Source organism: Rattus norvegicus, chromosome 2 (genome assembly GCF_036323735.1).
Source record: "Rattus norvegicus strain BN/NHsdMcwi chromosome 2, GRCr8, whole genome shotgun sequence".
Taxonomy (NCBI): domain Eukaryota; kingdom Metazoa; phylum Chordata; class Mammalia; order Rodentia; family Muridae; genus Rattus; species Rattus norvegicus.
The window spans coordinates 187,521,160-187,593,248 of NC_086020.1; the positions used below are offsets into that span (position 1 = coordinate 187,521,160).

Consider the following 72,089-nt stretch of genomic DNA (forward strand, 5'->3'; position numbering starts at 1 on the left):
GAAAAACTAAAATAAAACCAAACCAAACCAAACAAATGAAAAAACCAGGGTCCCCATCGGAAGTCCTGAAATCTAAAGACAAAGCTTTGGCCCACGGCAGAACCTCAAGGGAAGTTTTAGGGTAAAATAAAAACGTAAGGAATGCGTTCACTGTTTAGTACGATGGTGGTTCTAAGTCACTTGTTTAACTAAAACCACTGACTATTAATTGAATTGGGTTTGAATTATTTGAATTCACTATTGTTGAATTGGGTTTAGGGGCTTCTGCACTAAGTAACATAATACGTTAAGAACTTCAATGCGGGGGTGCCTAGGCCTTTTAAGGAAGGATAAGGCTCAGGTTTGAGGGAAGGGTGAGTCCCGCACTGGGTGCTGAGGAATGACACAGGAGCCTCCAGGAGTCTAAGGAAGGAGCAGTTACTGTTCACCGGGCGAATCGGAGACACATAACCAACAACTTTCTAAACTCTGTAGACGAACTGAGAGGCCAGCAGCATCGGTGTCATCTCTAGTCTGTAGGCTCCCCAGGAGCCTGGGTCGGGGAGGATGCTTCTGAGGATAACGGGCATCTTCTCACTAACCTTCTGAAATCGCCATCTAAGAGCACAAGGAGCAAGATGCTGAGTGAAGGGACTACAGAGTGTGTAAGACCTGGAAGCTAGGAGCCATGCCAGAGCCTGAGACTGGCGAGAAAGCCGCCGCAGCCGCCCCCAACCCCGAGCGGTGGAGCTCATAACCGTTTCCAACCAGATCCTTTAGTTTTTCCAGCAACGCTAGGCACCAGGACGGAAGTTAAGTACAATACTGCAGGCCCTGCAGACGATGGACAGAGAGCAGGAACTGGAATTTAGGCTTCCTGGTGGCGTAAGGCACAGTAGCCTACCATCCCAGGCTGCCTTTCCCAGGGCTGTCCACTTCACAAACCCTGGGCTGTTGGGCTTCCCATTTTTACTCATTGTTAAGACTGTGCTAGGGCAGGATGCTACCGCTAATGGCTAAAATGAAGGTTGGAGATAATCGGGGATTTCAATTATCCTGCCTATCTCCGACCTCCATTACCAAGGATAATCAGGCGCTAGCTCTAGCAATTTTCTGAAACTTTCATTAATTTTAAATAAATTTATACAATGTCATCATCCACCACCCCACCCCACTCCCCTTTACGCAAATTAAAATGTCCTTGTCTTTTTGGTTCCTCATTACAGGCGAGTCCCTTGCGTGTCTCTGAGAGTGTCTGTTGTTTTTCTCTGCATCCTTTACAATTCTGCTCTGTTTTCTTTTGAAGTGAAAGGACCCAGTGCTGAATTCTGATTTTAAGGTGAAGTCATAACATCAATGTATATCATTAAAATGTTTTATTGTAATTACAGAAATAGTCAATGCCAAATTATGTGCACTATATTATTTTCTGCATTCTTCTTTATCCCATTCTCAAAGTTAATACAGCCTATTATCTCTCATTCATTCTTCTGACTGCTGCTGCGCGGCGAGCAGATGTCTCCATTGAGCAATCCACAATGAATCTGAGATCTTTTTCCTGAGCACTTACAAGTGGAGTAATTCAGAGCCCATCAGTGAGTGGAAGCTGCTTCGGTTGTTCCTTCCAGTGAACATTAGCTTGCACTTGTCTACATGAAATTTCAAAGAATCCTAGATATTAAAGATGGAAGGGGTCAGTTAGCTTACCAAGCCTCCCAACTCTGCCTGCAGAAGCAAGCAGAGGAAGCAATTTTATCCCTTCATACTGCTTTGTTGATGCTTATTAATAATAATTACAATAAATGGTCACAGCATGCGATCGCTCTCATCCTAAAATCATTGACGTTTTTGTTTGCTGTTACATTTGCCTATCACTAGGGGGCCTCACTCTCTAGCCCAGGATGGCTTGGTACTTGCTATGTAGCCCAGGTTGGCTTCAAAATCACAGCAATTCCCCTGCCTCAGCGACCGAGTGCGCCTCAGCGTCCGAGTGCGCCTCAGTGTCTGAGTGCGCCTCAGCGTCCGAGTGCTAAGATAGGTAATACAGGAGCTACCATGACCGACTTAAAACGCTTCCTCCTTACAGAGAGGTGACGCACAGATATCCAGGCCATCATGCCCAAAGCCAAGACAACCAAGGCAAAAATTCAATTTGGTTGAGTGCAGTAAGCAATTATGAATAGCCCTTGGTAGTCAAGGCTACCTTTTTGTGGTTCCGTAGTCTCTGGATACATGGAATTAAAATCCTGCTGCGTTTTCTATTGCTGCAATAAACACCCTAACCAAAAGCAACTTGGAGAAGAAAGGGTTCGTACGGCTTCTGCGTCCCAGGTCACACACCATCACTGAGGGAAGTCATGGAAGGAACCTGGAGGCAGAAACTGAAGCAGAAGCCGGGAGGGAACACTGCTTAATGGCTTGCTCCTCATGACTTGAGCATTGTGCTTTCTTATACAACCCAGGATGACCTGAACAGAAGTGGCTCTGCCTGGAATCCTCCCAACATCAATCATTAATCAAGAAAATACCAAACAGATTTGGCCACAGGCAATTCAATGGGGGTATATTCTCAGTTGAGGGTCTTTCTTCCTGAAGCTGTGTCAAGCTGATGGTAAATTAACCAGCACATCAACTCCCTTCTGTACTGGCTATAAGTGATCTGTGGTAATAAATACATGAAGCTGTTATGGCCACTGGAGAGAAACTGGAAGATAACATGAGTATGCTGGCGCTGTAGCCCCTTTACCTCTAAGAACGGAGGAAAATAGCATTTGAGTTGGGTCTTTGGAAGAAGGAAAGAGCTCGTCGACAAAAGTTTGGGGGGAGAAGACTTGAACAGAAGGCACCCAGTCAAGAGCTCTTTCTTGGGTTTCTGTTTTGCAGTGCAGAATTGAATATGCCAGTGAACTGAAACCAAATGCAGCAGATGTCTGTGTGGTGCCTTCCTTGAGCTAGAGTGGGAATGAGCAACTCAATCTGATCAACAACCAGAAGACACAAACCAACAGCCACAAGTATACTTATGGAGACAACATAGGACGTCTCAAATAGGTGTGGCCTTTAAAAAAAGAATCCACCTAGGAAGCGCAAGGCCCTGGGTTCGGTCCCCAGCTCCGAAAAAAAGAACCAAAAAAAAAAAAAAAAAAAAAAAAAGAATCCAGAAAATCTGGTGCTAAATGTAGTGAAAATTGGGAAATTCGAATTACAAATTAAAATCTCTAATCAAAGAACTAAAGATAAATGGGGGTTTGGAGAGATAGCTCAGTGGTTAGGAGCACTTGTTCGTGAAGAAGAACCCAGGCTCACATGGCGGCTTAGTTCCAGCCATATCTCCAGTTTCAGAGAATCCAAAGCTCTCTTCTGATCTCCGAGGGCACTAGGCAGACGCATGGCACTCAGACATACGTGTAAGCAAAACACTCATAATAAATAAACCTTAGAGAGAAGAGGAGGAGCAGGAGGAGCAGAAGGAGGAAGAGGAGAGGAGGAGGAAGTCAGGAAGAGGAGGAGGAAGAAGAGGAGAGAGAAAGAGGAAGAAGGGAGGAGGAAGAGGAGGAAGAAGAGGAAGGGGAGGAAGTTAGGAAGAGGAGGAAGAGGGGAGGATGAAGAGTAGGAAGTAAGGAGGAAGAGGAGGAGGAAAAGGAGGAGGAGGAGGGAGAGGAGGAGGAGGAGGAGGAAGCCTGGATCTTCCTAGGCTTTCCTTAGTGTTACCGAGAACATGTAAACACACCATTTGGAGCCCAGGCAGCTGGCCCACAGCTTTGGAGCCCCAACCTTGAAAACACAGACTGGACAATTCCATTTCCTGACTCCAGTAATAGGCATCTACATCAGTGCAGACTGGGAAAATACCAATACTGTCATATGAGTATTAAGAGTGGATATTTTTCCATTTTCCCTCAAAGAACCTCATCTTTGAAAACACTGCATACATGTTATGTGAGTGCTATATTGCGATATAAAGTTATCTTTTTAATACTATTTTAGAAAATCACAAGTGTGAAGAAAAAGGAAATTATAGAAGGCTTCTGGGACTTCTGAAGTTGTCCCTAAAGGACAATTGTAAATGTCACCTCCTGCATGGTGCCTTCCCCGGTCCCTCTACCATGCTCATCACCACCAGGTTAACCTTCCTCTCCCTTGACTGCTGCAGTTCTTGGTCCATTGCTACCTGGTTTAAAATTAGTTGTGGGGTTACCTGTCTCCCTCCACCAGAATGAACGCAGCTTAACGGTAGGGGTTCAGGTGTCATCTTTGATTCCTCACCAAATCATGCTCACTTTTGATTGCCTGAGACAACAGACATCCTTCACACGCTTGTTAAATCGTTTCTTTGGATCTCAGAGAAACATATCTAAATAAGTTTTGATATGTTTAAGTTATTTTTAAAAAATGTCTGTACCTGTTCCAGAAGTCGCCCTCACCTATCCCATCACAGGACTTGGATTCCGTGTGCATTCCAGCTGCGTGTGTACCACAGACCCGCGTTCAGTCCGTACGCACCTCTAGGAGTGAACTGAACTAGCACCATTAGTAAGACCCGAACCCTGACTCCGTGCTATCTAGAACTCTGGAGACTTCTGGAGCCAGACTGCCTGGATTTAAAAGACATAGACCGCAGCTGTGACTATCATTTACTAGTTATGGGACCTTGGACAAGTTACATTTCCAGGATCTCAGCATTCCCAACTATGAGATGGAAATATTAATAACAGCAGCGTATGAAAAAGTTTAGCTTACCTCATTTGGCTCATGACAGATAATTATATACGCTTTCCCTCTTGGGGCTTTTGTTTTTATGGGAGTGGGTGGGGTCCTGGGGGGGTCAAACTCTGGGCTTTGTATATGCTAGACAAAAGTACTATTCCTAGGCTACATCCCTGGCAACCTTGTTATTGTTTTCTCATTCATAAAGTAGAAACACAAGTCTCTCAGGGCTGCTCCAAGGAGTCAATGATGTAACAAGTGAAATTTTCCTCAGCATATTATCTCATCAGCATTTCCTTCCTTTCTGTGTATTAAAGTAATTGCTACAATCAAACGAGGACCTTTAATGCCAGGTAATATCTTACTTACCTTAAAGATACGGTCCCGTCTAATTTAATTCATATTATAAGGTATTGAAATAATTAGTATTGTCTGTATTTGACAGGGGAGTAGAGTGAGTTGGAGAGAGATTAAACAGTCCATGGCTGTATCACCGGTCCAGTTCAGGTTGTTCAGATAAAAAGGATCAAGAATAGACGTGCGCGGGAAGCCTAGGGGAAAACACACAGGGAGAACGTCCAGGCCCAAACTCCCTATGGAGTTTAATATTTCTCTTTGTCTCCCTGGTCTTCAATTCCAGGGTTATGCTTGCTTTGTAAGCTAGCCTCTGGGATCTGTGTCAACATATGTTCATGCTCAGCAATTGCTTACTCTGGTTGTTTAACAAGTGTACAACATGATACATAAGAGCTAACTCTAACTCTCTTTCGTCTCCCCTGTTTCTTTCTCGGTTATGGGTTTGCTATCTGCCCCATGGCTTTCTTATCACAGTTATACTAATTATCACCGATGAAACATTTTAATTTTTAATAACCTGGTTGTTCTTAACTTAGACGCTCATAATGGGCTTATATTAGATATGTCAAACATGTTGCCCTTCCACAGTTCCTACCAAAAAAGCCTCCCTGCTCACATCAAACAGAAACAGCTCTGTTCCTCCCTCCTCTATATACCATGGTAGAACGTTGAACTCTTAAACAACTACATCCACAGTCAGCCAAGAATCATAGGTGTGACAAAGAAAAGATAAAAGGGACTAACCGGATTCTCAGGAATGTGAGCTAAGAAGAAAGGTCTCTGAGAAAATAAAGCAGTCATCAGGAAAAGTATAACTGAAAGATTATGAACCAGAAGTCACGGAAAGGGCCTGGCAGAAGCTGGACATGGGAGTGTGGGCAAGTCTAAGAAACAACAGTTAGGCATCAGCAAAAAAAGAAAAAAGCTATAAAATTAAAAGGTGCTCCCATAATAAAGCAAAAAGCCTTAGGTCACAGGGAACCGAAGGAGACAGGAGCAGCAGGGAGATGCCGAGATTGTCATGTTGCTGTCCTTAGAGCTGGCACAGTCCTGGACAGGCATCCAGTTCTGATGCCCTTGGCTGTGGGCACCCTCACTATAAATGCCCCTTTGCTTGAGGAAACTTGAGTGTGTTGGTTCTTTGCCCTGGGTGGGGGCGGGAAGTTCTGCACTAACACCTATGTTTAGAAAATTAAGGCATAAATTGCTTTTTTATTTCTGATTGTTCAGATGTCCGGAGTCCAGGCCTTGCTGTTGTCTGACTGTGTAGAATTTCTCAGGAAACATCTCTTTAGCTACTGCCTAAAAATCAGTAAATGACCCCAAAACGGGTTAGGAAAGGGTAACCATCAACTGAGTGTCTTTTTTTGACATAAAATATAAACTCTTGGGGCTGGAGAGATGGCTCAGCAGTTAAGAGCACTGACTGCTCTTCCAGAGGACCTGAGTTCAATTCCCAGCAACCACATGGTGGCTCACAACCATCTGTAATGAGTTCTGATGCTCTCCTCTGACCTGCAGGTGTACATGCAGGTAGAGTACTCATATAACTAAGGAGAGAAATCTTTCTTAAGAAGTTATTTGGAAGCTGTGGGTTTTCCCCTTTTCGTGTGTCCGTGATGCATGTGTGCGTGCGCCTATGTGTGAGGGTGCGCTTGCGCTTGCCCATGTGGATGCGTGTGGAGGCTGGAGGTGGCTGTCAAGTGTCTTCCTTTACTACTCTCCACCTTTTCTTTTTCTTGAGGCAGGGTCTCTCGGAGAACCCGGATTTTGGGTTTTGTTGAGTCAGCGAACCAAGGAGCGCTGCCTGTCTCCACAAGCTCCACCCCTCCCCTCCACACCCCAGTCCAGTGCTGCAGTTACAAACACGCCACAAGGTCTGGCTTTCTACACGGGTGCCCGGGATCTGACCTCGGGTCCTCAGCTCTTCCTGCTTTCAAGGCAAGCACTTTACCCACTGCTCTGTCTCCCCAGTGCCGTAAGAAGCTATTTCTAATGAAAATTGTTTGTTCAACTACATTGATTTACTCCCTTTTCTGTTTCACCCTGCCCTAGGCGTTAAGGTACAAAGACTAAATAAACACTCATCACGACCCTCGAGGATACAACAGACTAACGGAGGAGGCAGATGAAGCCAGTGCAGGATGCCTAGGTACATGCTCACCCGAGATGGTCCAGAAGGGGTGTGGTAGTTTGGGTCTAGGGATCTAGTTTCAAAAAGACAAAGCAGAGACAGTGTAGACTGAGGGATCCTGGGCCCTGACATGCGAGTTCAAGTCCTGATTTTTTAGACTATGCTGCCTTGGATTCTTGGGCGCTTGTGTACTTCCCTCCAGTAAACCACCAAACCTCCACGGCGAGAGCAAACATGCCCCTGACCATTCACTCAGCCAGTCCCTTGTCCGCCCTTCCCTCGTCCACAGATCCCCAGTACCAGTTCTCCGCTAGCTGTACCCGCCAATGCCTAAAACAAAATCAAGTGTGCCTAGATGACAGGATAGCGGCATCAGACCGCAGGATTTCCTTCTTAGCTGGTGGGGGCGTGGCTCCTTCCAAAGGCCACTCATGGCAGTTTGGGTTCTGTATTTGTTATTTTCCGGGGGGGGGGGGGGGGAGGAGTCATTTTGGGTTTTTTTGTGGACTTATAAAAGCTTTCCAAAACTTTAGACTTCAAGGTATTTTTAATCATCGAGTGACGTAAAAACACTCGGTAACTACTTGGATTATGGTGGATGAACTGAGCGGCAGTGCTGCATTGAGATATTACCCTGCTGGCATCCATCGACAACTAAATATTCCACACATGTCTGCCGAGTACAATCACACCGCTACAACGCTTGCTGATAAATCCATCCCAGCTTCTCTACCTCTGAAGTCACTAGTATATTTCTATTACTATGTACATTTTAGGGTGATTAGGAAATAAACAAGAGACCCACTGTTAGGAATTTTTAATAACCCGGAATAAAAGAATAAGTAAAAGATAATTATGCACGCTCCTCAAATCCCCTTTTGGAGTTAGAAAGTAATTATATCTTAGACACTATATATTTCTTCAGATAAAAAAAATTTTTGAGACCAATTAAAAGAGTTGCTGGTTTACTAACTGTCAACACAGGCTTGAGATGGTCTCCCCTGCTACAGCAAGATGATATTCTTAAAACATGATAGGAGAATTTATTCTGGGGTTCTAAAAATTGCATTAAGAGCTATCATGGGGGCTGGAGGGATAGCTCAATGGTTAAGGGCACTGACTATTCTTCCAGAGATCCTGATTTCAATTCCCAGCAACCACATGTTGGCTTACAACCAGCTACAGCATGCTCATATAAATAAATAAATCTTTTTCCTTTTTAAAAAGAGCTATCATGCAAAAAATTAAATTATATCTTTCAAAGGTTTGTCCAACTCTAAATGGTTCTTGAGATGACTGATGGAGGGGACATAATGAATGGAAAGAAGGTTCATTCTCTAGCCTCTCTGTCTGGATATGTCACCATTCAGTCTGTTACTCACACCCTAAGCTGGGCATATAGACTATACAGGCACACACACAATCTGCAACTTACTTAGCAAAAGGTTCTTCTTCCACAAGAACTTTCGTGAGTTGCATATGATAAAGACTGTCACTAGGCCTGCTGTCCCCCAGCACGCAATGAATAGGACACGTAGGACATGAACGGTCAGTACTCCAGTTGCTTAAACGAGTCCTTTGCACCCTCAAAACAGTATGTGGCCGCAATGCAAAAAGGAACCGCGTGGTTGCCATGAGAGAGCATGTGAGCACAGTGAAGCTACGAGATGCACCCAGTGCCCATCCATTTTAAATTCATACTTATTATACAGGAAGACGTGCATTCAAAACAGCTTATTCTTTTGAAAATGGTTCTTTAGTCTCTTGCACATGTGCCTGCATGCTGACTGGCAAATTCTCTTGCAATCCATAAATTAAAATTCCACTCTTTCCTAACATGCTTTCACTTCGAAATGTCAATATAGTTTGTATGGATGCATATGTGTATACATTTATTCTATATATCCACAAAGCCCACTGTATTTATTTGGCAGCCGCAGCTCTTAAATTGGTCGTCATGTAGATGGCTAGACTGTCACGTTAGTCTATTCACAGAATCACAAAAACAACTGACTAGAAAAGCTGAAGGGATCCATAAAGATGACTTAGACCAAATCCTTCAGTCCAATGAGAATCCAGAGTGGAGAACAAGGATTCTGTCAAACTCAAGCCAAAAGCTGGTATAAAGTCCTTTATAGAGAACCTGTCACCATTAAGTCAGAACTAGGAACCCCTTTCTCTGATTAACTAACTAAAACTATTGTTAAAAATCCCTAGAATTTTGTTTTCGGTTTAAATATAAAATATAAAATAAAAAGGCAGGGGGTGGGATGCCCAAACCAAGGCTCTTTCTGTCACCACAAGAGCCTTCGATCTGAATTGTGTGACCCTCACTTCTCTTTCCCATCTACTGAGGAGATGCTCTAACACAGTGGTTCTCAGTCTTCCTACTCTGGGTCCCTTTAATACCGTTCCCCATGTTGTGGTGACCCCCAACCATAAACTTACCTTGTTGCTACTTTGTAACTGTAATTTTGCTACTGTTATGAATTGCAACATACACATCTGCTTTCATACACATCTGTTTTCAGATGGTCTTTGAAGACCCCTGTGAGGCCGTCATTTGACCGGCCCCCTCAAAGGGTCACAACTCAAACTGCTGTCCTAACAGACCATTTAATTGGTTAGCCATCTCACCCCGGGCTTGCCTTGCCCCTCCTTGGATGACTCACAGAACCTTACTCAAATGTAACCTGAGGAGAGCAATCAAGAGTTGCTACAGTAGAGGACTAAGCACTGGTCTTAGTTTGCATTAAGGTGCCAAAGCTTAAAAGAAATGAAGTCTCCACTTTATATCTTTTCTTTATGTCTCTTGTGGGGAGAACTCCACCAATTTCGTTCTGTACAATTACATGCAAACACATCATTTGTAACTAATGAGTTAAGGGAGTGCCTTGCACTGGTGTTGGTTTTGCCTGTAGTGGGACTAGAAGCACTTATACAAGTGTCTGTACACGGAACATTTAAAAACATCCTAACAGCCTTCATTTTTACATCTCTTAGACATAAGATTGACCTCTATTACCTGCTCTCTGGTTGTCGGTTAAATCTTCCTTCTACCCAGATCCTCATTTTAATCATCCGACTCCCTTACCCTCTTTGGGCGACTCTCTCTAATGCCAACTCGAGCTGCCTCCCTAACAGGTTCCGTTTCACTCAGTGACACGTCTAGGGGAGTGTGTCCGAAGTGATCAAAGACATTGAATCGAGTGCGCCCTGCTGAGAGAGAAGGCCTAAGCCACGGGTTCCAAAGGCAGACGTGACAAGCTTCTGGTTTAGGTTGTTGCCACAACGTGGGCTTGAGCACGTCACTGGGTAACAACGCCGGGTACATTGAAATGACTCTCATTTTGCCTGTGACGTGACTTAACTACACAATGTGTGTGGGCTCCTGGAATGTAGGCACCGAACCTGTGACTTATGTGAATGTGGGGGGCATGTCCGTCTTCTCTCTAAACCGTTAAGTTAATCTTCAAAAGGAAGATGAAGCAGGTTGACGACGCTGAAGACAGCATTACCTGGGTACTACAGAAAGGCACATGAAGAAGACACTGGGATGAGCGCTAAGTGACTCTTTAGAAGTGACTGGCGGCATGGGTGTGTGTTCTCTCCAGGGCAGACTAAAGAGGAAGTACGGTGTACTTCTGACATCACCAAACCAGTAAGAGTTTAATAACCTGACCCCAAATGGGATTGGCTGAACTGGTTTTTGGTAAGATTTTGCCTTATAGTTAGAGAGTAGGCTATGCTGGGAGGGGTGGGGAAGACCATTTTATTGCAATATTGTCTTTGGAATTCCAAAACGACAACGATAATGGTGGAATTTCCTGCACCTAAGTCTTTAGCATTAGCCCAGGAACCATGGGAGAAGTAAAGGGAAACTCCCTGACCAGACCTCCAACACCCATTAGGCCTTAGGGAGAGACTACAGCGAATGCTAATCACTTAGGTAATGACTATTATATCGGCCACCTCACAACAAGTGTGAGGGAAGGGTTAACAGATGTTATTGTGTCTCTGGGTGTATACAGGGTGCAGAGGTTAGGGTGGGCATTTTCTTCAGCCACTGGGGTTGTTGGGCTCAGTGAGATTGGAACAGGGGACCTCAATCACGTAGACAGAAATGACAGTTTAGAAGGCTGATAACTTCTACAGCTTTATGCTGCATTGTGATGCCTACGTTCCGTTTAGTATGCACTCCCGGTGTTGGAACCACTGGTTCGTGTGATTCTGTGGCTCCTGTGGATCATACCATCAAGAAGACATCGCCTGGGAATGGGCATCTTACATTTTTCCTACATCCTCAAAAAGCCGTACCCTGATGCAAATCAACGGGGCAACCGTCGCCTCCTGTGCTTGTGTCCTGTTGTGACATGAACCTGGCTCAGGGTGCTGGCTGAACCCAGAGCATTGAGTGGATCAGGGAAAGGTGCCTACGCACAGGGGAGCAGGAGCGAGCAGTGATGACACTGGAGTGGCCGCGTGACAACCTTCATAGGGCTTGGGACCCTTGTGCTTCAGTCAGCTTCACCAAGCACCCCCATCTAAAAACATGACACGTAACCTTTCGCCTCCCTTCTAGTTCTGAAATGCTAACGTTTGAAAAAAGATATCTGGACCCAGAAGCTTGCCAAAGACGAATTACAGGGAGCACTTCAGCCTTCGCGGCAGATGACGATTAACTCTGAAGATGTAAGACATTAAAATAGAATAAAGAAGTTCTGGGACCTTCATACCAGATGGAGGCCCCTAATGCCTTTCTCTCCTCCTCTCCCACACCCAGCATCTAGGTTTCCAGGCCTCTATGGGAAGAGCACAAATACTCTGAGCCAGGGATGGCTCTTTGCTCGCATCTTGGGCTATCACAGACCATCTGAAACATTTGAGTTAGGTTAGAAGGGGTCACAGCCCCACGCAGATCTCCACAGGTTTTTTTTTTGAACAAACAGTAAGACAGAGTCACAGAGAACCTAAAACCAGGCAATCAGAACCCATAGGGAATTTCAAGAGGGCTAGAACCATGTAAAGGCAGAAGAAATTCACAATTCAAAACCATAAGCAGACATTTTTTCCTCTCCCAAACAACCATGTGTAAGATTGATATTAGATACTGACTTCAGCCTCCCTTCCTCCCGGTTCTTGAGACGCCACTTTAAAAAAGCAAAAGGTTTTATCCACAAAACCGCCAGAGAATAAACAGCCGTCACATTCTTACCCCTCCACACTGATATTTACTCTCTGATAAATGGCAATTGTAAATAAATCTCATTTAATCTCCAAAAGCCACAATAAAAATCTTTAACCTCCAAGGTAGTTTACAAATGTGCACGCACACCCTGCCAGCGCCAGAAAACACAAGGTCTTGAATAAAAGGCCTTTAACAGGAGGCGCGTTTTCCCGGTGAGAATCTTATATTGACCTTTAAATACATATATATGTATGATGAAGGAGGAGGAAAGGGAAACCCAACCCCTCCCACTCCATTCTCTCTACAAATCGGCCAATAAATCTAAGGAAAAGACACAAGAGAAAAGGACAGAAGCCAACAGGTGGAAAGGGGGTTTTTGTTTCATTAGAAATGGTCAGACACTTGATCTGTGCTCGCCGGTCTGTTTGTCTCCCGGTGTCTTTAATGACGGTTTTATCGTCATGACGGCGATAATCAGGAATAATGGTCACACTTCTACTTTGTGATTCCACAGCATTGCCAGCCAGAAGATTTCGCCACACAGTTACATGGAGTGGGCTGCTCTGTTTGGCTTCACCCCTGGGAGACGTGCGGCATCCCCAGTCGGCTCTCCCGCTTTCACAGATTGGGTAAACTGAGGCCCGGAGCACCCAACAACTCCTTTATAGTATCTCGGAGCAGAGAATTCCCCGAAACTGGAAAAGTTTGTGGATGTCTCGGGGCAGTCCTCTCGCTCACCCTTCTGGCCGGCCATGCCGCTCTCTTCCTGCGAGTCTGGTCTGGGTGATCAGGACTGGGGGTACCTCCCCTTCACTACGAGACAAGCCAGGGCAGTGTGTGGGAGGTCTACACACACACCCAGACCCACAGGCATACTCGCACACACAAAGCGCCATGCGATCTCTGCAGTCACTGAGTACAGCTCTAGGCAGCCTCGCTCAGCCTGCGAAAGCACAGCGCGGAGCTCCCAAGGCCTCTTTGGGCTCCGGGCTGGGGCTTCTCTGAAATAGGGCTCTGCCCTTCTCTTCCTCTCCTCCAGGCTTCTCTCCCTCTCTCTTTTTTTCCCTCCCACCCTCCACCCTCCCATCCTCCTCCCACCCCTCTCCTTCCACCCCTTCTCCCCCCACCAACCCAGAGGCACAGATCGTGTTACTGGGGTTCCCTGGAAAGAGGGGCCATCCCCAGCCCTAAGCGTCTGGCAAAGACTTCAGGGGCACAGCAGCAGCTCCAATCGCAGGACCCAAGCGCTCCTCCTGAGCAGCGCAGGAATGAGACCCCCACTTCCAAGCACTGGCGAGCAAGCTTGCCACAGAAGAAGGAATTGTTAGAGTGCTTACCTTTTTCATGAGCAGAGATTCTGGAGAATCATTGCAGAAACTGGAGGGAAGTGAACGAAGACAAAAAAGACCCTTTTCCAGCAATCCCTGGCCTCCTGGTATCAAGACACCAGGACAACATCAAAGCAACTTAGGGGGAACACTTTAGGGGCCTATTGTCTGCTCTGGTCTGATCTGTTTTTCTTCTGTCTCCCCCTCTTGCTGCGGTGACACTTGGTACGGCCCAGGCATTCATGCCAAGTAGCTTTCACACATGGAAGCTTGTCTCAAGCAATTGCTGACAAGCCACAAACAAGACATTCTCCCTCCCTTCTCCGCACCCCCCTCACTTCCCCCCTCCACCTTTCCTCCTTCCCTCTTGTCTCCCCTCCTCCTTTCTTCTGAATGCAAACTAAAACTCTCCAGTGACAGGCAGGCTTGCAGGCTTGGCCTAGCTGCGCACGCAGACACACACACACACACACACACACACACACACACACACACACACACACTCACGCGCACTCACACTCACACTCGCTTACTCGCACGCCAGCAGCTCGGCTAGTTGCTACTGCACTGGTGGAGTTAAGAGACAGGAAAAGGCTCAGGCTGAGTTGGGGGCAGGGAGAGAAAGAGGGAGAGTAAGATCCGAAGGAGCAGTGTCCTAGCAAAATGGCAGTAGAGAGGTGAGCCCTTTGGAAAGCCAGCAGTGGCCACACACACGTGTGCACACATACAGACTCAGAGGCAATCTGAGCTCAGAATGAGTGGAATAAATGACCCAGAAGGGAAAAAAGCCAAGGTCCGTGAGCTTGGAGTTGGGGGAGCAGGGGATGCGGTGGGTGGACCCAGGGCTAATGTTTGTGTGGATCGAGTTAGGTTATATATATAAATTTTTTTTTCTATTTCTTCCCTGTTGTTCCCTGAAGGATCTAGTCGTCGTTCACCATGTTACAGAGCATAAATCCAAGCCACTGATTTAAAAAAAGAAAAAGAAAGAAAGAAACGTGGACATTTGGGAGTCAACCTAACTGTAGGTTCAACTTATGCCTAGATTTTTTTTTAAGTGAAGCACCCCACCCCCGGTCCTAGAGAGCAATAGCGAGGAGGAGCGTAGTAAGTAGTATAAACTCGGAGAGCTGTGAAGTGAGGCTGAAGTTACTGTTTGCCAGGCTGCTGGAATTTATGGAAGGTGGGCATGAGCTGGAGGGGGAGGGGGAGTCTGGGTGAGCTGTTTTCTAGGAATGAAGGGGAGTGAGGTAGGATAATGAACGGGCTAGAAGCAAGCAGGAATGTGATTGGTGTGGAGGGAGGCGGTGGGGGGGGGAGAGAGAGAGAGAGAGAGAGAGAGAGAGAGAGAGAGAGAGAGGGAGAGAGGGAGAGAGAGAGAGAGAGAGAGAGAGAGAGAGAGAGAGAGAGAGAGAGAGGCAGGCTGAGACTGCTTTTTTTTTAAAAGGGAAAAAAATGGAAGTCCAGACACTGAACCATGAAGACGAGGAGTGCATGAGATGGCAGAGGAAGGCACAAACTGTGAGCAGGGGACCCACAGAGGACGCAAGAATCTTGAAGCTTTGTAGACAGCACGGACCCAGGACAGCTGGTGGAGAGTGGGAAGGGGATTACAACAACTCGGAGCTCTTGCAAGCCTTGCTGTCTCACAGAGCTAGGCCTCCATGGCTGTCCTGGTGAACCACGGCTCAGCCTGAGCTCTGTTTTTGCGTGAAGGTCACTTGGACCCCTTCTCCAGAATCTTCTTCTCCAAGGTGGAAGTTGTGTGGACACAAATGACTACTCTCCTGACAGGCACACAGTAAGAAATAAAGAATGACTTTTCTTTCACAGGCTTCAACCTCACTGCATGGCTTGTCACTGGCTGAAACAATGACAAAGACATTGTGCCCTGCTCCTTCTCCCCTTAGCTTGGTCCCTACTACTAGTTCTGGGAGCTGTGTACTTGGATTCCAATTTACAACCACGATAGTGAGAGGAATAATGATTACCTTCATGTTTCTCAACATTTGCCCAAGCATTTATATCATGAAGTAATTTTCATTAAGACGAACCATTTTCACTTACGGATAGATTTCTTTGTTTTGTTTGAGACGCTATCTTACTATGTAGCTCTAGTTAGGCTGTAACTCACTCTGTATGGAGACAAGGCTCGGCTCAAACTCAAAGAGATCCACCTGCCTTGCCTTCTGTGTATTGGTACTACCATGCCAGAAAATACACACTACATGTGCATTTACACACACACACACACACACACACACACACACACACACACACACACCGCATGGCACAGATGGAACTGGGAAGATGGCTCAGTGGTTAAGAACCCTGGCTGCCCCTCCAGAGGATCCAGATTCTTATTCCCAGCACCCACATGGTGGCTCATAACTGTCTGTAACTCCAGTTCTAGGGGACCTGGTGCCCTCTTGTGGACTCTTTGGGTACATGCATCCATATTCATAACTCACCACACATTATTTTTTACATATTTATGTATATATCCACATATGCGTAATATTCGTATACTCCATACAAATTACTGTTACACATTATTTTAAAATGATAAAAATAAGTACATTTTAAAATGAGGCTCAAAGAGAGTGCGTGGAGCCTGAGACTACAGAGTACAGCAGAAGTAGAACTAAAACCGAGCCCTACGTGACTCCAAGTCCCAGCACTCCCTGCTTCACTGTGCTCTCCCACTGGAGGAGCCCACAGTGTCCAGGGCACCTCATATCAGGCACACCAGTGTCCCTGGCTGCCAAGCAAGTGTGCTGGTTTCTTCCTGGACTATGGCTTTAGGTGTTTTAATCCAGGGGAGCTTCTAACTTCTCCCTAACAGGCTCCTGAGTCACCCTGTGCCTCTGAGTGGCGGTGACTCACTCACAGCACACAATAAGGCCTCCTGGACAGTAATTGCATAAAGGGTCACCATAACCTTCAGTGACCAGTCACAGACTGCCTAGCAATGGAGAAAGGCACTGGGGACCACGAAAGCTGTCTATTTTTAAACAACAACAAAAAATGTTGCTTCGACATTCATTTAAAAAGTAAAAGAACCTGCAAAAGTGATAATAACAATAATAACACACACGCACACACACGTGTGCACACATATGCACACACATGCATACAATCTAGATGCATGCACACACATGCATACTATATAAACACATGCACAAACACATACATGTGTAATACATACACATAAAGCACATACGCATGTAAACACATATGTACACATGTACAGACATATATGCACATGATACATACACACATGTGCATACATAATACATAGGATCACATACATATACACAAGTTCACATATATACACACATAGGTATATATACACAGACATATATGCACGCAAAAGGGATGGACTCTCAGTGCTTGTTTTCTGGATGAAGATGTTGAATGTTCCTAGTTGGATTTCACAGCATCTCTGAATGCTAAGTACTGTACAAAAGCAAAGGCTTTGGGTAGGAGAAAAGGACATTAGTGCTCTTGTGCCTGGTCAGTTGTTCTACTTAGCTTACAGCTCACTTCTTCCAAAAGTGCCTCTGCCTAATGGGTGTTTGCTACTTTATTGTGCAGTCACCGGAGAGGATTCCCACCAATCACACATTCATTTGCATAGAAAAACAGTCTTTTTAACATGCAAATACCTGTGAAGAAAGTAAAGTAAGTCAGCCATTCATACTCTAGTGTGAATTATTTCGTTACTCTACTTTGCTACAAATAGCTAGTTTGTATCATCTGGCCATTCAGATTAGAGGAACAAGGACAGAAGCAGGCAAAAAACGTGGGAGCTTAGAAGCCTCTGTTGTAAGCTAGGTCTGATGTGGAGGCTGCTCAAAATAACAGAAAGATGATGAATATTCTTAAGATGGAGCAAATTTTGAGGGGCTATGGGAAGCAAAGACAAGCTTTTGTTTGACACAAAGGAAGACTGAAAAGGAAAGAGGGAGAGGAAGAGAGAGAGAGAGAGAGAGAGAGAGAGAGAGAGAGAGAGAGAGAGAGACCTTGGAACTTGTTCTGTAAAGCTGGTACCCTGACCTTGAACTTGTGATCACCCTAGTTCCACCTCCCAAGTCCCTGTAGTTGAACCCTGTGCCTGGTGCAGACTCAGTAAGCTTCACTCAGCCCTAACAGCCTTGGCTAACAGGAAGAGGAACCCCTGCTTTATCTTTCTCCATTTGGTTTCCTGTTTTTACATCTGGTACAAAGGATGGGTTCCTCTGGGATCCCTGTGGGACTCAAGTCCCACTCAAAACATGGGGAAATCCTCAGATTTCCAAACATGCAAAATTATAAATTAATCAAAAAAGTCCATTTATAACTTGACATCTACCTACCTGCACATATATTTAACTGTGGAAAGAATGTGGGTGTCAGGGGCTGGGGATTTAGCTCAGTGGTAGAGCGATTACCTAGGAAGCGCAAGGCCCTGGGTTCGGTCCCCAGCTCCGAAAAAAAGAACCAAAAAAAAAAAAAAAGAATGTGGGTATCAGACAAATGGGGCGTCTCATTCTTCAACATCACTGGAATTAGAATTGTCTGACAAAAAGGAGAGAGACTCAAGCAGAAAATCAAGAAAAAGAAAAGTTTCCAGATTTGCCAAGCTAAGGAAACAATTCAGAGGCAGATAGGACTAGAATTCACCTAAGGATATAGCCACGTCTCATAATAATATATAGGATGTATTATACAGACACACACACACACACACACAGCACACACACACACAGCACACACACACACACAGCACACAGCACACACACACACAGCACACAGCACACACACACACAGAGCACACAGCACACACACACACACAGCACACAGCACACAGCACACACACACAGCTCACAGCACACACACACAGCACACAGCACACAGCACACACACACACATACACACAGCACACAGCACACAGCACACACACAGCACACAGCACACAGCACACACACACACACAGAGCACACAGCACACAGCACACACACAGCACACAGCACACAGCACACAGCACACACACACACACACACAGCTCGCCGATTGAAAGTTGAAGATGGTTGGTACATTCTAGGACTAAAAGAGAATTTACAAACCAAACGACCCAGGCTACATTTTTAATTTTTTATTTAGTACGATTGTGTGCCTGTTGGTATACATGTGTGCATGTGATGTGCATACAGGGCTATGCATGTCCTAGCACATGTGTGGAAGCTAGACAACTTTGTGGAATTGGTCCTCTCCTTCAACCTTTAAGTGGGTTTGGGGGACAGAACTCAGGTTTCCAGGCTTGGGTGGCATGCGCCTTTACCCATTGAACCATCTCCCCGGCCTGGTTTCAGTTTGTGTATCTGTGTTTTTCACTTCCCTAAGCCAGTTTCTAGTGGTCGACTGTGCAAATGAGCTTGATGAATGGTAAAGTGCTGGATAAACGCTAGTGGGCAATGGAAATAAGACTACTTCGTGAGGCCCAGCATGGCGGCACAGCTCATCCCAGCACTGAGAGGGAGAGGCAGGTGGATGCCTGTGAGTGTGAGGCCAACCTGGTCTACACGGTGAGACCCTGTCTCAAAAGAGAACACTATGTAGTGGGGATAATTGTGTGCAGACACACTCTTGGGGTGTACCTTCCCTTTCCATCCCTACGACTCTTCTTGCTTGTAAGTAAAGTACAACCAACAGGGCTGCAGTCCAGTGCTTTGTCTCTGAAACCTGGGGTCTGTGATTTTGGACTAACTGCCCAACCAATTGAGCTTTGAGTTTTTCATTTGTGAAATGAAGATATTAATAGCGCCTTCCTTATGGGATTATTTTAAGGATGAAATGAGATCTGAATACATCTGGCAGATTTAGCTCAGTGCCCAGTGCACACAGAGCAATCTGCAAATGTTGGATGTTATCTGTGCTTAGCCCAAGGTCACACACTTCATAAATACAAGGGACTCATACTTGGCTCTGTTTGACCCCAAACCCCTGATCTTTACTGCTATTTTATCTTGTCTATGTTGCCATAGACGTCTGTGACCTCAGGCAATCGAAGAGATCTTAGCTCCTCCCTTGAATTTTAGTCCGCAAGTGTAAACATTCAAGGAGGATATTTTCTAGGCCAAGTGTCTTAGAAGAAAGAAGCCAGACTTCTCTGTGCAGCCTTGGCTGTTTGGCTGTTCTCAAATTTGCTAGGTAGATCGGGCTGGTCTCTAACTCAGAGATCCATCTGCCTCTGCCTCCCAAGTGCTGGGATTGAAAGTGTGTGTGACCACCGCCTAGCTCAAACTCATGTTTCTTAGGCCTTGCAAGTGACTGCTTTTGTCTTCTCTTAGTTAAGTTATACATCACTAAAGAGCACCACAAGTGGATGGACATGCTGGTGTGTATGGGAGAAAACGGAAGAAGAACCAGGTGTTTGGGAAGCCAAGCTACATTGTGCCTCATCCAGACAGTTAAGAGGTAGAGAGCCATCATTTATACAGGCAAATAAAAAAGTAAATGTTCACTGGGAGGTGGTGCTTGAGCGAGAGGAGGCAGGTAAAAATATCTCCTTCTGCATAAAGGAACACAGCTTCTCCATTCTTTATCAATTGCAAAGATTCCGAACAGCCTCACGGAGGGTAGACTGAGTAAGGAATTGTGCCGGCCAACAGATTCAATGCCCAAGAGATTGATACGTCATTTTTTTTCCTAAGCAGTTTTTTATCTTGCTGTCTTTCTGACCAACTAGGTTCTGGATAACTCAAATTCCTACCAAAGATCTATAGAAGGCTTTCAAAAGTCCTGATAAAACTTAAAGGACAGAGAGATTTCATGAGGTTGATTCATGCGGTAATGCTATCTGGACAGACTAACTAGTAGTAACTTGGAGTTTGCAAATTTCATCGTATGATAGGTATACTTTCATACACACAGTCCTCCACCGAGGAAGACCAGTCTTGATGGAACATTGTGGAGGAGTCCAAACATGAAACTCTTCCTTAACACATTATTATAACCAAGGTAAATGTCATTTTGTTCTTTTCCTTCTCCTGTGAAGGGAAGTGTGGAAAACCCCGGGACAGGCTTACGATATTAACCGAGGTAATCCCACTCTAGATCTCACCACCTTCACTCTGGCCTGGGTCTCTAGTGTTCTTACCTGGAAGCTGCCTCTGTGTAGCTCACAGCTCAGCAGAGCAGAAAGGCATGGCATAGCTATCAGGGGGGAGCAACCGGTTTTGGTAAACAAAGCAACTTCCCCAAGGGACCAGATAGGAGGAGGCACAATAAACTCCAGCAGTTCCTGGAGGCAGCCAGAAAAAAGAGACTACCTTTCTTAGTTCATCTTGGCCCTGAACATAAGCTTCCAGCAGCTCTAAATGGGCAAAGGGATTGAGGTATGACCTGGGCCCCTGAGGGCTCTCAGGGCTGTTTGGAGAACAGCTACCCAGGTCACTGACTACAACTAACAGCTGCTAAGTGGTCTGTCAAAAGTTCAACCTCAAGTCATTCTGAGAGAGATGGTACTTCTCGGAGGATTTCTGACCAGCCTGGTTCAAGGGTTCATGTTGTTCTGCCCTACACAGTGGCAGGGAGATAAAAGCTCCCAAAATATTCTAGCTGTATTCCTAGTTCCTCAAGACCTGAGGGTGTTTGACCTCAGGACACCCAAAATGGAAATCATGCAATTATCTCTGTGAAACACAATTTAATAAGGGTAGAAAAGGGACTGAAGCCAGGAAAAGGAAATTTATCTTTTATATCACATCTTTTGCCCAGCCTTGAGATGTGTATCTTTCACATAAAGATGAAAGATACATTAAAAGTTGAACCAAAGGCAATGCTCTGAATTGAGTTAGGCTGATGCTCCTCACTGCCTCGTATTCAAAATCATTATGTCCAGGCTACTGCCAGGGACGACCTAGAGTAAGGCAGTGACTTAGTTCTGAGGGAGTGTCCTGGGGAGAGGGGAAGAGAGAAGAGGAGGGGAAGGGAAGGGGATGGAGGAGAGAGAGAGAGAGAGAGAGAGAGAGAGAGAGAGAGAGAGAGAGAGAGATTCCTTTATATAGTCTTCCTTCCTCTCTAGTCTTTGTCTGACTCTCTTGCTCCTTTCTCTTGCACCCAGAAAGAGGGAGATAGAGATTGCCAAGCCACTTTCAGATGCTTGGCTGAGAACTGCAACTTGTTACAAAGAATCCATGACCTGTAGGCAGACATTGGCTACTTTGTGGGTTCTTTCTTCCATACTTTACCACCACTTTTCTTCCACCCTTTCAAGTCCCTAACACTAGATAGTAGAGAAAAAGGATGGGGGGGAAAGCGGGGACATTATCAGTAGACTACTTCCTGTTGATTAGGGACTTCAAGTTCCTTTGGGCAAGTTTGATCTTCGCAATATCTAATTTCTTCTTGTTCTTTCTTTCTTGCTTCCTTTAATGTGTGTGTGTGTGTGTGTGTGTGTGTGTGTGTGTGTGTGTGTGTGTATGTTGTGCTGTCTTCAGACACACCAGAAGAGGGCATCAGATTCCATTACAGATGGTTGTGAGCCACCATGCTGTTGCTGGGAATTGAACTCAGGACCTCTGGAAGAGCAGTCAGTGCTTTTAACCACTGAGCCATCTCTCCAGCCCCCTTGTTGTTTCTTTTTTGTGACAATGACTTAACAAATATCAACCAACAGCAAGCAAACAACAATAAACAAACAACAATAAACAAATAACAGCAAACAAACACAGCAAACAACAAGCAACAATCCACCCCACCTCTCTGGGCCCTAGCATTTATGTATCCTCTGAGGAGCCCCCAGAATTCCAAAGTTACACAATTGCAGAAACTATCTGCAGTTGGCAAAATCATACCCCTGCTAGAGCACAGGCAAATCATAGTCAGCTGCTTTGAAGCAGCCCCATATTCACACACCTGGGTTTAAAACGAAAACATATTCTAATATTTCTGTGTATTTTAAAGAAACCAAAATTCCAAAATTCTTACTACAGTGCCCTGGTAGGAATTTGGGGGAAAGTAGAAGATTGTTTCTAGCACCAGGAAAGAAAAACAGAGAAATGAGGAGAAACCACTTTTCGTTCTTCGGGGAAGTTTGGAAAACCCTTTTCAGAGGTTGCAAATGTTTGATGTAAATGTTGGCAAGTCAGGAGTTTCAACAGGTCTTGTGGGACAACTTGAGGATGCTGCACTTCCCACTGAGAAGGCACTGAGATCACATCAGGACATTTCTTCCAGCCTGGCAGTGGTGGAACACTATTAATTCCAGTAAAGGCAAGTGGATCTCTGAGATCAAGGGCAACCTGGTCCATAATGAGTTCCAGGACAACCAAGGCTACACAGAGAAACCCTGTCTCAAAACACAAAAATAAAACAGAACAAAAATACAAAAACAAAAACAAAAAACAAAATAGAAAGGAAGGAAGGAAGAAGAGGGAAAAAGGAACTGTAAGACATTGGTTTTGCACTTGCTGCTTCTACAATCTTCAACTAGGTTCCAGAATGGCAGGTCCCTTTGCTCCCGGTGGCCCTCATGCCAAATCCACCCTGATGCCTCTTGTACAGTACAGCCTGCAAATGAAGAGTGGTGTTTAGATTGTTAAGTAATGGTTGTGAAAGAAAAGAAAAGAAAAAAATCAAAGGAGTAATGTTTCATGATGCAAGTTATATGAAATCCAAATTCCAGTCTCCAAAACTAAGGCTTTATAACTAAGCTACATTCTCAGCCCTATGGGATTATTTTGAGAGTATTCTGTAATGCTTGGTAAGTGAACAGGACATGTGAAATTGTGTGTGTGTGTGTGTGTGTGTGTGTGTGTGTGTGGTGTGGTGTGTGGTGTGTGTGTGGTGTGTGGTGTGTGGTGTGTGTGTGGTGTGTGGTGTGTGTGGTGTGTGGTGTGTGTGTGTGGTGTGTGTGGTGTGTGTGGTGTGTGTGTGTGGTGTGTGTGGTGTGTGTGTGTGTGTGTGTGTGTGTGTGTGTGTGGTGTGTGGTGTGTGCATATTGACTAGTCAGTCTGAGTTATTGTTACTATTGCTGCGATGAAACACCAGGACCAAAGCAACATGGGGGAAGAAAGAGTTTATTTAGCTTAAGCTTCTGGATCACAGTTTATCACCAAAGGAAGGCAGGACAGGAACTCAAATGGGGCAGGAACCTGGAGGCAGGAACCTGGAGGTGGGAGCTGAAGCAGAGACCATGGAGGAGTGCTGCTTACTGGCTTGCTTCTCTTAGCTTGCTCAGTGCTGCTTTCTTATAGAACCCAGAACCACCAGCCCATGGGTGGCACCACTCACAATGGGCTGGGTCCTCCCCCATCAATAACTAATTAAGAAATATCTTATAGGTTGGAAAGATGGCTCAGTGGTTAAGAGCAATGGCTGCTCTTCCAGAGGACCTAGGTTCAATTCCCAGTATCCACTTGGCAGCTCACAATTGCCTATAACTCCAGTTCCAGGGGATCCAACATTCTCACACTGACGTAAATGAAGGCAAAACACCAATGTACGTGGAGTTAAAATAAATAATTTAAAAGAAAGAAAGAAAATGCCTTACAGATGGATCCTATGGAGACATTTTCTCAACTGAGTTTCCCTCCTTTCAGATAACTCTAGCTTGTATCAAGTTGACATAAAAGTAGCTAGCACAAAGTCTGAAACAAGTGTGCTATGAGCTATTACCATTGGTTACTTACTCCTGAGACTCGAGCTTTGTAGATGGGTATAAAATATCAGCAGTGACATAGAGTGACCATCTTTCGTAGTCTGCTGACCGTGTACCAAGTGCTGACCTCAGTACTTTGTGAATCTCATCTTACATTATGAACCTTACTTAAAATTTCCAAGAATTGCTATTCCCAGGGTCGAGAAATGACTCCTGGCAGAGAACCCTAGTTCAGCTCCTAAGTTGGGCAGCTCACAACTATGTGTAACCCTAGTCCCCGTGAATATGACTCCCTATTCAAGTCTCCTCAGAAACTTGTACGAAAGGGCACAGAACCTCTAAGTCTAGACATACACACTCATGCATATAACTTTAAAATAGAACTAGAACTTAAAAAAAAAAGCAGGCATGGTGGTTCACATATTTAATTACAGATCTCAGGAGGCAGAGGCAGGTGGATCTCCAAGTTTGAGGCCAGCCTGGTCTACAGAGTGAGTTCCTGGACATCTAGGGCTACATAGAGAAGCCCTCTCTGGGCTGGGGTGAGGGAACACCATTGCTTTCCTTTAGCGTTATGGAAACAGGAAAGGAAGCCTTGTGTGTCCAAGATCACACAATCACGATCAGAAGAGCCTGAATGTCAATGGAGTCTGAGTCTGGTGTTCACCTCCTTTCACCACATCCCATTTGCCTGTCTTAGGTTAGGAATGTGTTTCTTGTTATAGAGATTTTTCTTTTTAAACACTGATCATCTGTTACTTTTATAGTCAGGAAAACCATATAAAAATTAAAATTAAGTATTTCTATTAACTAGAATGGTCCCTGACACCCAATAAAGACAGTGACAGCAAGGAAGAGGAGGAGGAAGAAGAGGGGAAGGAAGAAGATAGGAAAGAAGAGAGGAGGAGAAGGAAGAAGAGGAGGAAGAAGAGGAAGAGGAAGAAGAAGGGAAGGAAGAGAGGAGAAGGAAGAAGAGGGGGAGGAGGAAGAACATGGTTTACATTTGTGATCCAGAAACTTCTTTGCATGCCTGTTCAGGTAAGGAGGTATCTGGCAAATTGTTAGAGCTTTTATTATTTCCTTTTACCTTCAGGTGTCCCAGAGATGGGCTGGACTCTGTGTGGGTCAAGGGTAGACCATGACACCCCGTCTTCCCATTCTGAGGGTTAGGAAGAAGCTATTGTTAATCCTGCCTTCCACCTGCTCCTTGCCGTTTCCGTGGTTAGAGTGTGAGTCGATGGCCAGACAGATGGGTTTGGGGCTTGAACTGAGTGCAACTCTAAATCTAGCCCCACACTGATTAGCTTGTGACCCTGCTCTGGTCCCTCCCTTGTCACAGCTGGGTGCATTTATCCTTCCTTTCCCATTTCCACTTTGTGCCACTGGGAAGGAAGTCTTTGCTGTTCCACCGGCAGGCATCTTCTGGCCTGAGAGACTCTCACCGAAGATTCATTTCTTGGGGCTTAGAGCTCTGTCAAGGAGAGGTGACATATTAAGCTAGTGACACTATGGCAATTTAATTCCGTGGACTTAGAGCTGGGAGTCACCTAAAGTCTATAGCCTCATTATTCCTGCATCTGAGGCCATCTTTTTCTTTTTCCACCAACAGTGGGACGTGGTCCCTGCCCTGGTCCTAGCAGCTCTTTTTCTCCCTGGATCCCACTTTCCCTCTCCTCAGGGGCCTCTGCCTCTCTCCCACATTAGCATCCTTCTTGGCTTCTCTCCATGGGTATTTAAATGAGCTCAAGTCTTTCTCTTCTTAATTCAGTACAATACCAGGCCTTCTGGGGCCTTGCACCCTCTGCATTGATGGATTACCTCACTCCTCTCCTCTGCCAAACTTCTTATAAAGAATTACTTATGAACTTTGATAGGCAGATGGGAGAACTGTAGTATTTAAAGAAGACATATGTCTTTAGGAAAGGAAAGACCGGACAGCCCAGAGGTCGGTCGGTTGAGGTTTGGGAGGGGGGAAAAAGTGAAATGTTCCTGAAGACAGACTTCCTTGCTTCATTAACTGCCTAAAAAATCAATGTGATCATGCTACACGATCTGTCCCTCGGGAGGGATTTGGGTCCCTGTTCTGAGTAAGGTCAGTACCATGGAGGACACAGTCAAGGACCTAGTAAATACCCATCAAGCTGTTCACAGCTTCCCATAAACACTGTCATAGTATGGGGGGGCAGCAGTTGACTAAGGCACTAAAACCTGGGTTCCTCAGATCACCAGAAGCCCCACCCTCTGGGCACCTATCAGCAGGAAATTCTCAGAGGACTTCCCAGCAAGCACTCTTAAAGCATCCTTCACTGGGCCGTGGGCATGGCTTAGTTGATAGAGTGCTTGTCTGGCATTCAGGAGGCCTTGGGCTTGATTTCCAGCACTGATTAAGTGGTGGTATAGGCCTGTAACCCCAGCACTGGGGAGACGGAGGCAGGGGCATCAGGAGTTCAAGGTCATCCTTGGTTACAAAGTTGGAGGCTAGCCTGAGCTACACGAGATTCTGTCTATAAACTACAAGCATGTGATTCTGATGCACATTAGAGTTTGAGACCTACCAGTGTAGGCATCAAGGACAGCTGTGGCTGGAGGTCAGACGGTTGGGGCATTTGGCACTTGCATTTGCTTGTGATCGGTGAGGTAGAACAAAGACAAGAGGGTGGGTGACCTAGAGAGTAAAGCAGTACAAAGAAGCTGGAGGGCACTTGCTACCTGAAGGGTATAGGGAGGGGAGCTGCAAGGGTGGAGATGGGGGGGTAGGGAAGGTCAGAGGAGCAGCTCCATAGTCCTGGAGCTCCCTGAAAAGCATCCTCAGGAAGCCGGGACTCCCAGCTATCCTCTGGGGAATCTAAAACCACTTCTCCCCCTTCCCACACACCTTTAGTTCCTTTCTCTCCCCTCCCCTTACAGATTTCCACCCCGCCACCCCCACTCCCTAGCCTGCCAGCTCCAGAGGTGAGGTTCACCCCTATCCTTTGATCTCCCCAGCTCCCCTGCCTCCTCCATCAGTATTTCCTCCTCAGAATCCACCCCCTCACCACAGCTACAGAGGAGAAGTTATACACCCCTCCTTTGAGAAGCCGTTCCTAGAGAGGTTGCGTGATTTGAACAAGTACCTACTCAGAGCATCAGGGGAGCTACACCTGCCTTTCACATTCTCACAGCGCATGCCAGGAATTCACCCAGCATGAATCAGAGAACGGCTTTTTTTGGAGCAGGCTTTGTATGATGTTACACGGGGACGCGGTGAAGGAAGGCTCGGTGTGGTGTGCCCAGAATCAGCTCCCGGTGGGAAGTCCCTTCCTGAGCCCAGAGGAGTCCTTTCAGGTGGTACAGCTCTGTTTTCCTGTGGGATCTCCTCTGAAGCCTGAGCCTCCGCTGGCACCTGTGGGCTGGTATCGCTAACACCCCATTCCCTGGAGCAATACCTCCCTCTGTGGGATGGGGGAGGGCATGAATACACTTGCGGGAGGCTTTCTTTTCACTCTTAGAGGCTTTTGGTAAGGAGACCTGGGTTTTCAAACTGACTTCTTACATTAGTGTTTGCTCACTTCCCTGGGCTGCTGGACCTGTAACATGGTCACAACAGAACCATGCCACAGAGTCCTGAGAGAGCCAAGGGAGAAGTGCATTGTGGGTTCTTCCACACAGAAATATCTGGATTGGTGGCCCTGCTCCACTGTCCTCTTTGCATGTCACCAGACTTTATTAAATGCGGTTAAGCAGTTCTCCCAAAGTACAAGCAGTGAGGTGCTCTGGGGTGTAGAGGATATTAATCCCTATCCTCCACCCCTGCTCACTTGCTTAGGTTTCTTCCAGCCTCCAGCTTCTCTAAGTGGCATGCTGTCCTAGCTGGCTCTCTACAGCTGTGAGAAATGCAACGAGGGGAAGCAACCCCGGGAGGAACTTTATCTCATAAAACAAGAACCCAACTTTATTCTTAGTTTGTAGTCCATCATGACGGGAAGTCAGGGCAGGAACTCAGAGGCAGGAACTGAGGCAGAGGCCAGGAGGAGCTCTGCTTATTTGCTTGTTCATGGTGTATGGACTCAGCCTGATTTCTTTATATGAGTACACTGTAGCTGTCTTCAGACACACCAGAAGAGGGCATCAGATCTCATTTACAGATGGTTGTGAGCCACCATGTAGTTGCTTGGAATTGAACTCAGGACCTCTGGAAGAGCAGTCAGTGCTCTTAACCACTGAGCCTCAGCCTGATTTCTTATGCCAGTCAGGACCACCAGCCCAGGGATGGCAATACCTCCGGTGGGACGAACCCTCCCACTTGAGTCCTTAATTAAGAAAATGTGAGCTGGGCATAATGGGAGGCACACACCTTTATTCCCTGCACTCAGAGACTGAGGCTGGAGGATCTTAGTGAGTCCAGCTCAGCCTGGTCTCCATGGTGAGTTCCAGGCCAGCCAGGGATACATAGTAAAACCCTCCCAAAACAGGCCACTCTCAGGATGTGAACACCAAATAAGCCTCTCGCCTCTGAGAGCGCGATCACATTCTGACCCTGATTCTCACACTGAATCCTGGGGTGGGGGAGGGTGTGCGGGGCGGGGGCCTTGTCCCACAACTTAGTTCATGAGCTCATGTAAGTAAAGAGTTTGTATTCAGATGTAGAGTTGTAGGACTGTGATCCCAGCATTTGAGGAGTGGAGACGGGTAGATTCAAAGGTGAATTCAAAGCCATTCTGGACTACACAGCAAGTTCAAGATCAGCCTTCCCCAGATGAAACCTCATTCCAGGAAAGCAAACAGCGGGACTGCAGCATAGTGGTGCAGGGCCCTGGGTTTGTTTTGTGGTAAAACACACACGCACATGAACATGCATGCGTGCACACAGACATGCATGCACACGAACATGCACACATGCACACGTGGGCACACATGCGTGGGCGCACACACAAACATACATGCACGCACACACAGCGCTGTAAATGAATGTGTATGTATAAGGGTGAACAATGAAGTGATGTCTTATTTGCCTTAACTGATCTTTGCAGTTAGCTGTTTGCGGGTATAATCATAAACAATCCTGCCTTAGTATCGAATGGATTCTCTCAGCAAGGGATCGTAAGCCCAAGAACCAGAGCCGCCTCCAGCCTTCCCTTTTCTCACCCGGCTCATGCCAGCGCCGAGAGACGGAGCAGAGTGGTAAATACTTCTTGAAGAATTGTACCTGCCCCTCTGACCAGGAGTGGAAGTAATTGTACTGAAGAAATTGGTCTGGTGCATTAACAACCAGTTTCAGCCGGCCCGAGTGCTGCTTCACAGCGCTGCTTTTCTCCTGTTTGCTCCTTCTCAAGTCTCAAGTCTCTTTCTATAGCCTGCGGCTAAGCTGAACGCGACAGTCGGCTCTGCTCCCACTCTGCTCATTCAGTTCTGCCTACAGCAGTTTTCCTAGGGAGCTTTCCTTCCCTCCGCCCCCACCACCTGCGCCTGCGCTGAGCCGATCCGGAAGACAAACCCCCAGCTTTGTCGTTATCCTGCAAGACTAACTGGTAAGGTCGAATGGCTCTGGATATAATGGGAATGGCCTGCATTTTAGTGTGAGTTGGCATACAGCTGCTCAAAAGATGGCTGCCTAAAAGTATTCTCTACATTTAAACTACTACTACTTGGTTACAGCTTACCAGAGCAGGCTGAAGTGTGGTAGTTGAGAAGATGAGGATTCAGCATGGCCTGTGGAGCAGTTCTCTGGAGTTTGCCCATTCTTAATAACAATAGCGACACTGGCTAAAATGCATAGCCAGGTATATCTTTTTGTGTATGTAAGAGTTTTGCCTGCATGTATCCTGTGTGCTGTGCATGCCTTGCTCCCACAGTGGTTAGAAGGCCACATTGGACACCCCAGAACTGGAGTTAAACATGGTTATGATCCACCACATGGTTTCCTCTGCAAAAGTGGCAAGGACCCCTAACTTCTGAGTTATCTCCTCAGCCCCAGATCTTTCTGGGTTGTTTGTTTGTTTGTTTGTTTTGATTCTTTGTCCTTGCAGTTGTTTGAGACAGGGTCTCACTGTGTAGCTCTGACTAGCTTGGATCTCTCTGTGTAGATCAGGCTGGCCTTGAACTCACAGAGATCTGCCTGCCTGTTTCTCGGGATCAAAGGTGTGTGACACCATAGTCAGCCAGCTGCGGTTTTATGTATTTTGTTTATAGTAAAGTGTTTTAAGCCTCGATGCAGCCGCTTAGGGTAAGTGTGCTGGTTGCCATTTTACCAATGAGGAAACTGAAAGATTCTCTACCCTGTAAAGGAGACAGGAAATGGCCGAATCCTAGCGTTTCAATATTTTAACTTATAGTTTGTGTATGTGTGTGAGTAGCGCTCACTCGTGCTGTGGTATGTGTGGAGGTAAGAGAACAATTTGGGAGGTCGGATTCTCTTCTACTGCAGGTGACAGGGATGAGCCACCCCACAACCCCTGAATCTTACTTCAGTGCAGCCGGTTGTGTGCTCTGTGTGTGTGTGTGTGTGTGTGTGTGTGTGTGTGTGTGTGTGTGTGTGCACCCGGGGTCTGGGTTCTTTAGCATTGTGACTCTTGGCCCTTGGAGTGGCGTCAGTACTATTCTGCCTTTGTGCCTTTGCTGATTTACCCACAGATATATTTGAAGAGATACTTGAGGAGTCTCTAGAATATACTCCAGTGATTAAGGCAGAGCCCCGCCTTTCTGGTGTTCTGCTGCAGAGGAGGAAACCGAGGCTGGAGAGAAGAAAATGCTTGCCCACCGAGGATTGGCCAGCCTATAAACGTGGCTCTGCGCCCTCAGTTCTGATTCCAAAGCCAATGTCCTGAATCTCCAACTCTGTGTCCGTGAAGACAGGTCAAAGGGAGGTGTGGGGATGCTGGAGGTGGGAACTCGGAGTGGCACTGCCTTAGAGGCACGCCTAGCAGTTACTGCGGCCATCTCTCACCTCCTCATTCCTGTTGCTCTCTCTCCACCTTTCCCAAGCCTGCCCCAGCACAGGGTAGAATTTAGCTTTGATGAGGGCATTCGGAACCCGCAGGATCTCTGAGGGGAATGTCTACCGCAGCAACCACTGACTCTGGGGATCGCTGAACACATCTCTGACTGACTGAGCACTTGTTCACAGCACCCCTAACTGCTTGGTTATTCTTTCTACATTCTCCTATCCACTCCCATCCATCCATCCATCCACCTATCTATCTACCAAATTCAGGGCTTCCCTTTCTTCACAAGGGGAAACTTCCATCTTGCCTTCTCTTATGCACTGCTACCTTCCGTGGGCTGGGCTGGGGGCGTTGGCCTTGCACACCCCTCTGGTGTGGGGGGTGCTGGTCTTGCACACCTCTCCTTTTTCTAAGTTCAGTGGCCTGGCTCCTCTAGGATTGAGCCCTCAGCTTTCCTCAAACTCACAGCCCTATGGTTGCCATAGAAACCCCCAAGCTTCTGGTGGTGTGGCAGGAAACTCAACCAGGTCTAAGTTCAGCGGCAGTCAGTCCTGCTGTCATTGTCAGGATCAAGCCAGATGGCAGCTTATGCTTCTGAGCGGGAGCCTTTGTGGAAGACAGGAAGGACGGGGCTGAGTGCCTGTCCCGCTTGGCTGTCAGCAGGGGATTCCCCAACAAGTGCTGGGATTGGAACCTGAAACAGCAGATGTGGACAAGAGACCCCCACAGTACAGAAGGCTGGCTGAAGATTCCTTCTCCTCTGTCTTTTTCCTTCTCCCTCTCTGCTTTCCCTTTCCCCTCTCCTCTTCCCCCTCCTCCCCCCGCCCCTGCCATCCTGCCTTCTGGGGTCCTAGGCCTAGGACTTCACAGATGTCTGAAGAGATTGGTAGCTTTGCCTTCAGTGAAGTGTCTCCTACCACACAGACGTAAGCTTATCTTTGGGGGAACTAAACCAAAGCTCCTGACCCCATTGACAAGGGCAAGGGCAGCTCAGCTCAGCAGAAGGGTAATGAGCATGCCTGGCACACCAGCCTTGAGCCACACAGCAGGGTTTTTTGAAACACCTTCATATGTGGCATCTGGAATCCCGGGTTCGATTCCTGCACCCTGCCATTAGCTGTGTAGCCTTAAATGAGTCTCTTGATTTCCAGTCATCTGCTTCATTCTCTGTAAAATGAGAACACTAAATCATTTTCCACTTAAAAAAGAAGTTTGTGTGTGTGTGTGTTTGTGTGCTCTGTGTGTGTGTCTGTGCATGTTCGTGTGTGTATGTGTGTTTGTGTGCTCTGTATGTGTGTGTGTGTGCTCTGTGTCTGTGGGTGCTGTGTGTGTGTGTGCTGTGTGTGCTGTGTGTGTGTGTTGTGTGAGTGTGTATATGTATGAGTATGTGCATGCTGTGTGTGCTGTGCGTGTCTGTGTGTGTATGTGTGTTTGTGTGCTCTGTGTGTGTATGTGCTGTGTGTGTTTGTGTGCTTTGTGTGTATGTGTGTGTATGTTTGTGTGCTCTGTGTGAGTACATGTGCGTGTCTGTTTGTCTGTGTGTGTGTGTGTGTCAGGGGCAGGGGTGGGAGATGCACATGGAGGCTAGACGAGAGTGTCGGTTCTCCAGGATCTGGAGTCACAGGCAGTTGTGGGCTGCTTACGCTGAGAACTTAACTCTGGTCCTCTGGAGGTGCTCTTAACCAGTCCCAAGGCTCAACTTCTGACTGAGTCTGGTTAATTTGAATTTTCCCCGGAAAGAAACTTTGCCTGGGAAATAAGCTGAAGATGTAGCTAATTTGGTAGAGTGTTTGCCTGGCGGGCATGAAGACCTGAGCTCAGACTGCATAAATCGAGTATGATGGTGCACACCTGTAACCCTAGCATCCGGGAGGTAGAAACAGATAGATCAGGAGTTCGAGGCCATTCTCTGCTACATAGGAAGCTTGAGTTCAGACTGAGATACATTAAAATAAAATAAAATCAAAACAAATAAGCGGAGGGCACAGGCTTACTGGAGAAGAGGACCTTCTTCTGGAACTGTAGTTTTCCCTCCACACTGTTCCGTAAAGCTTCCCAGGAAAGACTCTGAGCAGCCAGTCCCTAACCCTTACAGCAGAGGTTCTCAGCCTTCCTAACTCTGCGACCCTTTAGTGCAGTTCCTCGTGGTGTGGTGACCCTCAACCATAAAATTATTCTGTTGCTACTCCATGACTGTAATTTTGCCACTGTTATGAATTGTGATGTAAATGTCTGCTATGCCCCTGTGACCCACAAAGGGATCTCGACCTATAGCTTGAAAACCGCTGCCTTACAGTAGGCGAGCATTTGACATTGGAAAGTGTGTATTTGGCGCTTCCCTAGTCTTGGAGAGGTAAGGAGCAATTGTTACTTTTCTCAGGATTGCAACAAGATATCCAACAAAAGCAATTTTAAAAAAGAAACATTTGTTTTGGCTCAGGCCAGGGGAGGAAGTATAGAGAGGAGCTCGAAGCAGCTGGTCACATTGCCGCTGCAAGCGGGAGGCAGAGAGATGGGTGCTTAAGTACAGTTTGAACTCAGTCCAGCCCCACTGTACATTGAATGGCGCCACTTACACTTAGGGTAGATTTTCCTGCTTAAACTGATCCAACCTAGAGATGCCCTCATCCGTGCCTTGAAGCTTGTGGTTTAGGTGATACTAGATCTTGTTCAGGATCCAAATGAACCAGCACAGGGTTTACACCAAAATCTTTGAAGGCTCCTACATAAGACAGCATAGTATTTGGTTGTAATGTAAGCACATCCAGCTGTGTTCCTTAAATCATATCTGCAGGTTATTGTAATCACCAATACAACGTAGATACTATGCAAGTTGATGCTCTGCCAAATTATTCAGGGAATGCTGGTGGACGTCTGTACGTGTTAAGCACAGCCTGTTATTTTTCTGAATGTATTTGAGCCACAGATTGTTGAATCCATACAAAGTGAATGTTGGATATAAAATGTATGGACGGGAAGGTATTTTAGTAGGGTGAACCTCCAAGTATATGGAGATCTTTATTTGTGGAGTAAATTTGTTCTAGTCAAATGGTTTAAAAATTAAATTGGGACCAGGGAAATAGCTTAGTGGGTAAAGAGGCTTGCAACTGTGTCTGACCACCCGAGTTTGATCCTGAGAACCCAGACAGGGGAAGGAGAGAACTGACTCTCACAAGCTGTCCTCTGATCTCACTCAAGCTGTGACACACACACTAAACAGACAAACAAACAATAAAAATCGAATTGACCCCCTGCAATCTCACTTTATTTGAGATGCAAATTTTCTGTGTTGGGACTGGTGAGATGGCTCAGCAGTTTAAAAAAATGCTTACTGCTCTTCCAAAGGACCAGAGTTCACTTTGTTGGGTGGCTTACAACTACTTGTAACTCCATGTCCAAAGAATCTAATACCCCTTTCCAACCTCCAAAGGCATCCATTTCATATATATGAATGTATGGAGAACATATATTCATAAACACACAGACTCACACACATCCCTGCAAATACAATTAATTAGAATCAATCTTTGGAAAATGAACTAAGTTGTGGAAATATTAATGACCATGGCCATGTTTGTTCATTTCTTTTTTGGGGTGTGTGTAGGGGGGTGTTGAGACAGGGTTTCTCTGTGTAGCCCTGGCTGACTTGGAACTAACTCACTATGTAGACCAGGCTGGCCTCAAACTCAGAGATCTACATGACTCTGCCTCCTGAGTGCTGGGATTAAAGGCCCACACCACCACCTCTGGGCTTCGTCTATTTCTGAACAAAACACAAGAGGTGAGAAACTAGGATCACCCAGGCTGGGAAACCCTCAGAACTGGTTAGACCTTAGGGAAGGCTGAAGAAAATGGAGAGGCCTCAAAAAGTCAAGATTGGTGAATCGAGGGAGTCCAATCTCTGGAGAAATCATGGAGCTGGGCAGAAAAAAAAAAAAAAAAAAAAAAAAAAACGAGAGAGTGAGTGGATGAGGATGCTTGCTCTTTGCCCTTTGGCTAGCTGTTGAGGGCGAGGTACTCTGGATGCTGATGTATAGATCATCCCCATTGTAGTGACTCCTGTGCCTGCTAAAGGCTCTAAGCTGCTCCCTTTGCTAGAAAAAGAACTCTCCAGTGGGGTGTGACACTCGTGCTTCCTCTCTCACCACAAGGACTCTGTCAGCTCATGCCGTGGCCAGTGACTGATGGTCGGAACAGCAGAAAACAAAACCTCATTTGTTCTATGACTTCAACTGGGACAAATCTAGTTTGATTTGAGCTTGAGAGCCCTTCCTAGGATTCGATGAGGCTGGACCCTTGCCCAGTCCTGTGTCCCTTACCTCCACCTGCTCTGTCTGGGCGCGTCTCCTAATAAATCACTGTAGACCCAGGGCATTGCTGGATCAATCAGATAGCCTTCTCCCCTGATAAGCACACAGCACTCACAGTGTCCAGCACAGTGTCGCTGACTGAAGACACACTGTGCCCTGGAATGGGGGTGCTCCTGTGTTCTGTGGAGGCGAGACCTGAAGTGTCTAAGGACTGGCTAGAGTGGTCTTTCTCAACCTGTTGGTCTTGACCGCCCCCCTTTGGGGGCTGCATAGAAAATATACTGCATATCAGGTATTTATATTAAACTCATAACAGTGCAAAACTACAGACAGGAAGTAGCAATGAAATAACTTTATGGTTGGGGAGTTATTGCACCATGAGAAACTGTATTAAAGGGTTGTGGCGTAGGGAAGGGTGAGTACCACTGGGCAAAAAGTGAGGCAAGGGGTTTGCAAGGCAGAGAGGAAAGAAAAAAAATCAAATCTAGATGGATAATGCTAAGGTACAGCCCCCCCCCAATTGCATAATGAAGCTAAGGGCAGCAATGACAAGAAGAGAGAGGCAATGTGGTGAAGGTTATGGAAGGCCCAGTGACCTATTCACAAGCCTGCACTGGATCACCACGCAAAGGAAAAAATGATGAAGAGTTTTAAGTGGAAATTGCACAATAAGAGTTTAATTAAAAGAAAAAAAAAACCCTGAGTGTCCTAGGCAGAAAGGAGTCACGGGCAACGGCAGACAGAAGGACCTAGCATTGGCTAACGTCTCCACTGTGGTGGAACGTTCAGAGCTACCATAGTGGTATTAGGGAGAAATGGGCAAAATGTCAGCTCCAAGGCTTACAGCCCGGATAAGTTCTCTCTAACCTCCAGCTTCATGACTAGAGTAGGTGTGAGCACCAAGGGAGCTAAGGAGTGAGGAGAGTCTTGCTACATTTTGCAACGACTGGCATGCTGGGAGTGCCAGCAGAATGATGTTATCCGTGTGATTCGAATTGGAGCAACAGTTGTGGAAATGGAAAAGCAGCTGCATGAAGACTCTTCAGAAGGGGAACCAAAGGGATGCGATGACTGAAGTGGGAATAAAAAAAGAAGCAGCAATGGATATTTCTGTTTTGGCAGTGGGTAAACCGAGGCTTTGCAAGGAGGAAGTGGCGATTACTGAGTAGAAGCCACCTTCGGTTCCCAACCTGTTGACTCTGAAGAACCAGGGAGGACAGGGTAGAACTGTCAGGCAAGTTCTGTGCATGTGAGCCTGAAGTTCTGAGTCTGACCTCTGAGTAAGCAGAGCCATAAGAATGGCGGAGAGAACCCTGGCTGGGTGTACTGAGCTCGGAAGGGACCAGGAGCTGTGCTGGACCCAGGGAACAAAGCTGACAATGGGATGTGACTCTGTCTCAGGGAATTCAGCCTTGTTAGAGGAAGCAGATAATTAGTTTTTTAGAGTACAGTAGCTATGTTTGCACGGAAGTTATTCTGTGAGTCACAGAAGTTGGGAGAACCTAGGATACGACAAGGACTCTGAATGTCAGAAAGAAATAGAGATAACCTGCAGGCCAGAAAAGGACAGGGATGAAAGGATGAACCAGCTGGGAAAGGGGAAAGGAAGTCTTGCTTGCTTTTTGGGGTTTGATTTTACGAGCCAGGATATCTCACTGTATAGCCCAGGTTTACCTTGAACATGAAATCCTCCTGCCTCAGTGCTAGTGGAAAGTTCTTCTCCCCTCCCCCCTGACCCCCACTTTTTCTCTCAGACTCTTAACCCAGAGACAAAATAGTTGACTGTATCATTAGAACTCTAGGAGGAGGCCGAACGGCTTCTGTTTCTCAGGTTGTGTGGCTCAGAACCCTTAAAGTTCCATGGGGTCCTTATAATTGGAGGCCACCTTGGTGGGGGATTGAAAACCGAGCACATGCCACCTCACTAAATCAGAGTGGCTGCCTTCCTTTGCAAATTGGGACTGTGTGCAAGCTTCTGAGAGAGAGAGAGAGAGAGAGAGAGAGAGAGAGAGAGAGAGAGAGGGGGGGGGGGGATGAGAGAGAGAGAGAATTGACTTAAAGACAATGGGAAGCTAAGGATTCAGGGGCTGAGGACGCCAAGTGACTTGGTTAAGATGGCACTGCTAATTAGCAATCAAGCTGGGTCCACACCGAGGGTCCTTAGCCTCCAGGCAATACTCTCTCTCTCGCTGTAGCTGAGGACCTGTACTTTTCATTTGTTTGGTCAATGTTTCTCTCTTCAGGTTTTCCTGAACTGTAATAAAAGAGAGATACATACTCACCAGTGGAAACAAGGACCTATCACAGAACAGAGATTCAATTAATTACCCAATGACATCCTTTCCTCCTTTTGATTTCTTAACAAGCAGCAGCAGAGAGTTGACCCAGAGAGAAGCCCTTTGTGTGGAGGGGCCCATTTCATTACACTTGACCCAAGTCTGAACAGACACTACCACCTAATGCCCAAATACTCCATTAAAAGGGAATTGAGAAAAAAAAAAGTAGAATCTCTCCACTCACACAAAGCTGAACGTACACACGGCAGAGGTTTGATTGAACGCAATCAATGAGGGAACAAGGCAGATGCAGTAACTGATCCGGGAGGATCCGAAGAACAGACGGTGACAGTCAGAAGTACTAAGTGAGTGAACACAACAGGGACGAACGGTCGCTGGCACCTCTACTGCAAGGGGCAGGATTCACACGTCTGCAGACGAGAATTATTGTGCAAAGTTATCAACTATCTACCATTTACAGAGCTGTAAAATAGCTCCCGTGGAAGCTAAATCAGGTTGCGTGGAAGAAAGCATGCTCCAGACAGAGTACAGTTTCCCAAAGACACACGTATTTCTATCTGTATATTCTAGAAAGGCAGAGCCAGGTTTTACAAGTAAAGCAGGAAGTGCCCAGGCCCCTTTTCGGTTGCATATACAAAGATATACAAAGTATATGTGTGCTTATGTTTGCAAACACTATTCCAGTGGAAGCTTTATAAAACAGGACTCACTCTGTTACAGGGGATACATATGGATATTTTCTCATTTATTCTTGTTATTGCTCTGTTTTTTGCTTTGTTTTGTTTTGCTTTTGAGACAGGGTTTCTCTGTGTAGCACTGGCCGTTTTGGAACTCACTCTGTAGACCAGGCTGGTCTTGAACTCAGAAATCTGTCTGCCTCTATTTCCCTAGTTGCTGGGATCAAGAGTGTGCACTACCGTGCCCGGCTTTTACTGATCAAATTCTGTATCTTCTAAAATTAATTTAATAACTTATCGTAAGTTAAAAATATTTACCATGTGTGGAAGGCGTTTTCATGAAAGTGCCACACAGCTAGTATGTCAAGATCAGAAGACATTTGGGAATTGGTTCCCTCCGTCTACCGTGCGTCCTATAGGTTGAATTCAGGTCAGCTTGCTCAACAAGCAGTTTCACCCACTGAGCCATCTTGCCTGACCTAATTTTGCTACTCACTGATGGATTGCCACCCACTAATGATCAAGGACTCTTCTTTGAAAGCCAGGGACTAGATCAATGTTTCTCAATCTATCAACTGCAAAGCACCAGCTTTGAAATATTTTATTATTTCTGATTTTTCATATACTGATTGATATTCTAGAAAACATAAAAATAAATTACTACAAAGAGTGAAGGAGGGGCTGGGGATTTAGCTCAGTGGTAGAGCGCTTACCTAGGAAGCGCAAGGTCCTGGGTTCGGTCCCCAGCTCCAAAAAAAAGAACCAAAAAAAAAAAAAAAAAAGAGTGAAGGGAAAAAGTTCCCAAAGACTTACAAAATGTAAGTTCAATATTTTTTTTCTTATTAAATCGACTAGACATAAAATTGGATGTAGGGGCAATGCCACATTTCCTTTTTAAAAAATATTTATTTTATTTTCAATTATATGTGTGTGTGTGTTATGTGTATGTGTGTGGTGTGTTCATGTGTGTTCATGTGTGTGTGTGTGTGGTGTGTTCATGTGTGTTCATGTGTGTGTGTGTGGTGTGTTCATGTGTGTGTGGTGTACTCGTGTGTGTGTGTGTGTGTGTGTGTGTGGTGTGTTCATGTGTGTGTGTGTATGTGTGTGTGTGCATGTGCATGTATATATGAGTGCAGGTGACCAAGGTCAGAGGCATCAGATCCCCTGGAATTACAGATGTTTGTGAGCTGCCTGACCTGGAAGCTAGGAAAGGAACTCTAGCTTTCTGCAAGAGCAGCATGCAACTTTAATAGCTGAGCCACTTCTTTAGCCCCAGCTCCATATTTTATTTCTACTTGAATGTTTCCAAATGCCTATTCTCACGGATTCCATTTAGTTCCCCTGCACTGAAGCAGTAGTAGATCCCTAATCGTTGGACCACACTTTCACGTATCTCTGGCTAGATGGCCCTCAGGGCCACCCATGCTGACAGTACATCGATGTTTTGCTTCCCAGGCATGACACTTGCTCAGGCTACCTCAGTCACTGGGGCCTTATTGCCGCACAACTGGGGTTTCTGGTGACAGATCATGGGAGATGATCTCTGGTAGTGGTGGCAGGAAATAAACTGTCATTGGTGACAGAATATGTCTGACCCTAGAAATGGTCTTTCAGCCCCATGTTGTTTGCTAAAAGCATGAGAGGACTGTTCTCTTACACTGCTCCTCTTTCGAAGGTGTGTGTGTGTGTGCATGTATTATGTGAGTATGTGTGTGTGTGTGCGTGTATGCATGCACACATGTGCATGCATTATGTGGTGTGTGTGTACATGCGGGGTATGTAGTGTGAATGTGTGTATGTGTACATGTGTTGTGTGTGCATGTGGTGTGTGTGTATGTCTGTGTGTATGTGTGGTCTGTGTGTATCTGTTGTGTGTTTGTGTGTAGGTCAGCGGTTGATATTAGGTGTCCTTCTTGATCTGCCATTGAACCTAGAGCTCTTCCAATTGGCTAGACAGGCCAGTCCGCAAACCCCAGAAATCCTCCTGTTCCTCTCCCGAATGTTAAGATCACAGGTGCCAGCAGCCATGCCTGGCCCTTTCTGTGTGTGCATTTGGGCACGAGGAGACCAAAGTCAGTGTTTGCATGCCAAGCACTTTGCTGACTGGACCATCTCTCCAGCCTCTCAAGATGGCCTCCTATGTTAATCTTCATGTGCCCAGTGATATTGCTTTGTTTGCCTCCTCTCTTGTAGTTTGTGACAGAACACCATTGCCTGCCTTAACAACCACTTCTGTGGTACAGGATGTGGTGGACAAGGGTTATTGGCCACCATCCAGATGGGCTGCTTGCAGGCCGGGGGTTGACTGTGTATCCAGCCAGAGAGTGGAGGACAGGCTCTTGAGGCAGAGCAAGGGCCTCCTTCCTGCAAGGAACAACTGTGGGCTTCTGCCCTCAGCACATCAGACAATGGGGGGAAGCGGCCAGTGTGACTCTGCCTTTGAAGAAAGCTTTTAGGAAAGTGTGGGTCCTGTCCAGAATACAGCTTACAAGTCTCTATGAGCAAACTTTGACTGATCCTTGGAAATCACTTTCTGGTAGGCTAAAGCTCTGAGGCTATCTGCCATAGCACAAGCAAAATGGAACGATGGGGACAGCCCCCAGGTCCATCTATCTTGGAGTAAAGCTAAAGAGAAACATTGGAAACCCGTCCAGAACCACTGGGCCACCATCACCTTTCTCTCAAGCCAAGAGACCCTGGATCTTTGTAAAGTTCACCTCTGAAGATATTCGCAAGCCTTCAAACTCTGTTAAACAGGGTGGGTTTTTTTTCACGTGTGTAGGTAGTTCTACATGTGTGTGTTTGCATGTGTGGTGATGTGTATGCATCATGTGGAGGCCTGAGGTTGACGTTGGGAATAAACGCTCTATCTATCGCTCTCCCATCTTGTTCATTGAGGCAGGATCTCAGTGAAACTCTGGGCTCAAGGACAGGACTAGTCTTTCTGGCAGCTTGATTTGGTGACCCTTTGCTTTCACCTCTGGGGATAGAATCACAGGCAGCCGCTATAAACAACTGACCTTTCTATAGCTTCTGGGGAATCTGAACTCTGGTCCTGATGCTTGCATGGTAACCACTTAACAATGGAGCCATCCCCATAGGCCAAGAGTTTTTAAAGCCTGGCATGGTAGCTGGGGTCTGTAATCTAAGCATGTGGGAGTAGGAAGATCATTACCAGATCAAAACCAATCTGGGCTACATAGTACGTTCTGGGGGATCCCGAGTTATAATAAGTGTCCTCATTATCTACCCAGCAACGGAATAAAGCAGGACTTCAAAGGACCGACTACGAATCCAATGAAAGAATGCTAAGAGTGTATTGAGAATCAACAACAGGCAATTAATTTTCTCCTAAAACTGAAAGAGAATCATTGCCCACCATAAGTCAACTTCAAGTCTGTGGAAAAGAACCGTGTCCTAACCTTTGAGGGGTGATAGTCGCAACGAAGGTGAAATTGTAGACTGCTGGACTTTGTTGTTCCAGCCTCCACTTCATCTCCTTTCATTTATTTCATTTCGTACCAAGATGAACAGCTGAATTACTTGACGCTTAGACTTCCTAGGCCCGTCCACGTTTCCCACATATGAGACATAATGTATATAAAGTGCTTCATACAAGGCCTGCTGCATGGTGAGCACTCAGCAAGTGTTAGCTCTGACATTCATATACATTAAAGCTATGCTATCTGGATTGCGGGAGTCAGCTTCCGTGCTTAGCGCTGTATTGATGCCTGCGTGGGTGGCAGTGATCTTCATTATCCGACGTGCGTCTGCTTCTCTCTTTCCTAGTCAGCTCACTGAGGTGAGATGCTCTGCACCATCTCCAGGCTCACCCTGGAAGGTATTATAGCCTCAGCTAGCACCCTTACAGACACTAGCAGCAAGGGTGCTTTCCATACACTGGGCGCCAGGCAAATGCTGCCGCCTGACGGCTTGATCGAGCGTCCCATTTGAATCGTTCACTGCAGCAAACCCTGAAGTTCCTTTTCTACCTCTCTTGTCATCCAGAACTGTCTTCCTAGATCTCCTGCCTCATTTCACCCTGTCTTCCTTTTTCTAGATCTTTCTGTTTCATGTTCCTCCCCAGACTTTCATTTAAAAAAAAATTCAGGACACAGACATTAGTTTGTTCTAGAAAATATTTCCCCCTTGCTTCTATATCTTAATTTCGCTAAACCTATTTCCTCTGCTGCCTAGCAGTATAAATGAGACCATAGTTCACCGTGTGACTTATAAGATGAAACACTCCATTCAGAGTAACGGAACACATACTTGAAGGCAGGCACCGACTCTGAAGAGAAGCCTTCTCGATGCCTCTCATCTGTGAGGTTGCGTTGGGGTGGATGTTGTTAGAGGCAATCAGCACGTGCAGCAGGCTGGGCGGGATGGAACCTCTGCCATCTGGAGGAGGAAGATTCAGACGTGGAGAAGAATCTCTGGGGTTATGGAGTTCACAGTCCTGTGCCTTCATTTTGCCTTAGTCTCTGAAGTGAGTGTTTTAAGTGACAGGCATCAGCCAGAAAGTGCAGAAGAGAAAGAACTGATGCCATGGGCGCTCTCCGAGGGAAGCAGGTAAGTCAGGCAGCCTCAGGGTTCACAAATACTTCTCTTGCAGCGGTAAACCAAGTTTGTCCTAATTAGAGTATTTTGTTGTATTTTCATACATATAATAATCTAGTTTATCTGCAAGTAATTCATTTACAATTCAATTAAACGACCAAGGAGAATAAAATGCTAAAATAAACATGTGTTCAAATAAGATGCACTGTGTATAATTAGACACAACACATAGGCCTGTCTTAGCATTTGATTTGCGTGATAATACAAATAGGTCACTTGAGGATATGCCAAATATCAGAGATTAGCTGACCTCTGTGTTCCGGCCAAGCTGGAGAGGATGATTTTGTGATCTGAATGAAAAATGAAAAAAAAAAATCAGTGTGTTATCCAAATGTTTACAAGAATCCAGCTGTTTGATGTCAGGTAGTCAGAACACTGGATAACTGACAGAGCCATTTCACTTTCATCCAGATGTTTCTGCATTGTGTTGATTTACCCTGACACATACCAAAGTTGAGTCACTTCCTTGGGATCCATGACAAAATCTTCTTAGTACACTGGCAATAAAACTGCTTGGAGGTGCGCTATTTCCGTATCACCAGCACAAACGCTTTGCTACTGCCCCAGACACGAGAATGGTCCATTCATTTCTCTTTATTCTCCATGTCTTTGCTCTCCTCACTGCCCACCACCCAAGGTCTGTGTTAACCCGGGCTGTGACCCATGACAAAGTGGACTCCTCCATCACAGGACTGTGCAGTGTGGCCTTTGTCTTGCAGGCTGCTTCCCTTCACAGCAATCACCATCTCTCTGGGACATCACTATCTGGGCTGGCCGGATCAGGATTCCAGAGCATCCCAAGGTTGATTGCGGTATAGGCAATCACAGCCACCATTCATCCTCCCATTATCACGGTCAATAATACAAGTCATCGAGATTTGGCTGTGATTCACAGGCCTGGCTGAAGTGACGGACGCTGACCCAGAGTCCTAGCCACACGCTCATAAATCTCACTGCGGCTCTCGGCTCTGCAGCTGGAGCTGCTGTATGCAGAGCCCGTGATGCTTGCAAATCAGCCTCTTTGACTCAGCTTCTTCCGGTTGCCTTGACTCCGGGGAATCTACCAGTGCCTGATTGCTGCCTGTCTCCAGCCCATCTGGTACCTCTCAGGGCCAAGATGTCTTAGGCTGGACCAGTCATCTTGAAATTGAACCTTCCTCTGTCACCTCTCTTAGCTTCTTTGCCCCCAATCCCCAAAGCCACGTTCCCTTTAGCATGGTCTCCCTCAGGTGTCTGCTCAGACTATGCTCTCAATCTACCCAGAGGCAACATGAGCAGGGGTTCTGGAGACATTGAGAAAATTGCACCTCTGTGGGCCATGTTCCCCTAATCCTGACATGACAGTGTTGGACTAAATCAGGCGTGAGGTCCCCTCCAGTTCTAAAATCACACCATCTTCCTAATACCATGAGACTGGCTGCCTTCCCAGGGATGATTGCTCATCAGTTTACCTCGTTATTACACAGAGATATTCGGAGGTGGGGATGGGGAAGAAAAACAAGGCTCCAGGATCAGCATCTTGAAAACTTGTCTGATAACTCTCTCACCTTTATGTGCACAGGAAAGCTTAGAGCTCCGAATGCCGTGACCTGTAAGTCCAAGATGGGAGCAACAGGGAAAGACTTCCTGCACCCAAGAACCAGAGGAATAAGAGTGAACTGGGAAGACAGACAGACAGACAGACAGGACCAGAAGGTGGTTGTTTCTAGGTGGCTGCCAGGAAACAGTGTTCCCATGGAGCAAACAATCAACACTTTCTCTGGAATTTGAATTTACTAACTATACATGGACTGAACACCTAATGAAGGAAGGAAGGGAGGAAAGAGGAAGATGAAAGGGAAGAAGGAAGAGAAAGAGGAAGGAAGAAGGAAGGGAGGAAGGAGGAAGGGAGGAAGGAAAGAAAGAGGAAGATGAAAGGGAAGAAGGAAGAGAAAGAGGAAGGAAGAAGGAAAGGAGGAAGGGAGGAAGGAAAGAGGGAGAAAGGAAAGTGGAAGGAAGGGAGAAGGAAGAAAGGAAGGGAGGAAGGAAGCTTAGTATGCAAACTGTGGAAGCTTCCAGAGTTGAGATTTGCAGATGAACAATCTTTGTATTGTATTGAGCACTTGTCCCTTTCCAACGAGGGACAAATATTTTAAGTGCTCTCTCCTAACACCTTAATGTAGGTTACACCAGGGTAATGGATATTTAGGGAAGTTCTCGACAATTCACAAAGGTTATTAGTCTTGGAAGCAGAGAGAAGGGCATTTATACCCTCTCATGTGAAGAAATTAATGGCGCCTTTCTGTTCTGATTGTAGTTTATTAAAATTTTAAACCATCAGCTGATTCAGTGGATTTACTCCTGGTAGTGATTTAAAAAAATTACTAGAGATGATCACTGGTTTTGGCTTCTAAGCCCAGAAACAGTTCTGAATAAGCAGCCCAATTTCCAGGCTGAGTCATAAGACACCAAATGAGTGTTGTGTAGGATTATACTGGGTAGGAAAGGAAAATCCATTGCTATTTAGAGCAGGCTAGAGTTGTCCTGCTTTGGCAAGATGGGCTGTCGTTGAAGGAAGAGAGTATGTCAAGGAGGGTTGATTCATTCTCTCTCTCTCTCTCTCTCTCTCTCTCTCTCTCTCTCTCTCTCTCTCCCTGGTAACTAGTAACTCTTATCTTTTAAAGGAATATTTATTATTCATTTTTAACAATTTTATACATATATAGTGTGTCATGATTATATTCATTTCTAACTGTTCTCTCATCTCCCTGACAAAACACACCCCTCCCAAAATAGCCCTCCCACCTTCATGTCCTGTTTTGTTTTGTTTTGTTTTTTCCCAAAAAAATCAACTGAGTTCAATTCGTGAAGACTATAGGCACACAAACGGGGACTATTCACCAGAGAATAAAAATCCTGCCAGCAGTCTTTTGGGAGGAAAAAGACTTCCTGCCCCTCAGTGGCTCCCCAAGAGGGGCAGTGCCTCACAAACTCTTGTATTCATGCTGAAATGTTGGTGGCTTGGTCTTGTGCGTTAACCGCTGCCCATTACTGAAGAAGTTTCTCTGACTAAGGCTGAGGACAGCACTAATCTATATGTATGAATAAACATTTAGAATCTATAAATGTATACAGATTTAGAAGAAAGTTTGACAACATATCCATTTAGTAAGACAACAGTGGTGGGTTCCTGCCGAGGGCCTATGACCTGCCCAGCCATATTGTGTTGATCAGGTTTATTACGGTGCAGCCCTCAAATCCAATCAGGAAATGGTTGGTTACCCCAACAACAGCCCTGCCACTATCACACCCTTTCACTGTCACCTAGTAATTCCTTACCCTTACATAAACTTCTGGGGTTTCTTTTCTTTTTTTTAAAAAAAAATGTATTTATTTATTTTCAGACACACCAGAAGAGGGCATCAGATCCCATTACAGATGGTTGTGAGCCACCATGTAGTTGCTGGAAATTGAACTCAGGACCTCTGGAAGAGCAGTCAGTGCTCTTAACTGCTGAGCCATCTCTCCAGCCCCCACTTCTGGGTTTTCTATCTCCTTTTTTACAAACTTCCTCACCCAGTAGTCTATTTGATAGAAAGTTTGCATTTAAACATCGTCAATACTCTTATTATTCTCTGAATCAGGTTTTCCGTGGCCAGGGTGGCCTTATATCAGCACATTCTGTATCCTGAAGTGTCTGTAGTGAGTAAACAAGCAAGAAGGACAGCTAGGGTGGATGGAACAAGGACCCCACCCATGTGCAAAGTCTGGGCCTCAGAGTTCTGTTGAACTTGAAGGTCGAATGGGTGGGAAGAACTGACCTATAGACCTGGATCAGATTGGACCATAGGAGAGGTTTCAGCATGGAAAGTCCCATGTAGAAGGAGTGTAGTGTCTTGAAAGCAGCTGCTGACGAGTCACACAGAGTGTGTACAGTGACTGTCTGCACAGGTCTTGCATCAGAACAGAGCTTCAGAATGTGAGAACACGGCACAGATCTCAGCTGGAGTCACATCCAGGACTTCATTTAGAATCCAGCAAGGAACAGAATATATCCAGGAAGGTAACTGGGCAGACAAGTTCCCACCAAGGGTAAGGCATTGGATCAACAACTATACCAAATATCTTTTGGGGTCCAGTGCAAGGACTGTAGGTGAATGGAAGACTGTATCTGCTTCCATGGGCAGGATATACACATGTGGAAGACTTAAGCGTGAAATGGTTGTTAGAGGCAACAACTGAAGGTCTGCTTAAAGCCTGTTAACACAAGCAGATGGGTTGTAGCCTAGAGTGAACGGATAAATTCTTTAGACTTTGCCAAAGGCACATCTACCTTTCATTTAGATGAATGAACCCCACTAACGGTGGGAGGCACTGAGGTGCTAGGGAGGGGATTGGAGGGAAAGGAACCTTTGTGGATGAAATGGAGCCTAGAACTGGGTTTCAAGAGCAGAGTGCCACCTCCTCATGAGCTCTCTCTCTCTCTCTCTCTCTCTCTCTCTCTCTCTCTCTCTCTCTCTCTCTTCCTCCCTCCCTCCCTCCCCCCTCTCTCTCTGAATGTCCAAAAGATGAAGAAAGATGTAGAGAAGGCATCGCACGGTTACAGAGGTGAAGTAAGCAGAAAGAATATCCAATATGTAGCCATTCACTGGAGAAATAACTACCCAGTCCAGGAAGACCGGATAAGTCTATGAGCAAGGCTAAACTGCATACTGGGAAACTTTTATGTTAGATCCAGTCAGGTCCTTTTGCCTGCATACATCCAGGCTCCTTAACTTTTCTGAGATTCCTTTTCTTTTTGGCAGGAATAGCAATCCTAGGTTATCAGGTCACTGTGATGTCAAAAAGGGGACAACAGTCATACAAAACTCCAGTAGGAAGTCTGATCTAAAATCAATACTCAATAGTACTAGTTGTTAATGACAGACATTTCAAGGTGCCTACAGCCTGTCACCTTTTGCTGAAGAAGCTCTACAAATATTGGAATGTGAAGCCTCACAAGATACTAAATGTGTGGAAAACATCATCTCTGTTTTATGCATAGGACACCTTAGAACCATGAGCCAGGGTTTTGTGAGAGAAGTGAGCAGGGCCGGGAGGATGGGGGAGGGGAGAAGGCAGCGAAGCCTTTAAGAGACATCACCTACACAGCCTGCCTTCTGAAATCCACCTTCAGCCGGATCTCCAGCTAGCAGACAGGTTCTTTTTGCTTCCCTCTGCCTGGACAGCCCAGGCGTGGTTTGGCTTGGCTGGTTCGCCAGCAAGGATGGGCTGTAGCCTGGAGCATTTATTTCTCACAGCATCAGGTGGTGTTAAAGAGGATGAGCTCTGATGAGAAGCAACACTGGTGCCTTCTGAGACCAACCTGTGGATGAGACTCCCATTGGCAGTCTTTTCCCACCTTGTCTGTGACAGGTTGGTGAGAGTCTGGCGCAGGGGGATTTTTTTTTCTCCCTCGGGATCCCTGCAACTGAGTCCCATGGCTCTTTCGAAACCCAGGCAAGCAGAGCCCAGAACTTCCAACAGTTCCTGTTTCACTGGTGGTGTTGTGCTTTCTGTGCGCATATGTCATACTTGGTAAAGTGGCCCATCTGGGGGAGGCTTTTATTGAATCACTATTTTCACTACCCGAGAAGTGCAGGGGAACTGTTGCCATTGGGAGATGTACATCCATGTACAAAATTGTGCCTCAGAAAGTCCGTGGTGCTTTGAATGAGACTGGCCCCCCACACACAGTGGGCTCATCCCCAGTTTGTAGATTCGTGTGGGAAGGATTAGGAGGGTGGCTTTGTTGGAGGAAATGTGTCACTGGGAATGGGCCTTGAGGTGCAGTTAATGCTCTTTGCCTCACGCTGTGGATCAAGATGTGAGCTCTCAGCTATTGCTCCAGCGCCATGTCTGCCTGCCTGCCTGCCTGTCATGCTCTCTGTGACTGTGATGGCCTTGGACTCCCACCCTCGAACGAACTGTGAGCCCCAAATTAAATGCATTCCTTTTTAAGTTGCCTTGGTCATGGATTTTGCTACAGCAAGTGAAAAGCAGGTAAGATGGAGGGCTAGAAGGGTCTAGCCCATAGTAGGTGCTCACCAAGCGTGGGCAAAAGAAAAAAGAGAAGCCAGTAGCCACAGGAAAGCTTTAAGTGCTTGGCTCCTGGCCCTGGTGAGTCACTGGAACTTACTCCTCTGCTCCGGTCAAGTCCCCACTTCAATAGGGTAAGAAGCCATTTCTGTGAGGTAGCTCTGCAAGCAGGAAGTCAGTGTCCTTGCCTTTGCAGATCTGCTTGGTCCTTCTCAAGAAACCTCTCCCTCCCGTGTGGAAGCAAGCCTGTTTTCTCTGACAGTGCAGCACTGTTGGGTCTCCTAAAGATCTCGTGAGTGCGCGATCCCGTGTCTCCATAGTGGCTCGTCGCTGTTCCTTTAGCACTTGCTGAGGATCTTAAAGCTGACCCTGTACCAATCCACTTGCTGTTGTAATGATCCCTGGCATCAGGTAATAATAGGAACGAGAGGAGATTCCCGTACTGCTGTTACCGGTGCTGCCTGTTAGTCTGTCCTGTGCACCAATTCAGGAATCGTAGCGACTGATCAAAGACTGCGCATGTGCAGGTCGTGTGTGCTGTTTCAATTTCCCTTTCAGCAACCTTATGAGAAGGTGCAGATGATGTCCCCTAATCCCAGCCGATGGAAATGCAGCCTTCTGGATCTGAGCTTGGAAGCTGTCTGATGGCACAGCTTCACAATCCCAGTAGCTCCAGATGAAGCTCCTCCCTAGTCATCCCCTCAAGTAGCGGTTCTCAGCCTTTGGGTTCAAATGACCCTTCCACCAGGTTGGACTAAACTGTTCAAAACAGATAATTGTATTATGATTTGTAACAGTGGCAAAATTACGGCTATGAAGTAGCAACAAAAGTAGTTTTATGGTTGGGGTCACCACAACATGAGGAACTGTATTAAAGGTTTGCAGCATTAGGAAGGTTAAGAAGGTTAGAGGTCCAGCACTAATGACAGGCTTGAGTGTGATGATGATGGTGATGATGATGGTGACGATGATGATGATGACAACGACGACGACGATGGTGATGGTGACGGTGAGGATAAGGAGGAAGAGGAGGAAGAGGAGGAGGAAGATGTGTATGGTGTTCCAGGACACATACATGAGGCAAGCTTAAATAATACACATTTAGCATTTCTATTAGTCCTGAACTTCATGTGTGCGTATGATGTAGTTTGGTCATACTTTCCCCCTCTTCTTCCTCCCCTAACTCCTCCCAGATCTACCTTACACTGCCAATGCCTCCCAACGTCATGGTTAGAGGTCAACGCAACTTCTACATTGTTAAGTGAGGTGGGGTCTCTCTTGTTTCTGCTGCCCTTAGAACTCCTGGCTAGTGGGCGCACAAGCAGGTCTGTAAGCTTTCCCTTCTAAGTCCAGGATGTTTTGTTTTGTTTTTGTTTTTAAGACTGGGTTTCTCTATGTAGCTTGGCTATCCTGGAACTTGATATGCAGTCAGGCTGGCTTGGAACTCAGAGACACTCATCTCCCTCTGCCTCCAAAATGCTGGGATTGAAGGCCACTATACCCAGTTCCTTCATTTTTTTTCTAAGGGTGGCTGTGGCGCTCGACCACAAGTCTTCAGGCGTCCACAGCCAAGTGCTTTTACCCTCTGAGCCGTCTTGCACATCCGCGAGCTACAGATTTATGCTGTTTTCTTCTATGCTGCAGAACAGCAGTCCCTCTCCACATGGACATAAATTCTTTACTTTTCTTCTTCTGTCTTTCCCTTCATCTGCCCATTTTGCACACACTTCCTTGCTGCTGCCTGGCTCTGTGCTAACGCTGTGAGTTTGTTCACATAGCATCTTCCAGAACCCGGGTGGCTCAGTCTGCTTTCTATCTTTTTTCTTCTCTCTCTCTCTCTCTCTCTCTCTCTCTCTCTCTCTCTCTCCAATTCTTCCTTACCTGATTTCCACAGAAAACAAAACCAAGAAGTAATATCAGTGTTTGGAACTTAAAATGCCTCAGAAGTTGGCCATACCACTTCTCTTACACACCAAGACCAGGTCTGCAGAGATAATTGTTATTTTCGTCCTAACTACAACTCGTTCTTCATAGCTGGTCCATTAGCCCAGTAAGGTATGCTATAGGCAATACGTGATGTTTGACCCTTTATGACCATCTGTAACTCAGTAAGTCTGTGAAATACCTATCTCTTAAGAGTCTAATAAAGATTAGAGAGATGTCTCAGTGGTTAAGAGCACTGGCTCCTCTTCCAGAGGTCCCGAGTTCAATTCCCAGCAACCACATGGTGACTCACAACCATCTGTAATGGGATCCGATGCCCTCTTCTGGTGTGTCAGTAACAGCTCACCCATATACATAAAATAAATAAATGTATCTTAAAAAGGTGTCTAATAAAAAAATAAATGAATTAAGGCATGTGAAGGCTCGTGCTAGATTTAATAAAAGTTGGATTATGGTTGGAAATTGTACATCAGCATGCTTTCTCCAGTTATAAGACACCACTTACAAAATCCTGCTATGGTTATATTTGGTTTTGTCCTAAACACGACTTTTACAACTTCTTCAGCTGATCCCACGATTCCTAGTGTGCCTTTCCCACACAGTGGCCAAGGCAGCTGTATGCGTTCTCTTGCACACAAATACTCTGACTTTTGGGTCATAACTGTCCTCCCCTCCTACGGCTTTATACTGCAGGGGGTTTGCAGGCATGGCCTGGTTCTGTTTGTCTTCAGCTCGTCCCACTTGATGACTGATATACCATATGTATCCTATACATGTTTGTTACGAAGTGGATGACACATTTTCGTTTTCCCCTCTCTCAACTGTCCATTATAATCACTACCAACTTATCTCTCCTATTACACATGTGCGCATCCTGGGCTAATTCATTCTTACCTTGAATGAGACAAAGCAAAAATGCTGGCAAACAGATGGAGCTCACGGAGACCATAACAAGGACCACATAAGGAAATGCTAGCATGTTCAGAATGACAGAGGCAAAGGCAGTATGAGATGGACAGATTAAGGCCCTGCTTCAGTAGCTCCAAAGCTAGAGGGATCGGTAAGGGGGCGGGGCTTCAGCAGATGAGCTCCACAGCTCACCCGCGCCTGAGTGGGATGCTGACCTCAGCGAGCCTCTGCTTTATCACCAGCAGAATGAGGATGGCCAACAGTGTTTTTCTCATGGGTTCTTGCAAGGACCCAGTGAGATCATCCCACTCCTGTGTGCAGAGGAAGGGTGTGGAAAGGAGCAGACACAATCTTGCTGCCCGGAAAAAGTACTGTTTTACCTTTTATTTTCCAATTACAGTGGTTTTATTTAGTTTTCAGATCCTATGGTTCGAGATACTGCAGTGTTGAAAGAAATGGTCATGTTTTGTGTTTGTGATACCTGTTCTTAGAGTAGGGAAGCTCTCTGAATCCCCAGTGTCTAAATGGGGGACATCCTCTGTTCCTCCAGGAAAGGGCAGTGTTTGTCATCTCCATGTTGTGTTTGGTTTAAAATAATCAGATTTTTTTTTCTCCAGGCAGGTGCAGTGTTTCCCCAAGGACATTCCGAAACTTTTCTTTCAGTTTGATGATGTCAAGACATCTATCTGATCTTCACTGAGGGGACCTGACAGCTGGAGGAAGGGACCCGTGCTTTAACACAATTTTGTAAAGATTGAGCCATCTCTCTTGGACTGTGGGAATGTGTTTGCATTCTGGTTTTTCAGTCATCTCTAAAAGTCAGGCATCTCTTGAGGCTTGAACCTGAGCTGACATTTTAGGAGCAGATGGTGGACCTGTAGTGATTTTCTTTCTCTTCCCCCTAAACCTGCACACCCGAGAGCACACACACACACACACACACACACACACACACACACACACACACACACACACAGAGCAGCCACCTGGTGAGACTGCCAGAAACTGCCAGACCGCTCTCTCCTCATGAAGAGTAACAGCAGCCGCGGTTGCCTCATGACCATCATCCTCATGATAGGCTAATAGGGCACTTGTGCATCGAGGACAAGTATGACCCATAAATATAAAATAATTTAAAAGAAATAAGACCATTCATCTAAACCCCACTTCCCACTCTCCCGAGCTTCGCTGAAATTACACAACCAACCAAGCGGCAGACAGAGCCCCAGTCGAATAGAGTTCCCAGAAAAACTCCTCGCGCTCCTCTGCTTTGTCTTGTGATTGGCTGCTGGTCTCCCCAGGGCCGAGAGCTGTGTAAGCAGCTGGTGCAAATGGATGCGTTTCTGAAATTAACCAGTTGATGAATGTCATAGGCATCGGGCTCCATTCCAGGGTTGGGCCAGGCTGTGCTCAGATTGTCTGTTTCCCTGCACAGCCTTTGGGGTGTGTGACTAACGAGGAGATGGACGGTCCAAACCGGGTGGGGTGAAAAGAGGGAGGAGCCAGTTAGGAGGAGGAGCTCCTGGGGGTCTGGCCCTTGAGGGCTGATATTTCTCTTCCCTGTATATCTCTGTGTGTTCAGCCCTGCTAGGCCTATCGTTTCTGCACGCTTGTTGAAGAAAAGCCCCGGCCAGGGAGCAGGACGCATGTGGTTTGTGTATGAGGAGGCACAGTCTTTTCTGAACAGTCTTGACCCTCTCTCAGGCGCTTGTCAACAGTGTGAACTTGGACGAATGATTGCCCACTGAGTTCCCGTCTCCTCACCTGTGCGAGGAGACCGTAAGGCGTGTGTCACGAGTCATCAGACTCCTGTATCTGCAACGTATGTTTTACATCACCTGGGACATGCTGAGTGCTTAGTAAGTGTATTTTATTATTCCTTCCTGAAAGAATCCAGAGGGACAGCAGACCGTCTATCACAGCATAACCATCAAAGCAATCCCTAAGCAGCCTATTATCGGAGACTTGCTCTTTGGATTCTTCTTTTGGCAAGTCCCCTTTAAAAAATGAATGTGTTTGGTATCTGTCAGCGTAGTAATAAGGGATATGGGTAAACATTCTAATTTTTTTCTTGGTTTGTAAGAGGTATAGAGTTATAAGACTTTTGCTTTCACTGTGATTTGGTCCAAGGTTAGACCCAGGCTCAGATGTGTCTTTGGATTACTCTGGGTTATTACTTCCAGTGAAATTTACACTTGGAAGTGCTGCTCAGTCTGCCTGAGTGGGACTTGAAGACCACCCACACGGAACCCAGAGGCCAGGCTCGCCCAGCTTTGCCACCTACTGTGTGGTTCTCTCTTTGAACTTCAGTTTCTTCATTTGCAAAATAAGAGGATCTGCTTGTTGGTGATGGACAAGTGGCTCACAGATGAACTCTTCCTGCAAATACTAACTGGGGAAGAAGAGAGGCTCAAAGAGCAGACCAAGAGCCAAGGCCAAAGCTGCCGAAGGGGGAAGGGCAGGGATCAGTCTGTTTGTTTGTGGAGGGCAATTCCTACTTCCCAGAGGACCAGCACTTGGGAAACTAGACTAAATATCTTTGAGAATGTTATAGTCCACTCCAGGGCAGGCAAAACTGTCCCTCGGCCTAAAGAAGCAAGGTTTAGATGTGGCTAAATAGCTACCCAGAGAGGGGATTGTATTTCAAAGTCTGGGTTTCAGCCCCCTGCACATGCTGCACCTGTTGTGTGCTTTTCCTGTGAACACAGGCTTCCCCTCCCACACCTATTGACCATAAACTAATGGCCAGTGGAGCAGCCAACACTGGAGTGCTAACTATTCAGCTAAGAATTTGCGCAATAAATTATGTCCTCCTTAGGGCTCGTAAGCACATCTCAAGGCCAACTGTTGAGCCTGGCACAGCAGTCTCTTAAATATCTACTTACAGTCTGGCCACAGGGTTGTCTAGGAAATCCTCGACAAGAACAGTTAACAAGAAATGGATTAGCACGAGCTTGTTTTAGGAACAACAACGGGCACGAACCGGTTGGTGGATAGGTCCAGCCACCCACCTTTTCCCTTTGGCTTTGCCTTTCCTGTGATTTTTGCCTTCCTGCAGTGGTGCACAGTTCTGAACTTCTTTTCCAGCAGGATTCCTTAAGGTGATGCACAACGACCGGTATGAACGCAAGAGTCTTGGAACGAGGAAACCGGGTTCCTCTGCTGCCTCTTGCTCGTTGAGTGCGGGTGGATATTGTGGCTTTCCTCGGCCCACCCCATCTGCAAGACTGTAGCAAACCCCTAGCAGGCTGCAGGTGAAGATGATTCCAAGTCACCTCCCAGAAAATACAAGCCACAGCGGAAGTCCGGCTGCTTGAAGCCTGGTCTATTTTGTATTGTATCTAATCTGTAACGATTCTCACCACATAAGAATCCCACAGAGAACTTTAAACACACACACACACACACACACACACACACACACACACACACACACACACACACACACGACTGACTGGGCTCCTCTCCCAGGTAATCTTAATTAGTTTTGGGTGGAGTCGCGGAGTGGGTCTTTTTTAAAGTTCCCAGGTGACTGTAATAGGCAGCCGGGGGATAGATCTACTTGGCTGGCGGCTGGAGGCTTAGTTCTGTTGGATGAAAGAATGAGTCTTAATTAGGATTTCCTCTCCCCTGCCCCAAAGAGGAGCCTGCTTTGCTGGGACGGAAGGATGTTTCCCGTGTCAGGTTACTCTCAGGTGTCTGGCTATTTCTAGAATTGAGCCTGAACAGCATCTGGAAATTCTTGTACATAAGAAGTGCGCATGCCTGACCTGCTGGTCGGCAGCGCCGTGGAAAGCTGGTGTAGGCGTGGAGCAGCTGCTGCGGGCGGGCAGGCGGGCGCTGGGGGCTAGTATCTTTAGGTGGCAGTCTGCCAGCCTGGGGGAGGCCTTGGGAGCCGGGATTCCCTGGTCTCCTTTATTCCCGCCAATTAGGTCAAGTCAACCTCTGGCTGTGTTAAATGCTTTAGGAAATTCCTGGGACCTTTCACCTTGTTTACCTTGTGGAGTCACTTTGGTCAGGGTTTTTAAAGTAGAACTTAATGTGAAACTAATTTCCAGCCGTTGCTGTCGGCTAGGCACACTGCTGTTCCGACACTGGCTTCAGACACTTTAGCTTTTGACCTAACTTCCTTTTCAGGAGGAGTTGGTTTTAACTCAAGCCGCTTAGGTGGGAGAAGTTCTCATCAACCAAATACGCCATGTTTTGAAACATCAGATTCACTGCTGATGATTGTGTCAGCCCCATCCACTCCCAGGCTCCCACCCCACCCCCCAGGCCGGGTGTGAGCGTGCTCCAGGATGCTCTCCCAACCCCATCCCCTCGCCTATCCTCTTCATCGCTCCAATGGTTTGAGCAATCTGGCGTCAGGGTAGCCTCTCTTCCAGTATACAATACTTCCTGGTTCTCACTTTCAAGTGGTGATTCATCACCTTAGACAAAGATCAGCAAGGCTAAAGCTGGCCTTGAACTCTGGAGCTGCCACTTTCTGAAAGGTCCTAGATAAACCAGTTAACTTCTCTGAGCCTTGCCTTCCTCAGCTCTAAGATTATGCTAAGGATGCCTGACTCAGAACTATAGTGAGGGTAAACGAGTATGAGAAATATAGGTGGACTTGGGCAACACCTGGCAGGGAGTGTCGGCTATCATAGCTTCCCCCCATAGTCCAGAACCCACAGTCTTTAATGGCACTCAATGGACATCCACTGAATGATAGTGCATAAGAAGAAATAGTGGGGATCCAAACCTGGACATAGGCAAGAAAGCCATTCTTACCACCCACTCCTTGTTGGAGTAAAGACGTAGTCCTCCTGTGGTTTTATTTATGTTGACTTCTTTTTTTTTTTCCGGAGCTGGGGACTGAACCTAGGACCTTGCGCATGCTAGGCAAGCTCTCTACCACTGAGCTAAATCCCCAACCCCTTATGTTGACTTCTTTTTTTTTTTTTCTTTTTTCCGGAGCTGGGGACCGAACCCAGGGCCTTGTGCTCGCTAGGCAAGCGCTCTACCGCTGAGCTAAATCCCCAACCCTGACTTCTTAAAAATAATACGCACCTCCTGTCATGTATGGAAGGGCATGAGTAGACAGGACTCTTGGGATTCATTCCTGAAAATTATTTTATGAAGTTGAGCCACCCCAAAGAGAGACCTCAGAAAAATGAAGGCCAGGGCGTTTGGTGGATGATCACGGGGTGCAGGGCCCCTCAGCTACGCTACCTAGCAACAGAACACAATATCAGCACAGCTGAAGCATTCATTTTCCACAAGGCAGTGAGGTTTAGAGAAATTAGGAATTTTGACTAGTACACAAGATGAGATACAGCAAATGGGATTCTTGACTCCCAAGTCCACCCACGTTCCATGAGATCACACTGAGGGACCCCGAGTGAAAACTTTAATAGAATTGTGTCGTCGCTACTTAGTAGCTGGGCGGCCTGGGGAACACCAGGCAGTCTCCGGAAAACTCCAGCTTCCCAGCTTCCTAGCTTCCTCAGCTAATAATGGCAGGCTGGGAGCCCTGGGCAAGGTCTAATCCTGGTTTCACAGGGACTCCGACTCGGTTCAGTGCTAGTCTCTGCAGCCCTCTAGTGGTGTTTTGTGGGAACACAGTGGCACCTCTTTTGCTGTGAGCACATAGATGCCTGGTTCTTTCTGGCCAAGTAAGCCTGACTCAGAGAGCCCTTCAGAACAGAATTGCCAGCCGGTTCCCAAAGGCATCACAGCTTTTATACCTTCCCTCCCTGTCTGTTCTGCAGTATGCGGGGACTCTTGCAAGCCTTATAGATTAACGGGTGAGAACTCCCAAACTACACGCACCAGAAAAGATCAGAACACTAAAATATATTTAAATTTAAATAAAATGTTAACTTAAAGTCACTTCACAATACGTGTGCCTACTTGATCCCAATCTCTGGCTGCACTGTGTGTGTGGCATCCCTGGGTCTCTCACCTCTCTGTGGTACACATTCACCATCAATCAAATCTGGAGTTCTAGACTCAGAGGCTGAGATGTATACGTGGGTTTGGGTTGTTCCTTCTGGGCTTGGGGGCCTTCTACACACTGGCTGTTCTCAGCTCTCCAACTTGGAGCTGTGACTCCAGCCTTAGTATCTATTTGCTGGCTCCACTTGACAGTGGACAGAGTGCGATCCTAACATGACCAGAGATATTAATGGCTGATCTCATCCAGATATTTCTGTCCACCCCGCTTCTCCTGCTTTAGCAAATGCTAACACTTGCGCTGAGTCCCTCTGTGATATCTTCCTTCATACACATCTCCACAGCTAGCTCCAGCAACTGCCCTGAGTTTACTTACAAACATTCTCAGTCCTGATTCTTCCCTCCATCTCCACTGTCTGCTGCAGCACACCAGCCTTGCTCCAGCAGAACGATGCAGAGGCCTCGGAGCTCCACCATCACGGGGTGGTCATTCACGGGACTGGAGGAGATTTTGTACAGCTCTTGTTTAAAACTCTGGTGGTTCTAACTCGGGCTTCATCTTAACCCAGATTAAATGGCTATCATCAAGATGGGGGTAGGAAAGAGGTAGAGAAGAGAGAATTCTCAGGACAGTTCGGGTGGCATTGTAAATTAGTACAGTCACAACAGAAAGCAATATGGATGATCCTTAAGGTGTGGAAATAGAACTACAATCAAACCAGCAGCCTGTGGGACTGAAGGGGTGGCTTAGGGGTTAACAGCAGGACTGTGGCCCTGCAGCAGATGGGTCTGTGTTGATGTCCGAGGCCTATGTTCCCACGAAAACCATGCAGACATCCTTGATCTGAGCCATGTTGATGTCCTAGGGAGGAGCAGAGCTGGTTCTGCCCCTCCCCCACCCCTCCCCTTGCCTGGGCAGCATGCGAGAGCTGGCCTGTAGTCGTAGAGCTGGCAGATGTGGGTTGTTGAGCTGCCCTGAGGGCACAAGTGAGGGAGAGCTGGTGTGGCTGCTGGGCAGTGTCTTCACCGCTGCAGCAGATGGCAAAGCTGGCCCCATCTTTTGCCTGGGCAGCAAGATAGAGCTAGGCCTGGTTGTATGAGTGTGAGCGTCCACTGGGTCCCTCGAAGGCTGCCTCAGACAGGAGAACTGTCACTGCCCCTCTCCTGGGTAGAGCAGGAGTTGGCTTTGATGGTGTGGGCACAGGAGAACCTACAGGCTGATCAATTCATCTACCACCCAGGCCCAGATTCAGAGCTTTGAGTTGACCCGTCCCAACATCTACCCAATCTATGCACTGCTGGAGCACACAGAGGGGCTAGTTCTGCTGGATCTCCATGACACAGGACAACAACAGGACATCCAAGAGGGTTCCCAGTGAGGATCCAATATTGATGGTGCAGCAGAAGCCGTAGGGCTCAAACCAGACCAAGACTCATTGCAATGAACTTCGTAAGCAAAGCTATTTGGGTAACAGGGTATACTGGGTGACACTGTATTCTGTGGCAAGATTTTGTTTTTAAATTTGTGTTTTCCTTTAAGGGGGAGGTTGCAAGCATAGAGGGCAGATATGGAGGGATGGAGAGATGAGTGGAATTGGGGCGAATGAATGTTAAAAAGGAGTTTTGCAGAAGTACAGACTAGAACAATGTTGCCTGATGCTTAGAAAGACAAAGAAGGGTGTGGGGGCGATGAGGAGGTTGGATAACTGACCCAGAATTCTACTAAGACAGGAGGAATAAGTTTCAGGGCTTATTAATTGTAAACTTCAAAATAATCAGAGAAGTGTTTGTGTGTTCTCACCACAAGAAGTGATAAATGTTAGTCATGATGAATATGATAATTGCTCTGATCTGATCTTTACACACTGCGTTCATGGATGTATATATATGTGTATGTTCATGTGAATATGTATATCTCAAAGTATCACATCCAATAAATATGTATTATGATGTATCAATTAAAAATTAAAAAAATTGTTTTAAACAGCAGTCCTGATAGTGAAGGCCTGTAATCTTAGCTACTCAGGAGGCTGAAGCAGGAGCATTACACAAGCAAGGCCTATTTGGACTACAGAGCAAGTTCAAGGCCAGCCTGGGCTGTTTAGTGAAACCCCATCTCAAAACAAAAGCCTCACAGATCCATGGAGGACACTCATCCAAAGCAGCAGCCCAGTTCTTTATCGTGAGCATCAAGGGAGCAGTGAGCGGTCCATAAAGGAAACATGGAGGCACTTCTGTCCTGGGCGGGCGGGGTGGAGGCACATGTTAGTTACTTTTCTGTCCCTGTGATGAAACACCATGACTGAGACAATGCAAGAAGAAAGAGTTTATTTTGGATTATGGTTACAGAGGGTTAGGGAGGGTAGAGACAATGGCAGAGTGGAGCCAGGGCAGCTATGGTGGCTGGAGCAGGATGTTGAGAGCTCACATCCTGAACCAAACTCAAAGCAGTGCTGCGGGGGGTTGGGGAGGGAGGGAGGGAGGGAGGGAGGGAGGGAGGGAGGGAGAGAGGAGAGAGAGAGAGAGAGAGAGAGAGAGAGAGAGAGAGAGAGAGAGAGAGAGGCGCAGAAGGACAGGATACTGGGAATGACACTGAGGCTTTGTAACCTCAACTTCTTGCCTCCTAGCAAGACAGACCTCCTAGACTTCCCCAGGCAGTGCCACCAACTGGCACCCAAGATTTCAAATAGTGAAAGATGGTCTTATTCAAATTACCACAATGCAGCAAGCAGTAGGGAGAGTTTGTGTGTGTGTTGAATTTGCATTATTTGCCTGTGTGTTGGGGGTGAGAGTTCATTTCATAATTGAACACAGCACCTATCTTTCAGTTGTGTTTATTGTTCTGAGCTGGAGGAGTGTTACTTTTATAACTTTCTTTAAAAAAAAAACACCACACATTTACTTTCCCAGTGGATTCTCTGCTGTACAGCTAGACTCAGCTCTCACAGGAAGAGCTTGGCATCTGTAGATGGAAAAGTTATCATGGTATAAAAGTCTTTATCTTCAGTATCAAAAGAATGTTCGTGAGTGCCGATCTCTGCAAAACTGTAGGCAAGGCCTGCAGAATGGACGCCAGCCGGGCGAGCCTTCTGTCCACCAGGATTACAAAGGAAAGTGAAACATAAGGTGACTAGAGGTGACTGTACAAGTCCTGGGAAACGGAAGAAACAGCCACACACTGCAATCACTTCTGTCCGTACTATCAGCAGTGTGTCGTCTGTTCCTTCCCCTAGGATGAAGGCACTAAGAGGGCAGTCTTAAAATACCGGAAAGAGAATCAGGATCGTGGTAAATGTTGATCTAATGGAAACGAAGTAGACACAGAAAAGAGCAGGAAGGAAGAGCAGTGAACATCACTGAATGGAAAGGAATCAGGAGGGTCCTCAGTGGGAAGGAAGGATCCATCAGGAGGGTCCTCAGTGGGAAGGAAGGATCCATCAGGAGGGTCCTCGGTGGGAAGGAAGGATCCATCAGGAGTGTCCTCAGTGGGAAGGATCCAGGTTCCAAGGTCTTGATCCCTCTCGCTCCCACTTGATGACTGTGGTCATTGTTGTCTTTTTTGTTTTCTCTCCTAGTCAAGAAATAAGGATCCTTTTCACGTCTGGCGTCAGTGGAGCACTGGTGTTTAGAATGTTACAGCTCGGGAAATCCAGTTGAAGAGACATTACTACACAAAGAGAGCCCTTAAGACACATTCCTACCCAGCTGGATTAGTGCCGTTCATCATTGTTACAGCTACAGAGCCTCTGCATGGCCCTGTAGACTGTGTCATGGTGGTTCTACAACTTCCAACATCCTGGTGCCCATCGTTCTCACCCAAGCCTTTGAAGCTAACTCCTCAGCCTTTGAAGCTTACTCCCCCGCAGTCCGGTGATCTTAAGATGAGGCTTCCCTTATCCCCGTGCCTGCATGCTCACACTGCTCACGACTGTCTCTTCAGCAGAGGGGTCCTACCCAGTTGCTGCTACTGAGAGAAAGTGGGGAGGAGGAGAGGACCGAGGGCGCTTTAACAAGAAGAGCACCTGCAAGCAGGAAGGGTGCACCAGTGTAATGGTTAATCTCGCTCGTCAAACCATAAGATTGCTGGACCCACTTGGGGGTTTCTAATCCACCTTGAATCATTTAGTTCTCTAATAAAAGACACAAACCTTTATATTTATAATAAGCCTTAAAGGCACTGGAGCTGGGCAGGTATCAACCCTCTAACCTACTTTGTCTACTTCCCTGTCAATAACCCCAAGATATCACTTGCCAGGTTCTGTCTGGGCCGCTCCTACTCCAAAAGGCCAGTCCTTGTGGCCATGAGCTTGTGATCCACCAACCCCATGGCACCTTCTTCCTTCTCTCTTCCCCTTGTGGCCTCTGTCTCCATGCCTGGAAAGGAAGCCCCACCTACCTCTCTTCTGCCCAGACCACACTATAGGCATCTTTATTAATCAATCAGAGATAATACGGGGAGCAAGGTTTTATACAACAAAAGCAGGGATATATGCCGATCTGCTCATCTTGGAGGAATCAGACCTTGGGGTACACAATTTACCCCAACCTGCTACACCATCAGTCCTGGACAAATTCACTAGGCTTTTTGGCTCTGAGGATGGTGAGCCCTCAGGCCATCTTTGAGCTCCTTGCAGACCAAGTTTGAAAAGCAACAGAGAAATTTCAAGTTCTGAGCTACCCTTACGTGTGGTTAATGTATACGGTAAGACCCCACTGGAGAAATCTAATTTTTTCTTTGTAAGCAGATGTCAGTTGGAGACAGGACTAGGGATGGGGACTTGTGTCTGCTTCCCCATCTGGCTTGGGCTTGTGCAGGCCCTGTGTGCCCTGCTAGTCTCTGTGAGTTCATAGGTGCATCTGACCTGCTGTATCTGGAAGGCCTCGTTTCCTTGGTGTCTGCCCTTCATCCCCCCCCCTTGCGTTCTTCCTGCTTCCTCTTCTTTCCAGTTCCCTGAACCCCGAGGGGAGGGGTTTGAAGAAGACCATTTAGCACTAAGTGTGCCAGTTGTGGGTCTCTGTATTTGTCCCCGTCTACTGCAGGAGAAAGCTTCTCTGATGGTGGCTGAGAGATTCTAGTCTACAGGCACAGGAGAATGTTGTCAGGAGCCATTTTACTGCTAGGTTCCTTTAGTGGAACAGTCGTATTCCCCTAGCTCTCTGGGGACCCTGTGTGGCCTCAGGCTCACCTTGACACCCTGGCTGAGATCTTCAGGTTCCATTGTTTTCTTTATTCCCCTTTGAGACTGGCCAGGTGGCAGAGCTAAGTTTATGATTATGAATAAAAACACACATCCTATGCCACGTTAACTTAACACACTTCTATTTGTTACTGGGTCTGATTTTGTAGTTGCTCGTGTGGTCTATAAGCATCAGGAGTGGACTTTACACGCAGCTAAAGATCTCACTATCTGTGTGACTTTGTAAAAACTGTTAGCTAAGTCAACATTTTCCATGTCGTGTGCTAAATGTAAGACACACTCTTTTGGACCAGAATTCCTGTCTCTATGAACGGGTAAGAGGTGAAAACTGAGTGCCATCCCACCCCAGTGCCATCCCCTTCTTGACACTATCACTTTGTCTGTTATGACTAATCATTCTTGTCACATTCAAGCATCCCATTTCATCAGTTTGCGAAATTGCTTCATCCCGACTCCCTTCCAGTGCCTTCTCCCCTGCCTTCCCTGGAGGCAAAGCCCCCAAGCAGTTTGCTAATTCTCATTCCTCTCCCCTGTTCTATAAACCTATTCCACTCACATTTTCAAACCACACTTCTCTACCCAAACTCTGTTTGTCAAGATTGGCAGCGACTGGGCTGGAGAGATGGCTCAGCAGTTAAGAGCACTGACTGCTCTTCCAGAGATCCTGAGTTCAAATCCCAGCAACCACATGGTGGCTCATAACCATCTGTAATGGGATATGGCACCCTCTTGTAGCATGCAGCTGCATATGCAGATAGAGCACTCATATACATACAATAAATATAAATCTTTTAAAAAAAACAAGCCCTGCCAGGGGTGTTCATGTAGCTCGACTCATCTTCCTGACCCTACCCGGAGTGTTGGATACCATTCATTACTTCATTCTTCTGGAAACGCTCTTGGCATTTGGCTTCCTGGCCCCACATTCCCAGCGTTCTTCCCACCGCACTGACTGCTACTTCTCAGTTACTTTGATTGCTCCTCTATTTCCTTCTCCACTGTTCCCTCTTCCCTCCTTTCCCCTCCTCCCCCCTCCCCTCTCCTCCCTCCCAATGTCCTCTTCTTCTTTGTTTTTTCATTATTGGACAGTAAACCTAGGGAACTTCATGCACACTAAGCAAGCATTTAACACTGAGCTAAACTCCTCTCTCTCTTTCTCTTTCCCTCTCCCTCCCTTCCCATCCTCTCTCTCCCTCCCTCCCCGATCCCTCCTTCTCTCTTTGTCTCCCTCTTTTCTCCATAGGGTCTCACTAAGTCACTAGGTTGGCCATGAAGTCACTTTGGGTCCCAGGCAGCTTAGAACGTTTGATCCTCCTGTCTCAGCACCCCACCCCCACCACAGGTAGCAAGACTACAGGGTAGTGCCACCAGTCCAGCTAGGAGCCTGCTCACCTGGAACTATTTACTCTGAAGTGTCTAGGTTTGGAATCATCTAGTCTTGATCTCACCGAGTCTTATAGTTTTAAAGTTTCACCTACATGTCAGGCTCTAAACCTGCCTCTTGCCTAGGCATCGTGGTCTTATAGACGCCTGGCTGCTTATCGAGGCTTCAGCGCTTATGCAGTGGGTGCTGTGCTGCTCTGGCCACACCCCTCAGTCCTCTCTAGCAAGTGCCCTGTGCTGAGGAATGCTGCTGTGCTCCAGGCGGCCTCCTTCCTCCAGAGGACTCCTATCCAACGCCCGCTTTAGGTGAGAGGAACAAAGGCCCGACTCTTTAGAAGTATCACACAGCACACAGGGTCAGTAGAAGTGTCTATTACGGAAGTGTTCATCCAGTCTCGGCAAATACTAATCTCTGTCTCAGAGCCTGTTTCCTGGGGAACTTGACTCAAAATAAAATGTCACAACTGATCCTAGGAAACAGGGTCTGGAAAGGATTATGGAGAAGAGTTGCTAGCACATTAGCTGGGAATGAAGCTACGAGCCCAGCTGGCACCTGGAGTGTTTGGAGCATTTTGCAGTAATTTTTACAAACTGTCATCATAGATTGTTCTCTGAGTGACGGAGCTGTGGGTTGAACACAGCGCTGCACGAATGCACAATAATGTATGCATTTCTGTATATATGTTCATGGGATGCGACGGCTTCTCAAAGTGGTCTTTAAAATGTGTATTTATACCGTCACACAACAAAGAAAATTGTGTGATTATTATTTCTAGGGGAAGCATCTAATTGTATAAATCCCCCTCTCCCACCATTCACAGGCTACCTCCTGAGTCCTCAGTTCTTCCTTGTTGTCTAAGGTAACCATGCTCCCTCAAGAGTTAAGGATAGGAGGATTTGGAGGCTGTCTTATAACTCCAGAGACTGTGAATGTTTTTCTTTTCTGAATGAGTGTTGCAAGAAAAATGGAAAATATGTCCACAGACCATTTGTATACAAATATTTACAGTGGTCTATTTTTAATAACTCCAAGCTGGAAACAGCCCAAGTTTCTATCAAGAAAGTGAATGGACGTATTGCACTGCACTCACTCATACACCAGAACATCAGTCAGAAGGAAAAAGAAATGGATTATTGGTGCATAAATCCCCCAAGACGTTTGCTCATATTCGGAGGTTCCGTGTCGACATGCCCATCTCCATTAGATTGTGGAGATTAGGTAAATCATAAAAGGATCGTCAGGGTGGGGAAGGGGAGGTCATGTGGAAATGACACGCAGCCTCTGTGAGCAAGGGACGTTGTTGTTGTTGTTTTGTTTTCAAGACAAGCCCTGGTTGTCCTAGAACCCACTCTGTAGAGCAGGCTGGACTTGAACTCACAGAGATGTGCCTGCCTCTGCCTACCGAGTGCTGGATTATAGGTGTGAGCCACTATGCCCAAACCTGAGAAGTAGAATTTTAGGTTGTGAGCCCCTATGCAGGTTACTAGGAAAGAACCTGGGTTTTCTGTAAAAGCAGCAAGTGCTGTGACCTGCTGAGCCATCTCTTTAGCCCTGGCTTTTATTTTTATTTTTTATTTTAATATTATAGTAGTAGGAATGTTTTAACGAATTTCTTTAAAAGTACGGGAATCTTATACACAGGATTGGATTTCCTCTTACATCCTTACTAAAGACGTATCTGGGCATTACGAGAGCCAAGGACAAGTCCGCACCACTCTGGGGTTAGCAGGGTAAAGACTTTGCAAATGTGATTCCTAAATACAAGTCTTCTGGCTCAGAAACCAAGAGGTGAAATACAGTAAAAACCGAGGCAGTTGTGATCTTTGTCCCTTTCCTAAACTCCTCGAAGACCATTCCTGTTCCCCCAGCCACCCAAATCCATACCCTTTCTTTCTCTTCCACTAGAAAACAAACAGGAATGTAAAACAAACAAACAAACAAGATAAAAATCAAACAAGCCAGGATAGAACAAAACAAAGAAAAAAAAAAAGAAAGACTTATGGACGTAGAGACACACATTCATCCATACAGAAATCCCCTAAAAACACAAAATAACCAAAAGATCTGTAGTGTGTGTGTGTGTGTGTGTGTGTGTGTGTGTGTGTGTGTGTGTGTGTGTCCAGGTTAAGCATTATAAGGGGAAAAAGTCTCCAAAAATAACAGAGTTCCCTTGGTGTTGGCCATCTAGTGCTGTACATGGAGCCTGACCTTAAGTGTGGTTTGTACACACAGTTAGAGTCTCTTGTAGAGAATTCCTTTTTCCTTTGCTAACACCTATGAGTTGGAGATTGATTTAGTCTTAGGATGGAGGCTTCTGCCCACTTCCCCTCTCAGCACTGGGATCCCGCCTGGCTCACATCTCTGCATGCCCTGTGCACCTTGTCACAATCTCTGTGAGTCCATGTGTGCTTCGATCTTGCTATGTCTAGAAGGCCTGTTCCTTCCATTTCTTCCAGCCCCTCTGGCTCCTTCGATCTTTCCACCCCTCCTTCAGAGTTCCCTGAGCCTTGAGGGGAAGGATTTGATTGAGACACCCATTTAGGAATGAGTGTTCCAAGGTCTCTCATTCTCTGCCTGTTGTCCAGTCCTGAGTCTCTGTGTTTGTTCCTGTCTACTGCAGGAGAGAAATCATGTTGTTAGGAGTCATTCTACTGCTATGTTCCCGTAGCAGAATAGGCATGTTTGGCTTTGCCCTATCTAGGCCCATGTCCTGTTTAGTTTCCAGTTCCTGGTCATTTGAGCAGTGTTGGGCATGGGAGTCATCTCATGGGCCTTAAATCTGATCAGATACTGGTTGGTTACTCCCACAACTCTTGTGCCTCTATGACATCAGCATGCCAGGAAACCAGGTCACTATCATAGGTTGAGGTGATCATAGCAGGATTGGTGTTTACCCTTCTCCTCTGGTAGTGTGCAGAGTGCCTTCCTTATGGTGAACACCAGTCAGTGAGGGTGAAAGCTCTAGGTAGGCGCCAGCTCAACTTCTCTGTGTTCAATGGATTATGTAGGTGTTGTCTGCAGCAATACGGCCTTACCATCGGTTTGCAGAGAACCGCCAATGGCCTTGGCAGTAACCTAGTTTGGGGGTTTCTATGGGGCCCATTTGACCAACAACGGAGTTAGATGTGACCCATTCCTGGCACTGGGGGTTTCCTTTGGTGGTGGGAGGTGTCTAGTTAGGGCTTTGTCTTCCCTGTCCATCTGTATCTCTATACTCCATTCTTCCTCCTCAGGCTTTTCTCCCTTTTACCTAGTCCCTTTCTCTATACCTATCCTCTATGGGTATATGGGTTGAAACATGCCTACCAAAGACTATAGGCTAACATCCCACAGAAGGGAAGGCATACAACACTTATCTTTTGGGGTCTGAATTATCTCACTCAGGATGACTTATACTAGGTTCATTTATTTACCTGTGAATTTCATTTTTTCCAGCTGAGTAATATTCCATTATGCAAATGTATCCCTTTCTTTCATCTATTCATTAGTTGACTGACATCTAGGCTGTTTCCAGTTTTCTGGCTATTATGAATAGAACAACAATGGACATAGATGAACAAGTGTCTCTATGATAGAATGTAGAGTCCTTCGAACATGTGCCCAAGAGTGCTACAGATGGAGCTTTTTTTTTTCTTTTCTTTTTTTCCGGAGCTGGGGACCGAACCCAGGGCCTTGCGCTTGCTAGGCAAGTGCTCTACCACTGAGCTACAACCCCAACACCACAGATGGATCTTGAAGTAGATCTCTTCTCAGATTCCTAAGGAACCACCACGCTGATTTCCTAATGGCCCTACAAGTCTGCAATTCCACCAGCAAAGGACAAGTGTTCCCCCTGCTCCACATCCTCACCAGCATGTCCGTACCTATCTCTTCTGATTAGCTTTGCTTTGAAGTCCTTTGTCAGGTATTACAATGGACATACACCAGTTTCTTGGGTCTATTGGCTTGAAATATCTTTTCCAATCCTTTTGCCCTGAGGTGATGTTTATTCTTGGTGCAAGGATCCTATCTTTTTTTTTTTTTTTGGTTCTTTTTTTTTTTTTTTTCGGAGCTGGGTACCGAACCCAGGGCCTTGCGCTTCCTAGGTAAGCGCTCTACCACTGAGCTAAATCCTCAGCCCGATCCTATCTTTTAATACAATCTGTTAGTCTGTATTTTTTTTTTTAATAACTGTGAAACTGAAACCATTGATGTTGAGAGTCCTCACTGAACAGTATTTATTGATCCTTGTTATTTTGTTGCTATGGTGTGGGGTTCCTCACCCCCTTTTGATTAGCTGGTTTGTTGCTATTTATGACTGTGTTTTCTTGGGTGTGGTTAACTTTTTCAGATGGAAGATTTTCTTTCCATGCCTTCCATAGAGTTGGATTTGTAGATAGATGTTGCCCAAATTTGGTTTTATTGTGGAATATTTTTTTTTCTGCATCAATTCTTATTGAAAGTTTTGCTGGGTATTGAATTAATATTGAAAGTCTGGGCTGGCCTCGTGGTCTCTTAGAATTTGTGTAACTTCTGTTTAGGCCTTCACAGCATTTCGAGCCTCCATTGAGAAGTCTGGTGTTACTCTAATGGGTTTGTCACTATATGTTACGTGGTCTTTTTCCCTTGCAGCTTTTAATTTTGTTGCTGTTGTTGTGCTGTATGCTTAGTGTTTTGATTACTTTGTGTCATGGAGAATTTCTTTTCTGGTCCAGTTTATTTACTATATGTTTCTTGAACCTTGATAGGTTCCTCCTTTGAGCAGAATTTTCTTTTATGATTTTGTTGAAAGTATTTCTTGTGCCCTTGGCTTCCATTTTTTCCTCCTTCCTCTATTCCTATTTGTATTAGTCAGTGTTCTGTAGAGGAACAAAACGGATAGAATGTGTCTGCCTCCTGAGTGCTGGGATTAAAGATGTGCACCATACTACTCCTGTCTTAAATGTATGGTTATTCTTATATCTCCTTTGACTGTCTGGTATACTGAATAATGTCTCTACAATACAGAGGGTAGACATAGGAACCATCTCTGGCTCTTGGTAATATAACTTGGTATGTTAGTCAGACTTTCTTATTTATTGATGTGAACAAATACCTGAGAGAAACAACTTACTTTCAGAATTTTTCTGTCCGTTGTCCACTGATTCTAGGTCAATGGTGGGACAGAATATCATGCCAGCAGGGGAATGTGACAGAGGTTATACCCAAGACAAGAGACATCCCGATGATATGGTCTCAGTGACATACTTCTAGCTAGCTCACATCTCCTAAAGTTTCCAGAATCTCCAAAAACCAGAGCTGTCAGATGGGGACCAGTCCTTCAGTGCAATGAGCCTTTTGGGGGCAGCATTTGGTATTCAAGCCATAACATTTGTCTTACAGTTCTTTGCATCTGTGTGGTAGCTGCTCTTTCCAGGGTTATTCTTGCCTTATTTCCTGGGATTTCATCCTATGCACACATATCTTGATATTTAGTCAAAGGCTCATGGGGATGCTTACATAATTTCAGGAACTCATTCTCTTCATAGCTCCTTCCCCTCAGTAGTCCATTATCTTGACCCCCACCCCCCTGTACTTTCGTGTCTCCTCAGGATGAATGAGATTGCTGGGCTGTGTTTGGAGTCTATCTCCCTGCGACACACATGGGGAATTTTCTCGTAGTAGGAAGCCTTGAATGATAAGATCTTTATTATGGTTCTTCTTTTCTCAGCAATCAGGGTTTTGTGCTGTCCAGTGTGTGAAATGCTATTTCCTGGGCTTTCACAGACTTTAAAAAGCCATTTATGATTTCAGGCTCTCTTACTCTTCATGGTTGTAAGAATTATTCCAGGATTGTGCATTTTGTTCTGGAGTGGAGTTGCTCTGTGCAGTGTTTTATTGGGGGAAGGTGGTGAAAGACTGAGGATTTATTATTGATGGTCTCTTTTTAAAATGTTATATTTAAAATTTAAAATTTATGTGTGTGTGCGTGTGTGTGAGAGTGAATGTGGATGTGTATATGCAAGTGTGTGCTTCTGTGCAAGGGTGGAGACAAGAAGAGGGTGTCTTGATCCCTTGGAGTTGAATTACACTTATCTGCAAGATGCCCAGCTTGTTCTATGGATGCCGGGATTGGAGCCCTGATCTGCACTATCACACTGCAAGTGTTGTTAACTGCTGAGCCATTTTTTCCAGGTCAATGTATTTTCTTAAAGGTTCATTTATTTTAATTTTTAAAAAGTTTGACTGCTATGTAGCAATTGTACATTTTATGGGGTAACTGTATTAGTGATTCAGCCCACGTCTATAATATGTACTTACCCAAATTAAGGTAAATGGTATTTTCATTTTTTTCGTATTTCTGATATTTGTACTTTTCAACCTCCTTCCTTCCAGATTTTCATAAATTGTGTGACACATTGTTGTACACTAGTCCCTCATTTCTGAATTCACTACTTTCATCTAAATGTGTTGTGATGTAGCTGTCTGTCAACCCCCTTCCCTTCCCAACTGCTGGTAACCACTAGTCTACACTCAGATCCAAGGTAACTTCAGTTATGAAAACTGTGTGCTGTTTGTCTTTTGGGTTCATTTACTTAACATGGTGTTCTCTAGTTCCATTCACAATTGTGCATGAAGATGGGGCCTTAATCATGGGTCAATGTACGAAAACATAACAGTCAGAGAGTATTTAATCTCTGAACTGCTTGAGTTGTGAATGACATTTAAACAAGAAGAGGAAGAACCTCTCATGGGCTGGTGTGAGAAACTGTGGTGTGGAGGCTGATGGGATTGGTTAGAATGATACACAAGTGGAGAGGCTGAATAGTGCAACTACTCATCCTTCCTTAAGAGCAAGGATAATGTCAGGGAGCCTGAGAGGAATCAGACCCCAGTTGAGTGGCTCAAATGAGCCCTTAGAGGCTGCTAGCAGAGATCCCAAAACAGTAAGAGAGGAGAGAGAGAGAGAGAGAGAGAGAGAGAGAGAGAGAGAGAGAGAGAGAGTCATCATTGGGGGAACTGGGGATGTGAGAGGCAGTTCTTGATTCCCAGTTTATCACAGCTGATGAGACTATGTTCATAGGAAGCTAAGGAAGAGGTTAACTTAGAAACATCCTCAAGCACAGTATGAAATGTTAGCAACATTGTGGAGTCCCATGGTGAGACATGGTATTTATGAGATAGGAGAGGCATTTACAGATCCAAGTGACTTAGCCTGGCATGTAAATCAGGTTTGTGAAGTGGTAAAGCAGTCCACATGTGAGGTTTTTATTAAGGGCAATTAAAGGGGTGTGTGTGTGTGTGTGTGTGTGTGTGTGTGTGTGTGTGTGTGTGTGTATAATCTGCCCAGGTGAGGTGGCTAATCTTCATTGTCCACTTGACACATCTGGAAAAAACGGAACCTCAGTTTTTGAAATACTGCCTCCATTGGACTGACTGTTTGTGGGCATGTCTGTGGACATTTTCTTGATTGATAACTGGTATGGGGACTCTAGCCCGCTGTGGTACTGTTCTTCAGTGGTTTGTGACCTGGATGTGT

General features: G+C 46.1%; 2 long non-coding RNA genes across 3 annotated transcripts; both read left to right on the forward strand.

Moving 5' to 3' along the window:
• The first annotated feature begins 7,078 nt into the window (after nucleotides 1-7,078).
• On the forward strand, nucleotides 7,079-15,962 carry LOC102549654 (uncharacterized). Of its 2 annotated transcripts, XR_005501134.2 has the most exons (4): nucleotides 7,079-7,195; nucleotides 12,880-12,994; nucleotides 14,614-14,717; nucleotides 15,141-15,528. It is a non-coding gene; the product is annotated as an uncharacterized LOC102549654 (long non-coding RNA). The 2 variants fall into 2 exon arrangements; XR_591228.3 differs by lacking the exons at nucleotides 7,079-7,195; nucleotides 12,880-12,994 and adding an exon at nucleotides 14,163-14,486 and having other exon boundaries at nucleotides 15,141-15,962.
• Nucleotides 15,963-28,911: 12,949 nt separating this feature from the next.
• Nucleotides 28,912-45,481, forward strand: LOC102550046 (uncharacterized). The gene is made up of 2 exons (XR_005501135.2): nucleotides 28,912-43,114; nucleotides 44,724-45,481. It is a non-coding gene; the product is annotated as an uncharacterized LOC102550046 (long non-coding RNA).
• The last annotated feature ends 26,608 nt before the right edge of the window (nucleotides 45,482-72,089 follow it).